General features: G+C 32.1%; 10 protein-coding genes and 1 non-coding gene across 14 annotated transcripts; 6 read left to right on the top strand and 5 right to left on the bottom strand.

The window, feature by feature from the left end:
* The first annotated feature begins 1,980 nt into the window (after positions 1-1,980).
* On the top strand, positions 1,981-8,383 carry LOC112771252 (ribonuclease TUDOR 1). Its single transcript, XM_025815933.3, has 17 exons — positions 1,981-2,310; positions 2,613-2,789; positions 2,961-3,035; positions 3,162-3,275; positions 3,994-4,098; positions 4,533-4,742; positions 4,816-5,025; positions 5,100-5,207; positions 5,339-5,509; positions 5,599-5,796; positions 5,875-6,234; positions 6,332-6,562; positions 6,649-6,837; positions 6,918-6,998; positions 7,080-7,274; positions 7,429-7,806; positions 7,909-8,383. The coding sequence occupies exons 2-17, from the start codon at positions 2,634-2,636 to the stop codon at positions 8,095-8,097; spliced, it is 2,970 nt and encodes a 989-aa protein (XP_025671718.1). The 5' UTR covers positions 1,981-2,310; positions 2,613-2,633; the 3' UTR covers positions 8,098-8,383.
* A 9,040-nt stretch (positions 8,384-17,423) lies between these two features.
* On the bottom strand, positions 17,424-18,992 carry LOC112771253 (uncharacterized). Its single transcript, XM_025815935.3, has 3 exons — positions 18,804-18,992; positions 18,495-18,665; positions 17,424-17,589 (listed from the first exon to the last, which is right to left on the bottom strand). Exons 1-3 carry the CDS (start codon positions 18,921-18,923, stop codon positions 17,500-17,502), a joined length of 381 nt encoding a protein of 126 aa, XP_025671720.1. The 5' UTR covers positions 18,924-18,992; the 3' UTR covers positions 17,424-17,499.
* A 5,781-nt stretch (positions 18,993-24,773) lies between these two features.
* On the bottom strand, positions 24,774-24,855 carry TRNAS-AGA (transfer RNA serine (anticodon AGA)). The gene has a single exon. It is a non-coding gene; the product is annotated as a tRNA-Ser (tRNA).
* A 697-nt stretch (positions 24,856-25,552) lies between these two features.
* LOC112771254 ((+)-neomenthol dehydrogenase-like) lies at positions 25,553-29,129 on the top strand. Its single transcript, XM_025815936.3, has 4 exons — positions 25,553-25,785; positions 26,729-26,990; positions 27,586-27,780; positions 28,487-29,129. Exons 1-4 carry the CDS (start codon positions 25,694-25,696, stop codon positions 28,880-28,882), a joined length of 945 nt encoding a protein of 314 aa, XP_025671721.1. The 5' UTR covers positions 25,553-25,693; the 3' UTR covers positions 28,883-29,129.
* A 1,064-nt stretch (positions 29,130-30,193) lies between these two features.
* On the top strand, positions 30,194-32,919 carry LOC112771255 (uncharacterized protein At4g14100). Of its 3 annotated transcripts, none has more exons than XR_003186946.3 (3): positions 30,194-30,803; positions 32,018-32,412; positions 32,628-32,919. XR_003186946.3 is itself a non-coding variant. In XM_025815937.3 (2 exons), the coding sequence occupies exons 1-2, from the start codon at positions 30,293-30,295 to the stop codon at positions 32,218-32,220; spliced, it is 714 nt and encodes a 237-aa protein (XP_025671722.1). In that variant the 5' UTR covers positions 30,194-30,292; the 3' UTR covers positions 32,221-32,919. The 3 variants fall into 3 exon arrangements, 1 of the variants encoding a protein (XP_025671722.1); XR_011876112.1 differs by having other exon boundaries at positions 32,018-32,404; XM_025815937.3 differs by having other exon boundaries at positions 32,018-32,919.
* LOC112771256 (uncharacterized protein At4g14100) lies at positions 32,628-35,185 on the top strand. The gene is made up of 2 exons (XM_025815938.3): positions 32,628-34,164; positions 34,817-35,185. The coding sequence occupies exons 1-2, from the start codon at positions 33,687-33,689 to the stop codon at positions 35,002-35,004; spliced, it is 666 nt and encodes a 221-aa protein (XP_025671723.1). The 5' UTR covers positions 32,628-33,686; the 3' UTR covers positions 35,005-35,185.
* A 5,166-nt stretch (positions 35,186-40,351) lies between these two features.
* LOC112771469 (chromophore lyase CRL, chloroplastic) lies at positions 40,352-44,796 on the top strand. 2 transcript variants are annotated; one of them, XM_025816233.2, is made up of 9 exons: positions 40,352-41,031; positions 41,125-41,174; positions 41,414-41,474; positions 41,727-41,762; positions 41,948-41,998; positions 42,616-42,708; positions 43,746-43,850; positions 43,951-44,046; positions 44,431-44,796. In XM_025816233.2, exons 1-9 carry the CDS (start codon positions 40,858-40,860, stop codon positions 44,569-44,571), a joined length of 807 nt encoding a protein of 268 aa, XP_025672018.1. In that variant the 5' UTR covers positions 40,352-40,857; the 3' UTR covers positions 44,572-44,796. The 2 variants fall into 2 exon arrangements, with proteins under 2 accessions (XP_025672018.1, XP_025672019.1); XM_025816234.2 differs by having other exon boundaries at positions 43,954-44,046.
* A 376-nt stretch (positions 44,797-45,172) lies between these two features.
* On the bottom strand, positions 45,173-46,381 carry LOC112771470 (uncharacterized). The gene is made up of 4 exons (XM_025816236.2): positions 45,963-46,381; positions 45,828-45,886; positions 45,609-45,726; positions 45,173-45,516 (listed from the first exon to the last, which is right to left on the bottom strand). The coding sequence occupies exons 1-4, from the start codon at positions 46,217-46,219 to the stop codon at positions 45,432-45,434; spliced, it is 519 nt and encodes a 172-aa protein (XP_025672021.1). The 5' UTR covers positions 46,220-46,381; the 3' UTR covers positions 45,173-45,431.
* Positions 46,382-48,604: 2,223 nt separating this feature from the next.
* Positions 48,605-51,946, bottom strand: LOC112770970 (probable beta-1,4-xylosyltransferase IRX10L). The gene is made up of 4 exons (XM_025815490.2): positions 51,244-51,946; positions 49,954-50,342; positions 49,543-49,784; positions 48,605-49,293 (listed from the first exon to the last, which is right to left on the bottom strand). The coding sequence occupies exons 1-4, from the start codon at positions 51,347-51,349 to the stop codon at positions 48,780-48,782; spliced, it is 1,251 nt and encodes a 416-aa protein (XP_025671275.1). The 5' UTR covers positions 51,350-51,946; the 3' UTR covers positions 48,605-48,779.
* Positions 51,947-55,685: 3,739 nt separating this feature from the next.
* Positions 55,686-56,912, top strand: LOC114925820 (uncharacterized). Its single transcript, XM_029294974.2, has one exon. The coding sequence runs from the start codon at positions 55,686-55,688 to the stop codon at positions 56,910-56,912; it is 1,227 nt and encodes a 408-aa protein (XP_029150807.2).
* A 4,208-nt stretch (positions 56,913-61,120) lies between these two features.
* Positions 61,121-63,195, bottom strand: LOC112772460 (mitochondrial import inner membrane translocase subunit TIM23-3). The gene is made up of 2 exons (XM_025817408.3): positions 62,477-63,195; positions 61,121-61,904 (listed from the first exon to the last, which is right to left on the bottom strand). Exon 1 carries the CDS (start codon positions 63,044-63,046, stop codon positions 62,483-62,485), a length of 564 nt encoding a protein of 187 aa, XP_025673193.1. The 5' UTR covers positions 63,047-63,195; the 3' UTR covers positions 61,121-61,904; positions 62,477-62,482.
* Between the last annotated feature and the right edge of the window lie 6,255 nt (positions 63,196-69,450).

A 69,450-nucleotide genomic window follows, 5' to 3' on the forward strand; every position in this document is an offset into this window, starting at 1 on the left:
AGTTGGAAAAACGAATCTTAAAAGATATTAGTGATAAATAAATTTTTAAAAGATTTTAAAATATGATAAAAAAAATAGATATTAAATATATTTTAAAAAATAATTTAAAAATTAAATTTTGATGCAAATTTTTGTAATCATTATTAAAAAAAATATTTTTGTAATTATTATCTTTTGTAATCATTACTTTTATTATGAACGACCACAATTGTTGGAAAATAAAAAAATTTAGAAATCAAATTTTGAATTTCTTTGTCTTTTTTAAAATATTGTCACAAAAATTTAGATTTAATAGATAAATTGTTTGTTAAATATAAAAAGTTTTTTTATTATTTATAAAAAAATATAATATTTATTAATTTTTTTTTGTCATATTTTTAAATAATTCAAAAACTGTTTTGTCGAAAACATATTTCACGACTTTTTTTTTAGCGGTCGAATCTTTTAGGTAACGAATTAATAATTAATCAATAAAATAAAGGCTTTACAAAAAAACAAAAAATGATTTTTTAATATTATTTTGTATATTTTTAGTATGTTGGTAATATAAAAATTAATTAATTTTAATAAGAAGTAAAAAAAATATATAAAAAAGTGTATAAAAAATAGTAAGGATAATAATCTTTTTAAAAAATAAGAATAAAAAATATCATTTTCCATGTTCTCTAATAATAGCCACGTGCTCCTTTAGCGCAAGCTTGGTAGTTGGTAGTTGATACTCACTAGTACTAAACACTTAAAAGTTAAAACTTAGCAGATGCAATATTTTTTTCTTGAATCAAATCCGAAATTCTGATCTCAAAATCTTATGCCATGAAATACCTAAAAGATATATCCTAATAATTCATAGTCATTTTTATGATTTGAAAATTATTTTTTGAAATTTAAATTTATAACTAATATTTAAATTAAATATAATTTATCTTTAAAAGAAGAATACATATAATTTTAAAAGAGAATGAAATTTGAATTCATATTTTTATCTTTTTTTTTTCTTTTTAAATCAAAATTTCAATTTATATAAAGTGAAATTTAATTTTCATATCTTTATTCTACCTTTTTTACATTTAAATTATAATTTTTTTAAAGATAAATATTATTTTATTAATATAAAATAAAAGTATTTTCATAAAGAAGTACAAAAGAATTGGGTACTTCTATTTATTACCAACTGTGACTGAAAGACCTAGCTTAAAGAAGAGTAAAGTAAGAGTAAAGAAAATTAGTAGCATCTATCAGGTATATTCACTTAATGAAAAAAAAATCATAATTCATAAAGTTAAAAAGAGTGAAAATAAGATTATTATGTTAGTTATTATTTATTCAATTAAACAATTAAGAATTTTTGTTTTTTTAGAAAATATAACTAAATTAGTAAATTCAGTTATTATCTAATAACAATTTTTTTTTTAAATTTTAAAAAATATTATAACATAATGATATAGAATTTAATTTTGATATACTACCATTATAAAATTGTTTTATAGGTATATTTAGGATTTATTTGGGTGCCATTTTTAAAAAGATTTTTTTAAATGATATTTTTTTAAAAAATCTTTTACAAAAATAAAAGTAATTTTATATTTGCATATCTCATATAAAAAGATCTTTTTATCTATCAATTATGTTTAGATAAAATAAGATAAAAATACTTATTTATTTATTTATTTATTATATAAAAAATAAAAATTATAATTTTTCAAAAAAATATATTTTTTATTTTTAAATATTTTTATTTTTATTATTAAAAATTTGTCAAATATATTAAAAAATAAAAAATATTCTTATTTAATTACATATATATTAATAAAAATAATTATTTTTTATAATAATTATTAAAAAAATAATGATATAATTATAATTATTTAATTATATAAAATATTTTATATTACCAATGTATTAAAATTAAATTATAATGGCGAAATATTATCTTTATTCCTAACGAGAATGGATAAGTTGGATGACAGTTTCGTAATTATTGGAAACTCTAGGGTCATTCTGTAATTCAGCTCATAACCCACCCACTCTCGTCCGTGTTTATATATATAACTCTCTTCCTTCGAAACACACTCTTCGCTTCTCTCTGCATCTTTCACTCTTTGTTCCGCCGCTGAATCTTCTGATATCTTTTCTTCTTTGCACGCACGCTCGTGCTTCTCATTCCGATCCCAAAAAAAAAAATTACAAAAAGAAAAAAAAAAGTAAACAAAAAATCACCTTAATTTTTTATTTTTATAGAATTCAGTGTTTTTTGTTTCGGTTTCAGTTCAAACTCTTTTTCAGAGATCCCGAACTGAGAGCAGTTTCAAGGTAACAGCAAATCGCCACACGTGATCGCATTCTTCGATCCGTGTTTTTCTTGTTTTTCAATCATGCATGCGCTGATCCATCTTCATTTTTCTGTTCTCTGTTTCTGGATCTAAATTTTCCAGCTCTTGGACTTTTCTCCTTAAAGTTAATTATGCAGAATTTAAGATTTCTTTAAATGCGTCGTGTTTTAAAAGAGTCTGTGAATGTGTAACAATGGATTTGACCTTGTGTTCAGAAAACTTGTTTTTTTTTTTTAATATAATTTGAAATTTATATATTTTTGTGTGTTGTGATGGTTGCAGATCGTGAGGTAGCTGTTGAAAATGGCGTCAGCAGCGGCTGGACCGGGTTGGTTCAGGGGAAGGGTGAAAGCAGTTCCTTCGGGGGACTGTTTGGTCATTGTGGCCTTGTCAAGCTCTAAGCCTGGTCGCCTTCCTGAGAAGACTCTCACCTTATCATCTCTCATTGCTCCTAGACTGGTAAGAGAATTTCACCTTTTTTTTTTGTTTGACTTCATTGATTTAGGTGTTAACTTGTTATGCTGTTATGTATTTATTTATTTGCATGAATGAATTTATATATTTATATCTGATATAATGCTTTTGGTAATTTATCTGGCATTGATGCTATTTTTGCTACTGATGATATAGGCACGTAGAGGTGGTGTGGATGAGCCGTTTGCGTGGGAAAGTAGAGAGTTTCTGAGGAAGCTCTGCATTGGGAAGGTGGGAATCATGAGTTAGTTTTTGTTGTTCTGATTTTTTTGTGATTGAGTGATGTGGTTTTTTGTTATTATGGTTGCCATTTATGTCCTTCTGATGAAAATCTGATTTTTTGTTTTGTTTGATTAGGAGGTGATCTTCAAAGTTGATTACACTGTGCCTTCCATAGGCAGAGAGTTTGGGAGCGTTATGCTTGGTGACAAGAATGTTTCACTGCTGGTTGTTTCTCAAGGATGGGCAAAGGTTGGATACTGTGTGCTTTCATCTGACTGTGGCAAAAGCACAAGAAATTATCATTATTAATTATTAACACCAGATTTCATTTATTTTCCCACACATATTTTCCGCCATTATATTGCCATTGAAATAGTCATATATTTCTAATTTCTCAACCTAACCTTCACAAATTCTAACACAATCTTCATATATTTTTTATTTTTCAACCTAATCTTCACAATTTCAACACAAATACATCTCTATCATGTATTAGGTATGAACTACTATCTATTTATATTATTTTTTGTTCGTTGTTTTTGTATTTTTTAGTAGATGTTTGTTTTTCTCTCTTCTTTAAAACGTGAAGAAGGAGACATTGGATAGAAGGAGACATTGGATTATCAGTACTAACATTGGATTACATACAAGTTTTATTATTGACTAATGATAACTTTATTTATATTAATATAGAGAGTAAATCAAATAAATATTTAAATTATTGGTCTCTAAAATTTGAAAAAAAAAATATTCTTCGTTATAAATATGTTTATTATAACTTTTTAAATTTTTAAAAACTGTTTTACCAAACACAATTGCAGTGCTTGTGCTTATTAAAAGCTATTTTTAGAAGACAACTTTCATAAGCTACTTTTGAAAAGTAAAAGTTTTGCCAAACCAAGCCTGTGTTTGTTTGAGTTACTTTCCGGCTGCAGGAGTTTTTATTGTTGCAATTTCATTCTTGCAGGTCAGAGAGCAGGGGCAACAGAAAGGAGAGGCGAGTCCCTACCTTGCAGAGCTGTTACAATTGGAAGAACAAGCTAAACAAGAAGGTCTTGGTCGTTGGAGCAAGGTTTGTTTGAGTTTTCCTGTTAATGAAGGTTTCTGTTTCCTGCAAAACATTAAAAATTAGACTCCATCCTGTATGTTCTGTTGACTTGGTTTACTTGAAAGTTGAAACCAACCTGCAGTATGTTAGGCATCTGTGTTTGATGAAGTTAGCCTTTTCCTACCACCATTAATATCTCTTAAGTTAACTAAATAACTGGTTGCATGAAGTTTGTGTACTCTTGTACAAGATAATTCAGGTCTATTTTCAGAAAGAATTTATGCTTTGATATCCACTGTATCATAAGTATGATCTTCTGCTGCCAATCAAAATTAACTGGACAGAATGATGCTAGAATGAGACAGAAAATAGGGATGTAGTGACAGACTGACGGTTCCTATCTAATTATGAAAATCTCTCGAGTACAGCATATGTGATTTTTGTTTTGGCAATTGCAGGTTCCTGGCGCTGCTGAGGCATCCATTAGAAATCTTCCACCTTCCGCCCTTGGAGGGGATGATAGTAAGTTCAATGCTATGGCTTTGTTAGATGCTAAAAAGGGAGTACCTATGGAAGCAATTGTTGAGCAGGTTCGTGATGGGAGTACCCTCAGGATATATTTGCTCCCAGAATTTCAGTTTGTACAAGTTTTTGTTGCTGGAATTCAGGTATGTTCATGAATGCTGCTCTCATTGCCAACCTTTTTAGAATAAGCTGCTTAATATTCACCCTTTACATCAGGCCCCACAAATGGGAAGGAGAGCTACATCTGAAAGTGTTGTTGAATCAGAGTTGACAACTGATGACACTAATGGAGATGCTGCAGGGGAAACTCGAGCCCCACTTACCTCTGCCCAAAGGCTTGCAGCTTCTGCATCCATTGAAACTTCTGCTGATCCTTTTGCACATGAAGCTAAATTTTTCACTGAGATGCGGGTGTTGAATCGAGATGTGAGTAACCTTCTACAAGTTATATTACTGTTCACCATATCTGAATATTTTCTAAATTCTAAGTGGATATTCAGGTTCGCATTGTCCTGGAAGGTGTCGATAAGTACAAAAATTTGATTGGGTCAGTGTATTATTCTGATGGTGATTCAGCAAAGGACCTGGCATTGGAGCTTGTGGAAAATGTAAGTGATTTATTCGTGTAGTGATTACCGTGAATTTATTATGTAGACTTGGCTTTTTGTGATATTGAAACAAGTTTGTGTTCCTTCTCTGATTTTCCTTTTGAAAAAAAAAAATTTGGTTCCATCAAAAGGGTTATGCCAAATATGTTGAGTGGAGTGCTAATATGATGGAAGAGGAGGCAAAGCGAAAGTTGAAGAATGCAGAGCTCCAGGCAAAGAAGAGCAGGTTAAGGTGTTGGACTAACTACGTTCCTCCCGTTACAAATTCAAAGGCAATTCATGACCAGAACTTTACTGGAAAGGTAAAATATTTGCCACACAGCCATTTGTTTATGCCAAAAATTCAATTGCAAGTGTACATTTTTATAATATTGATACTTGAGTCTCACAGGTGGTGGAGGTTGTGAGTGGAGACTGCATCATTGTTGCTGATGATTCCATTCCATATGGTAGTCCTCTAGCTGAAAGGAGAGTTAACCTTTCAAGTATTAGGTGTCCAAAAATGGGCAATCCTCGTCGGGATGAAAAGCCAGCTGCCTATGCCCGCGAAGCAAAGGAGTTCTTGAGAACACGTCTCATTGGAAAACAAGTATGGAAATATCTTTTTATATATCTTTTGATACCATTGGTGACTTCGGTTATAATTCGTTTAATCTAATTTTTTCAGGTGAATGTTCAAATGGAGTATTCTAGAAAGATTGCTCCCACAGATGGATCTGCACCATCGGGAGGTGCTGATAACAGGGTGATGGATTTCGGATCAGTCTTCCTGTTGTCCAATGCAAAGCCTGGTGGTGATGATGCCCCTTCATCTGCTCCACCTACTGCAAGTCAGCAAATGGGGGCGAATGTTGCTGAGTTGGTAGTTGCACGTGGCTTCGGAACTGTCATTAGACATCGCGATTTTGAAGAAAGATCGAATTTCTATGATGTTCTTCTTGCTGCTGAAGCACGGGCCACTGCTGCAAAGAAAGGGATCCATTCTAACAAAGATTCTCCAGTGATGCATATAACTGATTTGACCACGGTGAGAAGAATGGTTACAATTTATCTTAAATCTTGTTATTACTCTGAAGCATACCAAACACAACTAAAATATGTTGTTTCCTTTTATCCATATTTAGTCGTCATCCAAGAAAGCCAGAGACTTCTTGCCTTTCCTACACAAAAGTAGAAAAATTCCTGCTGTTGTGGAATATGTACTCAGTGGACACCGATTCAAATTGTTGATTCCAAAAGAAACTTGTAGTATTGCCTTTTCATTCTCTGGTGTCAGATGTCCTGGACGTGGTGAGCCATATTCTGAAGAGGCAATTGCCTTGATGAGGCGGAAGATAATGCAGAGAGATGTTGAGGTAGTTTAGTTCCTCTTTGCGCCGAACTCCTTTATTTTGCTTTGGTTATTAGTCATCAAATAATTTTTTAACTTTCATGTTTGCAGATTGAGGTCGAAACTGTTGATAGAACTGGAACATTCTTGGGGTCTTTATGGGAGTCCAGGACCAATGTGGCTTTGACACTACTTGAAGCTGGACTAGCAAAACTTCAAACTTCATTTGGAGGTGACAGAATTCCTGATTTTCACCTTCTGGAGCAAGCTGAACAATCTGCTAAGAAGAAAAAGCTTAAAGTAAGAACTGATACCCAACCATTTTTGACATTACTACAGTTCCTCCCGTGCTAGCTATACTTATGTGAATTGTACTGCAGATCTGGGAGAATTATGTTGAAGGAGAAGAAGTATCTAATGGTGCGACACCTGTTGAAAACAAACAACAGGAAGTGCTTAAGGTGCGTAGGATATTGCGTCATTGATTACCCTTGTTTTTTATTTAAAAATCGTAAACAATTTGGATCATTGTTGTTCCATAGGTTATTGTCACAGAAGTCTTGGGTGGTGGCAAATTCTATGTACAAACTGTTGGAGATCAAAAGATAGCATCTATTCAGCAGCAGCTTGCATCTTTGAACCTTAAGGATGCTCCAGTGATCGGTGCTTTCAATCCCAAGAAGGGTGACATAGTCCTTTGTCATTTTCTTGCTGATGACTCTTGGTATCGGGCAATGGTAAGTTAATCGGAAACCTATTTATTCCATATCTTTACTCAAAGCATCTCAGTATGGTTTATATGTCATACCATATTTCACTTTGGCAGTTTGAACTTTGAACATAATTTTGCTTTTAATTGAGTAACGGTGTAAAACTGATTGAAATGTGTAGGTTGTCAATACACCTCGGGGACCAGTTGAATCTCCAAAGGACAAATTTGAGGTGTTTTACATTGATTATGGTAACCAAGAAGAAGTAACATTTAGTCAGTTACGACCTCTTGATCCGTCTGTTTCTTCTGCACCCGGTCTTGCTCAATTGTGCAGCCTTGCATACATTAAGGTTCCAAACTTGGAAGAGGATTTCGGGCAAGAAGCAGCCGAATATTTGAGCGAACTCACTTTGAGCAGTGGAAAAGAGTTCAGGGCCAAGGTTGAAGACAAAGATATTTCTGGAGGAAAAACTAAAGGTCAGGGTACTGGATCAGTCCTCGCAGTTACTCTCGTTGCCGTGGATGCCGAGATCAGTGTTAATGCTGCTATGCTAGAGGTTTTGTATTTTTCTACACATTTTTCATTTTGCCTTGTACTCTATTCACATTTCCCTACAAAATGCAATCCACCTGAACATTTTTTCTTATGGAACTTCCAGCAAGGACTTGGTAGGGTAGAGAAAAGAAGCAGGTGGGACAAAAAAGATAGGCAGCTAGCCCTTGATAATTTGGAGCAGTTCCAGAGTGAAGCGAAGACTAGCCGTCACGGAATTTGGCAGTATGGAGACATTCAATCCGACGACGAAGACTCCGCTCCTCCTCCAAGAAAGGCCGGCGGCCGGAGATAAGTGTAACAGAAGGTAAATTATAATATAGACATCTTCAGAGAGAACGTGGTAAGTGTTATTATAGGCATGAACATTGAGTTTTGAGGTAGAGAGGAGAATGAATATGCCATGCGGCAATACTCTGTAAGTTTTGTTTTGATTTTTGTTTTTTAATTTTATTTTTAGATAAAAGGATATTCGTTTCCATAGATGGCAAAATAAGGTGCATACAGGATTCTAAAGTTATGAGGACAGTAAGAGACGTTTCCATCATAGCCGAAAATTTCATGAATATCTTTTTAAATAATTTTTTAGTGGCAATTCTTTAAACAAAACACCCAAATCGCAAAATGAACTACATTTTCATTAAAAAGAATTTATACTCACTTCAATTTATCAGTGACATGACAATTTCGTGAATGAGAGAAGATTGTGAACGAATTTTTTTTTATCAAATAATTAGCTATTATTTTTTTTTAGTAAAGTATTGTTTTTGTCCCAAAAGTTTGGGGTAAATTCTATTTGTGTCCCTAACGTTTAAATCGTCCTATTTATATTCTTTATGTTTGTAAAAGTGATTCAATGTTATCCTGCCGTTAATTACACATCATGAGCGCATTAGTTTAAGTTTTAAAAATTTCTTCTTTCTTCTTGAAGTTAAAATACAAATGTCTGGGATAGAATCGATGATTTACTCCGAAAAATAGCTCATCAAATGTTGAAACTAATTTTTACAACATTTACATAATTTACTTTTCTAGGGACATAATTGAATCTAAACACAAATAGTGGATATAATATTAAAATCGACCACATCCAAGTGAGACCTAATTGAGAATGAATACATCCAAGTGAGAATAATTGAAAAATATAATCTGATTTGTTAGTATAATTAATAGTAGGATAACATTGAATCATTTTTATAAATGTTAAGGATACAAATAGGACAATTTAAACGTTAGGGACACAAATAGGACTTATCCCAAACGTTGGGGACAAAAACGATATTTTACTCTTTTTCTTTTTATTCTTTTTAATTTTTTCATCTACTATTTTATTTATCGCCTAATTGTTGATAGTTAAAAGTTAAAACTGTTTTTAAGTAATTCTCGGCCGATATAGTGTTTTTTTTTTTTTATTTACTCTATAGTGTTTCAAGTTAGAAATGTTGATTGTTTGAAGAGCAAATGAATAGGTAGTTCTATTTAAGGGGAGATTATTAATACTCTTTTAAAGAATAATCATGATCTGAATTGTATTTTCTTTTATTTGAAATTGAAAAGGTTTTCTTACATTTTAGTATTTCCTTTTCCTTTGTTCCCGCCTTACCATGTTTCGTCTTTATGTCGTTATAATGTGTGATTTTTTAAAAAGTTTTCTTTATATTATACCACCTGTTTTTGTTTTAAGGGATTTATATATTGTAACATAATTTGATTTCATATAGATTATGTTAAAATAAAATAAAAAAGATGAAAAAAAGCTTTTTGAGAACTTTGGCTGAAAATTTGATTACAAAAACACCTGTTTATCTGATATTTCTTAATTTGATAAGACAACATGTGAATAGGGGTGGTAATGGGGCGAGTTTTTTTTTTGTCCTATCATGTCCCGCTTTACAATAATTCCCGTTTTACAATAATTCGCATAGAACTTGTCTTGCTCCTATTCATTAATAGTAAAAAATTAAACTCTAACTTATCTTTGTAGGTATACATTCCGTCTCTACCCGTTTTTATAATTATTAAAGTTCAACAAATAAAATTAAATTTTAAAATTTATATAACTATCAGTATATATATAACATAAATTAAAATAAAAATTTAGATATGATACAATATTATTAATAATTTCACTAATTATTTTATATGTATTATATATACTGGGGTGAGTATTACCTAAATTCGATCTTGTCCCACCCAAGAATCTACCCCTGTTAAAAACCCGTTCCGAGCGAGCTAAGAGTAATAATATTGTGTATAATGCTACAGCAGCGGGGATAGTAAAAAAAATCATACGAAAAGAAACGATTTAAGTGCAATAATCGCACCGAGTGTTATTTTTACCCAAGACTTTGCTACTTCGGGTGTTTTAACCGAAACGCATCAATCTGCAATCAACTGTTTACCAAAAACACAGGTCTCCGCAAAGTTTCCGCAAAATCGTAAGACCATATATGGGGCTGACGCCTGCCTAGTGCCGGAAGGTCAAGGAAGTTGGTCCTGCCTAGGACTAGATCGCGGTACCAGTCCATAACGATCAAAGTCGGAAGTATCCCTGATCCCATTGATAACGAGTGGGGCTAAATAATTCAATCGGAGTTGTTGCTGAACCATACCACATAGTTCTAGCAACAACAAAAGCTGCAAAAAATACAGCTTTTCTTTCGAAATTGTCAAAATTATTCGTAATAAGATATTGGCTACAATAGAAAATGTCTTGTTAATAAAATTTTCATTTATCCGAGATCTAGGCATAGGTAGGAATCCATTCGAAAATTGAATTCTTTATCGGATTAGGTGGGTACTCGCGAGTTTAAATAGTGATGTCACCCCTACATGTAAACCTAATTGCAAAGGTTTAATTAATAAGGAGTGCAATACTATTTAACTAGTAAATAGTGTTTAAAGATGAATTAAAAAATGGAAAAATGTAATATGAACCTTGTAGGTAGATGGTCTACAACATTGTATTTGACAGATTTTAATATCATATACTATAATTGAGAGTGAATAAATTTGACTTAATTAATTAATTTTAAAGACTTATCAGGAATCAACTTTGTAATATAATTATTATAGAGATTTACACGATCTGCGGTTCAGCCTCGTTAAGAACTCATCAGAGAGAAACGAGAAATTATTAGGCACATTGTTACTAAAATAAGAGATTATTATTGCATGGTGATGAAATTTCAAACCCTCCTCGTTCTCTTAACAGTTTTTCTCTATCCACAAAACTATATATACATGTACAAGTTATATGATTTTATTTAAATTTCTACAAACTATAAACTCTCTAAAGTCCTCTAATCATATTCTACAACCAAGATACATGCATCTAAAAAATTTCACGTCTTATCGCTACTACCATTTGCTTTTCTTATATATATTTTCTTAGTCTTACTTTTTTGTCACATATGTAATGAGTGAAACATGTTGCTACATTGAAATTCCTGCACCATGAAAGAAAAGACGAAGTTCCTGAATCCAGCACATACATATATAGTGGCATTAGTATAATTTCGTTTCTATTTTTAATTTCTTTCATATCATATTATAGTATTAATTATGACAATTTGATTTGAGTTATGTGACATTTGTTGCTACCGTGGACTTTCTGAATAATTGCCATTGGCTGCCATTTGATGCCAACCAATATCAAAATTGGCACCTTCCCCCTCTTCTTAGCTTGATTAATATTCTTACAAAACTACAAAAATTAATTGGCTCATTTGTCTATTTAAATATGAGTTTAATTTTGATGTATTGATAGTGAATTACATTTATTCTTTTGAATGATTATTTACAAAATTAATGTAAAAAATAATTATTTTTGATAATGTAGCGTTACTTAATTAGATACATGTATAAAATTATTTTACATTGATGGTGCATCAAAATTAAATTCTCTAAATATATGTTAGAGGTTTAAATTTTAATTATGTATAAAATAATTGATATATTTTTAAATAAAATTTAAATTAATAATAAATTAATTCTTAACCTTATGAATTGAGAGTATTTTAAGAGAAAAATATAGGTATAGATGAAATTTTAAAGTTAAGATATTCTTTTGATACTTTTACAATGAACAACAGAAAGTATATAGGTTGGTTTGTTTTATATTTTCACTTTTTGTTTTTTAGAATTTTTGTAAAGAAAAAAATGAAAATAAAAAAAAATTAATTTTCTATTTTTACTTTATTTTTACATTTGTATAAAATTCTAAAAATAAAAAATATTAAAAATAAAAACGCAAACTAAACATATTCTTATTTCAATAAAAAAAAAAATTAATACATTTCAAAATAGTCTTTCTTGATGCATACATTCCTTGTATAGTTTATATAACACTTCTTTTCTTAGATTAAAAAAAATGAAAAGTTTAGAGTAGTACACATAACAAAACATATTAAATTATTAATAAAGGCAAGGAATTATTTTCCATGCTCATCATGTTACACAGACCCGGGGCCAAGCTTTTGTCTCCCAATTTTCAACGACACCAATTAATTTATGAATAAAAGATTCCAATAATGTTCACGTTTTTTTTTCTTATTTTTAAGTCAAGATTCTGATTAGGTTATTTCATCTTGTTCAAAATTTTTAGGTCAAGATGCTGATTAGGTCATTTAATTTGATTTTGTTCAAGGTGATGATGGCTCTACCTAATAGCTATATTCCAGATCTCTCACACAGAGTTTGCATATATAATTATGACCACCAAAAAAAAATAGTTTTCAATATATATATATATATATATACAAAAACATTCACCCCTCAATTTGATTATCAATGTATTAATTCATGTTTTTTTCCTCTTTATACAAGGTCTCATGCATATTTAATTTTGTCACCTCATCGTATATATAAAATTAAATTATTCTGTCTTTATATTTTTTAAATTTATAATTAATTATATTTTTATATTTCAAAAATTTTAATTGAGTCCTTATATTAATTTTAAATTCGTAACTATTAGATATTTTTTAACCGTAAACGTTACAAAAATATTTTTATTTATCTCGCAACACTAACTATTGTGTTTTTGTGAAAATTAGTAAAGCTAATTTTAGAAAATAAATAAATAAATAATAACTAAATAAAATGAAAGATAATAAACAATCCTAATTTATAACCTTAGAATTTTAATGGTTGAAAAAGAGAAGAATTATATACCTCTAATTGACCAATGGTTCATATTGAAGAGACTCACCTATAAATTGAGTTTTTCTTTAATTCATTTCAATCAAGTCATCTAACAAGAACAATAGTAACATTGAGTTACATAGAGAGTTTTATTTCTTTAAGAGGTTTTCTCCTATATATAGAGAAAGGTATATTATTCTTTTGTCAAGAGAGAGTGTTATGATAATCTCTTTGTGATAGAGAGAAGTTGTAATTCTCAAAGAAAATTATTCAGTTATTTCCATATTTTATACAAATATCTAATTTTTCATCTCTATATTTTGCTGTGTCATTTGTCTGGTACCTAATTGTGGTATCAGAGCCAAATGTTGCTGATTAATATTTTCTTTTTCTGCTGCGAGTTACCGTAAAAAAATTACAGCAAAGTATGAAATTCTAAAATTCAGCGGGAGTAATTTTTCCGTATGGAAATTGAAGATAAAAGCCATTATGAGAAAAGGCAATTGTGTGACAGCATTTGAAGGTAGACCCACTGGAATTACAGATGAAAAACAGAAGGAGATGGACAACAATGCTATTGCAAACTTACACTTGGCACTAGCTGACTCAGTTTTATCAAGTGTAGTAGAGAAAAAGACAACAAATAAAATTTGGGATGCTCTCACCAAATTATATGAAGTCAAGTCACTTCACAACAAGATATTCTTGAAGAGAAGACTTTATACTCTTCGAATGAGTGAGTCCACATCAGCAAATCACATCAACAATCTAAATACGTTATTTTCCCAACTCTCATAGTTGGAATATACCATAGCAGAAAATGAACGTACAGAGCTCTTACTTCAAAGTCTACCAGATTCATATGATCAGCTTATCATTAACTTAACTAATAATGTTTTGACTGATTATCTTTCTTTTGATGACATGGCTGCTGCGATTCTCGAAGAAGAATCTAGGCGCAAGAATAAGGAAGATAGATTAGAGAACTCAAAACAAGCAGATGCTTTGTTGATGACAAGAGGGAGATCAATGGAGCTTGATTCCAGTGGAAGTCAAAGTAGACAAAAGTCACAAAGTAAGAAGCATGTCAAATGCTACAATTGTGGTAAGAGAGGGCACTTCAAAAAAGATTGTTGGAATAAGAAGAGTATAGAGAAATTTCCAGAAGGATCAAGTTCTCAACAATGTGTTGCGAGCACCTCTGATGATGGAGAAATAATCATGTATGGCGAAGAAACAATTGGTTCTAAAGGTAGCAAACAACTCACTGATATTTGGATTGTTAATTTAGGAGCAACCTGGCACGTGACTCCTCATCGTGATTGATTTTGTACATATGAACCTGTCTTGGAAGGATCGGTGTTTATGGAAAACGATCATACCTTAGAAATTGTTGGAATGAGTACTGTCAAAATAAAATGTTTGATAGTTCTATTCGTTCACTTCAAGGGGTAAGACACGTGAAAGACTTGAAGAAGAATTTGTTGTCAATTGGACAATTGCATGAACTTGGTTGCAAGACCCATATTGAAGGTGGAATCTTGAAAGTTGTTAAAGGAGCTCTTGTGGAAATAAAAGCAGAAAAGATTACAACAAATCTATACATAATTGTGGGAGATACTTTGCGAGAAGCAGAGGCATCAGTTGCTTCATCAAGTCAAGAAAAAATGATGATGATATGGCATTGCAAACTGAGCCACATGTCAGAACGAGGTTTGAAGATTCTTGTAGAATGTAATCTCATTTCCGGGCTCAAATCGGTAAACTTACCGTTTTGTAAACACTGCGTTACAAGCAAGCAACATAGATTGAAGTTTGGTAGATCAACTGCTCGGAGCAAACACATATTGGAGTTGATTCATTCTGATGTGTGGAAATTACCGGAGATGTCCCTAGGAGGAGCAAATATCTTGTATCATTTATTGATGATTACTCTAGGAGGCTATGGCTGTACCCGATCAAGAAAAAGTCAGATGTGTTTGCGATGTTTAAAGAGTTCAAAGCAAAGTTAGAACTTGAATCCAAAAAAGATCAAGCGTTTAAGGACAAATAATGGAGGAGAATATGTCGATGGTGATTTTCTAACATTTTGCAAGCAAGCAGGTATTCAACGGCAATTCATAGTTACATATACGCCTCAGCAAAATGATATAGCAGAGCGAATGAATAGGACTCCCCTAAAAAGAGCACGAGCCATGTTGCAAACTGCAGGTTTAGCCAAGTCTTTTTGGGCATAAGCTGTTAAAATCTCCTGTGATGTGATAAATTGGTCACCATCAACTGCAATTGGGTTGAAGACACCAATGGAGATGTAGCAAGGTAAGCCACCTAATTATTCTTCTTTACATATATATATTTGGTTGTCCTATGTACGTAATGTACAATTCTCAAAAAAGAACAAAGCTAAACCCAAAGTCTAGAAAATGTATATTCTTGGGTTATACTGACGGAGTTAAAGAGATAACCACTGTTTAAATAGATGAAAAATGCAGAGAAAGTGATCTTTTTGAAGTAGAACCACAGCACGAAGAATAAGAAGCAGATGCTAATAACATAGAAGTTCGTCGATCCACTTGACAAAGAAGAACACCATCATGGCACTCAAATTATGTTTTGACAAACCATGATGCATATTGTCTTTTGACAGAAGATGGAGAGCCAACAACTTTTATGGAGGTTATGCACAATCCATATGCTTTTATGTGGATGACAACAATGCAAGAAGAAATTAAAGCATTAAATAGGAACCATACTTGAAAACTTGTTGAACTTCCAGCAGGTCAGAAAGCCATTGGTAACAAATGGGTTTACAAGATAAAACGAGATATTAATGATCAGGTGGAACGATATCGTGCAAGATTGGTTGTCAAGGCCTCAAGGGATATGCTCAGAAAGAAGGTTTTGACTTCAATGAAATATTTTTTTCAGTGGTGAGACTAACTACTATTAGAGTAGTTTTGGCTATGTGTGTTGTATTTGATTTACATATAGAGCAATTAGATGTAAAGACTGCTTTTCTTCATGGAGAACTTGAAGAAGAAATATATATGCTCCAACCAGAAGGTTTTAAAGTACAAGGAAAAGAAAACTTAGTTTGCAGGTTAGCTAAATCTCTGTACGGTCTAAAGCAGGCCCCAAGGTGTTGGAACAAGAAATGTGATTCTTTCATTATTAGCCTTGGATACAATAGACTTAGTTCAGATCATTGTACCTATTACAAGAGGTCTGGTGATAGTGATTTCATCATTCTGCTATTGTATGTGGATGACATGTTGGTGGTAGGTCCCAACAAAAATTAAATCCAAGAATTGAAGGCACATTTGGTTAGGAAGTTTGATATGAAAGACTTGGGACCATCAAACAAGATTTTAGGGATGCAAATTCACCGAGACAAAAGGGATAGGAAGATTTGGCTATCGCAAAAGAATTATTTGAAGAAGATCTTGCGACACTTCAATATGCAAGAATGTAAGCCAATTTCAACCCCACTTATGAATTTTAAATTATTCTCAAGTATGTGCCCTAATAGTGAAGCAGAGAGGATGAAAATGTCTCGAGTACCGTATGCATCAGCGGTGGGAAGTTTTATGTATGCCATAATCTGTACAAGGCCAGATATTACTTAAACAGTTACGGCGGTAAGTCAATTTATGGCAGATCTGGGTAAAGAGTATTAGAATGTTGTTAAGAGGATCTTGAGATATATCAAAGGGACCTCGGATGTTATATTATGTTTTAGAGGATCGGAATTCATTGTCAATGGATATGTCGATTCAGACTTTACAGGTGATCTTGATAAACGAAAATCTACTACAGGCTATGTGTTTACACTTGTAAGAGGAGTTGTGAGTTGACTATCTAAATTACAGACTGTTGTAGCTTTATCTACTACAGAAGCTGAGTATATGACAGCTACACAAGCATGCAAGGAAGCTATTTAGATCCAAAGATTGATGGAGGAATTCGGGCACAAACAACAGAAGATTCTTGTGTATTGTGACAGTAAGAGTGCCTTGCACATTGCAAGAAATTCTACCTTTCATTCAAGAACAAAATACATTGGAGTACAATATCACTTTCTTCGAGAAATAGTAGAGAAAAGAAATGTTGATATGTAGAAGATTCATATTAAAAATAACCTAATAGATGTCATGACAAAACCAATCAATACTAAAAAATTTAAATGGTGTAGATCATTATATGGCATATCAAATACATAAATAACATAAATTTTAAAAATTTACTAAAATTACTTAACAGTTTCAGCATATTCCGTTAAGTTAAACATTTTAAAAATGATAAAGATGCGATTATAACATTCCAATTAAAAACTTTTAAAATATATAGAAATTCAATGATACATTTAATAAAATTATAAAGACTAACACAATAATTTAATCTATATATAATGAATATGAATTACTAGAAGCTAGCATATATATTTGCATTATATATATATATATATATATATATATATGGTGATTTTCTCTTTCAGGAAACAAACCAAAGATGAAATTAAATAGTATAATTAATTAATGTAATAACACAATCTTTAATTCACTTTCTTCCATTTCTGAATAGCTTGAGACACTGCTTGTTCCACTGATTGTGCATCCATGTACCGTGTGTCTTCATTGTTCTCCTAATTAAGGCACACACAAATTAAATATTTAATCATAATCACCCATGACAAATTAAAACAATAAGTACAAAGGTAAAACAGTTTAGTTTGTAATGAAAATCTAGATTTACGTACCCAGAAAATAATAAATAAATGAATAATGTGAGGCAATGATTTCTTTCCCTAATAATGAGTTGTATTACATTTATTTACATGTAATTATAATACTCCTCCTATACTAAGTTGACTCATTTTTTTTAACCAAAGGTATATATAATAGATCAACAAAATTGACCCTATTATAGTAGAAAAGAATGAATCAAATCAATGTATGAAGTTGATTAATATAAAAAAAAAAAAAAAGATAATATAAGTACAAGAATGATAATGAGTAATTGATTAATCAAAATTTACTCTCCTTTATTATTAGATAAATTTACTATCAACCTATTAACTAATCAACTTGGATTGATCTAATGATTAATTTTTTAATCTGTCGAATAGAAGATACTGTTAAAAAAAAAAAAACATATCAACTAATTCGTGACGTATGATCGTCACACTTTTTTTAGCATTTTGCTGGCACGTTAAAAAAAGTGACAAAAGAATAAAATCAACTCATTAATTAAAACAATTAAAAAAAGATGTGAATACCAAAATTAGGGAGTGGATCCTCTCTAGTGAAAAAAAAATTGGATGGTGTCAATTGTGATCTCTCATCCTTTATTGCTCTCTCTTATATTTAATTTTAACCCTACTTATAAAGTTAATAATGAGAAATCACACTACATTTTCTCAACTATTAAAAAAACTGGACAGGATCTATTTTTCCAAAATTACACCTTATAATTTATTAGTTTAATTTGTAATGAAAATTAGAGATGTGGGGGGAAAAAGTATTATAGAGATAGAAGTATATGATTTACTTTAACTCCAAATGTTTCAAGAGAAAAGGTGTCAACAGAAGAAACCCTAGCATGGAGCACATCAAGACCCAGATCTTCAAAGGCTTCCAATATGAACTCAAGCAAACCCTTGCAATTCCTTTCACTCACCACCTTTATCATGAACCCCTCTTCTTGTGCCTCAACTTTCATCTACAAAAACATCATTAATTAATTAATAATAACATGCACAAAAAATTAATTAATAAATACTAAATAAAAAAAAATTCTCCTTAGTATTTCCGAATAAAAAATATAATTACATAATTGGAGATTAGGGTGGATACATACCATAGGAATTATTGGATCATAGTCAATGGCTTCTTGTGCTGTTTCTCCTGCTAGTTGGTTCAGTTGATGTTGCAACTTTTGCTTTAAACGGCGTCGTATACAATAATCCACCGCATCCATTATTATTATTGAGGTTTGGTTCTACCGAGCTAGCTGCATAGAAAGCACCAAACAATTCCATCATCATCATATTATAACAACATATATATAGTTATTAATAATCTTTAGATGCAAAAGATTACAAAAAAAGAAATAAATAGTAATAATTAACTCACTAAATTTCCTTTTCATCCATATTTCAAACATGAAAGAATATAATATATAGTATATTAGAAAGGGAAAGTATGAGAAGCTAATGGAATATTTATACAATGTGTATAATGAAGGTTTAGGGAGTATTAGAGATATAATCATTAGTGTTATTTTTTTTCATCAGCTGAAGATTTTGGGATGAGTGGTATCATGACATGGTATTAGAGCACTAGATTCAAAAGGTCAAGAGTTCAATCCTTGGTAAACCCCAAAATCAGTTTAAACTTTTGGGAAGATGTTTATTATCGCTAGTACTCGGATGATTATTCTAGATAGTATGGAGATGTTCATTTTGTAACTTAATAATCTATTATACACATTGTATAAATAATCCATTGTCTCCCTAGCAGGATCTTATTAGAAAACATAGCATAGGAAATGATGAGATATGGAAGGAAAATTAAAGAGAGAGAGGGATACATATGTATGTATGTTTGACAGTTTGAGGGTAAAATTAAAGTAATTACCGAATTTAATGTTTATAATCTATTAGGCTATTCCTAATAAGTGTGGCTTTTTTTTTTCTCTTCAGAATAATAATACTGGAAATTAAACCAATAATTTGTATGTGTCTTTCTTTAAGTCTCACTCCCACTTCAGATCCACTCTCTTTTTATATATATAGAAAATGATAAATAGATCTTTTGACCTTTTGATCCACAAACATTTAAGTTTTTGAGGATTTGAAAATACATTTAAGTCCTTGATTTTTCAAAAACCTAGACATATTGATCTCTCATGTTCACTTGGATCCGTCCGACTCAATAAAAAAATCATAGATGACTCTTGTTGTACTAACTTGGTTGATACAGATGCATACATGAGAGAATTTTTAAAATTGGACAAATTAGATTCAGAGATCGATATGTCCAGATTTTAAAAAGGTCAGAGACTTAAATGTATTTTTAAATCTTTAAGAACTTAAATGTTTACAAATCAAAAAATCAAGGATTGATTTATTGTTTTTTTATAATCTATTTTTTATTAATTGACTTATGAAGTTCATGATATATGAGTGACGAGTGTGGGAAACTTTATTTATTTATCTATTTTATGCGATATATAAGTATAATTATATTGACTATTTTATAGGTTGACTTATATACAGTAATCTTATTATTGTTTAAAATAATAAAATAAATAAATTAAAATTATTTGTTTAATTAAAAAATTAATATTATTCTATTTTGTTTGAACTTCTAGAATTGGATGAGAATAAATAATCAAATATAAATAGAATTTCATATTTTGGTTTCCAAGATACTAAACTTAGGTTACAATTTTTATCCGTTTATTTGACCTGATAAGAACTCAATAGATTTTGATAAAAAAAAAAAAATCACACATTAGTATATATCAAGATTACAAATTAAGATAATGATAAAAAACTGATAAAGAATTAAGATTTTTTAATTATACTCATGAATAATGTAGATATGTTTTTACTCTTAAATGTTTTTCAATAATTTAATATAAATGAGCTGAAAGTTAGAAATCATCTAATATTTTCAACAATGAATTACATTTTGGAAAAAATAAGAAAAACGTTTTGATGAAAATTTATTAACATATTTTGAATGTTTTAAATAAGAGGCCTGCTACACATACAAGAATTTTTGACTTACAAGCTATACAAGTTGGTCCAAGTCCAAGAAAAAAACACGCGCACCACTCTTTTAAATTGAACGTCCAACGCACGCGCCTTACAACATGTTCATTATACTGCACTCTTCCTTTTCTTCCTCAATCAAAATGCAAACAGTCAAGATTCAAGCGACATTCGAAACAAACTACAATTCTGCGAAGAGTATAAAAAATCAAGAAGAAAAGATACAAATCTCCATAAAAAATCACCAGAAAAAACGAAGAAACATTATTCAAGGTACTGTTTTACTATTTTTCTAGATTTTTTTTCTAGATTGTCTCTGTCATGTGCTTCATCTTAACCAGCAAAACATTAAAAGATTTCAAGAAGAAATATACTGTCTCCCCTCTGATATTGGGTGTATTTCTTAAATCCTTTGGGTGTATTTCTTAAATCCTTTGGATGTATTTCTGTAATCCTTTGGGTGTATTTCTATAATCGTTTGGTTTATTTCTGTAACCGTTTGAGTGTATTTCTGTAATCCTTTGGATGTATTTCTATAATCCTTTGGGTGTATTTTTGTAATCGTTTGGGTGTATTTTTGAAGTTCCATTATCTTCAAAACAATTTCAAAGCTTGATTTCAGAAACCATGAAAATCGAAAAAAAACAGAAAAAGATCGAAGGCAAAGAGAGAACGCACTAAGGAGATCGAATAAATTTGGCAAGAAACTCGAAAAAGGAAACAAAATCTTTTGAAAAATGGAAGTTATACATTCACACATTAATTGATTTGGATTGATTTAAAAGTTTGTTAAAGAGGTCTGTAACATAAGCAGCACGTTTATGAGTTTCGTTCTCTTTAGACTTGTAAAATTTGTTAGCGCAAAACACTTATACGTAGAGATTAATTCTTTAAACAAAGGTATCTGATTTTATAAGCGTTAAAATTAATTTCATCAATGGATTGGTGATAAGAAATTAAAATAATAGGCATAAAGTATATTGTGTGTCATCTATATTTGCTTATTATTAGTGGTAGCTTTAGTTTGGAATGGAAAGGGAAATAATAAAAAAAAAAAAAACAGAAACTGATTCGATTTATACATCAAATGTTAAGATTTAAAAAATAAGAAATTATTTTATTTGTTGAAATTTCATGAGGTTTGACAGCTATGTGTATTTGAACTTTTATCAAAATTGATAAGAATTCATTTAATATAAGCTTTAAATATAAATCAAATTAATTAAAAAAAAAATCCTTTTTTTAGACAATCAAGTCCTACCTAATTAATGTACTTTTTTTTAATATAATAAAAGTTTAGATAAGTTGAGCAGCACAGTTGGCACAATTATCATATAAAGTTTACATAAACTTTTAGATATTTTAAAATATCGAAATTTCAATAATTTTAATTAATATATATATTTTTTATAATTAAAATTAACCGCTAAAATTATATTGGAATATTGGATCATCGATGTTCTAAGAACACTTAAAATTCTTTCTAAAATCTATGTCACAACGCTAGCCTTCAAACTTTACATACACACTGTGACCTACTATAAGATTATCTATTACAGGGATCATGACAATGACAATCAAACTTAAATTATTGATTTATTGTGGGAATACAAGTCCATTTTTTACTATAAAAATTACCTGTTTTGCTTAGCCCATGTAGGGTATATTTGTTGTCTCAATTCTAAGGAAATATATATATATATATATATATATATATATATATATATATATATATATATATATATATTATGTTGTGTATGTGTAAGAAAAAAATATGAAATTAATTATTTATGTTAGAATATAATTAAGATCAATTAGTATTATTTAATATATTTAAATATTTATTATATGATATTACGTTTTTATTATTTTATTTTTTTAATATTTATAAATATTTTTTTATATTGTATCATTATTTCATACAATTTGAAAATACACAATCTTTTTTTTATTTTTTTTTCTTACTCTTTCTAATAATTCATATAAAATACGTATTAAAATATAAAATATATATTTAAAAAATTAAATAATATATAATTATAATAAAAATATAATAATCAATTTAATAATAGATTTTTTTTGTATATATATAAACCTTGAGCATTGTGTGGATTTGTTTTATGCAAATTATTTTTTATATTAGGGTGAGAATAATATTTCTCATGATCATAGGATATAAGGATATTAATTTTAAATGTAATATTATTTGATTTAAAGTGTAAAAATTAGATCATTTAATTTGTGGATTTCAGAATAAAAAGAATTACAACAAACAAAATAGATCCTCTGATTTAATATTAAATATTTTTTTTATAAAGTAATCGACCTGTCCAATTACATAGTTCCATACTAAAAATTAATAATAGATGCAAAACCAACATAATTAAATTGCACACTGTATTTATCCATAATAATTATTTTAAACTTACTGTATTTTTGCCAATGAGTTATAACTTAAATGACATAGTCTCTCCATACTCAATTAAGAGGTTGCGGGTTCAAATCTCCTATCTTTGATAAAAAAATAATAATAATAATAATTGTTTTAAACTTAGTGCATGTCTATACCTACCTCTTTGACGAAAGGCAATTAATTATTAGAGTAAGGTTGGAAGAAGCATTCGATTTGTTGGATTTAGAAGGCTAGAAGCTATAAATATAATAATCTTAGCTTCCCCTATTTGGAACGTGAATTAAGAACATCACAATTTTGTGGGCAGTAGCACTAAACAAGCAGCAAAAGACCCTGGTTTTAGGACATTCAACTTGAGCAACATTTAGGTGGCGATTATGTATATATATATATAATATTAATTTTTACTATTATTTATTATTATTAGAATTAAATGGATATAAGTGGCTAAACTTAATATAAGACAACTGTGACTATTGCTATAAAATAAGTCAAATTGCATTTAATTGAAATGACATTATTTCACGGGGATAATCTTTATAAAATATAACCTTTTAATTCTTTGGTTGGGAAGGGGCGTTAATGAAGAAAGAATGCAATAGTAACAGAAATGATTAGTTGGGTTTTTTTTTTTTTTTTGGTTACATGGATTATTTGGATGAGACTATTTACAGAAATAGAAACAGATAAATTGTGATTTGTAGTATATAATTTAGAAATTGTTCATAATAATATCAGAGATGATTATAGCTGACTCCACTTAATGAGAGAAGATTTTATTTTTGCTATAATGTCATCAGCATCATGATACACTACTAAGCTCTAATAAGAATGGAGTTAGGTTGAGTTTGGATAAAAATGAGAACCAATTTATTTTGATCGATTCAAGTTGAGTTGAATTGTTGTATTTTTTATAATTATATTTGAACTGAACATATTAAATTCGGAATTAGATCGGCAAATGCACAATCAATTAAATTTGTAAAAAAAGAAAAAAATAGAAAAAAAAAAGAAAAAAATCAATAATAGTGAGAAATAAAAAAAATTAGATGAGTTACACATTATAATTATTTGTTTAGTGGCATGGAATAAGTGAAATTAAAGTTAGGTCGAATTTTTTCAGATTCGATATCCGGACCAATTAAAGTCTTATAATGCTTCGGATTAAATTTATTTGAGTTCGAATTATCCGTCTCCGTTTACACTCATTATTAATGATGGAGATTTTTTTTATTATTATTTTTGTATTTGTTTCCATCTTGTTGCTCCAATTTCTTATTGTATTAAGATCCTCGTATCAAAGGGAAAAAAAGGAAGAAAGAAATACACCAATTCTATTAAAGGCACTATTTTCGTTGTCTTGTCTGTAAACTAAATTATTAGTGACTTGAAGGTGGAATATTATAATAAAATTTAGTTGCCAAATATGCCAATTCAAAATAAAATATACCATGTATGTTGAATATTTGAATCTGATTAATTAATTATTAATTAGCAACAAGAGAAAGGAACCGTTAAAGTGCTTGTGAGGTGTTGTATGTGTGAAAACTGAAAAGAAACTTAATTAGGAACAATCAAATTGAAGAAAAGTAATGAATTGAATGATTTTGCAGAAAATAAGAAGGAACCAAAAAATCGTGGTCGGCAGGATTCGAACCTGCGCGGGCAAAGCCCACATGATTTCTAGTCATGCCCGATAACCACTCCGGCACGACCACCTTTTTGTTTGGTTCTTCTAGAATATATAATGAAATAGATTGCTAAGAAATTTTGCATCATCTCCAAAAATTTCATTACATTCTAGTATCTGAACTTTACAAAAATAAAATATATAGATTCTTTCATTATATTTTTAAGAAATTCTTTGTCCAAATAAAAATAATAAATTTGACTAAGATAGAGATGAAAATGTTTGACAAAAAATTTTTTAGAGATAAAAAGTTTGGACGACAAATTTTTTAGAGACCTATTAAGTATATACTCTTTTTTTTTTTCTATTTTTTAATATCCATGATATCATCTACAAGAATTTTTTTGTTTTCTTAGAAGTACATATAAAATTTTGTTAATAACATTTCGGTTAAATCCTAATTTTGTTTCTAGTTTTAAAAGCTAAAGTTTTTATTTCATTCTACATTTGTCTTCTGTTTAAAATAAAAAAAAAAATCTTTTAAAAGTACTCCATTCTCACATTCTTCTGAGTAATAATAACAATTATAATTGCGATGGCTAGTTGTAGTTATTTAAAAGTTAACTTGACAAAAATTATTGATAAGAATTAAAGAAAGGACACTAATTAAGGATGAGGAACAAAAATTGGTTTATTACCTAAAGTTTAGTTCTATGCATTGACCAAAAGGGCAACATAGGTGCTTGTACCAACAACGTGGCATGCTTTAACACCGAGTTATTCCATTTCTTGCGGGTTATGTATGTGACACAAGTTTCATCTCTTCAAAGTTCAATTTCCCAATATCCAAAACAACAACATCCAATTCTACCTTTCAATTTAGCTTCATTAATTAATTGTTGCTAAATCTACAAGGGATTGAGATAATGGGGCACAAAGAAAAATCTAAGGAACGAAAAGAGAAGAGATTGCATGAGATATCATTGTTGAGGACCATTCCTTATTCTGAACACCAAAGGTTTGAGAATAATTACTTTTAGTTTTGATCTAGCTTTCTTTACTTTCATTTTTATATCTATATGCATTTCTTCAAACATATTTGTAATTTTTTTTAATAATTTTATTTTTATGCACTGTTAGTATAAAAATGGTGTATTGTTATATCAACAAAAAAAATGAAAAAGTCTATGGGCCAGCAATTTTATTAAATTTTGGCCATCATGTAACTAGCAGATAAATGTGAGTCATTGGATAAAATCTCACACCAATCTCACACCATTAAATCATCATGGATGGATATTTGTGGCTACCAATCACAAAAATTACTGCCCCCTAACATTGCTCAAAAAAAATTTCAATTCATTACTTAAAAAGTCATTAAAAAAAATGAAGGATTAAGTGTATCTATTAATATTATTTGAATTTTACTATTGATAAATTAATTTGATTTTGTGCATTTTGGATATTATGATAAGGGCAATACTACGTGATCAATAAATATCATTATTTTTAGTCAATATTTTATAGCAATAATTTGCACTTATATTTAGTTCGATTTTCGCTAGAAAACCAACTAAGAGTGTAGCCAACTAGTTGAAAAACAGCATATCTGTTATGAAAAAGAAAAAAACAACCTCCTACTATTTGAATTTTTCGAATTTCAAAACCAGAAATACAAATGGTTGACTTGAGTTGGCTTATGCTGTAGTAGGCTCCCTAGATTTTTTTTATTTTATTTATAGAGATTTTACACATAAGAAGTATATAATTTGTATCTATATTTACTAGAATTTTGCACATATGAATTAATACAATTTGCCTTCACATTTTTCAGAATTTATACACAAAATTAATAAAATTTATTTGTTAAAAACAATTTAATAGTTGTGCTAGTTAAATGATGGTAAAAAATACTAAAAATTACGGCCCCAAAAGTTTCTCTTACAATTATTATGTTGTAGGTGGTGGTCAAAGGAAACCATTGCTGTGGTAACTGGTGGGAATAGAGGAATTGGGTTTGAGATTTCAAGACAACTTCTTGATCATGGAGTAACTGTTGTGTTGACATCAAGAGATGCAAGTGTTGGTATTGAATCAATGAAGGTCTTGCAAGAAGGTGGTCTTGATCATGTGGATTGTCACCAGCTTGATGTCTTAGATTCTTCATCTATCAATGAATTTGCTGAATGGTTGAAGGAAAAATATGGTGGTTTAGATATTCTGGTCAGTTTCTAACACAAAATAACTTTCTCAATTATTATTATAATAATATTGGACATTAGTATTTACATTTGAATAATTAATTACTACTTTGGGATCCATTATGTAAATTTTATTAATTTTAAGGTGGAAACTCAGGTGAAGTTGATTTCACGTGAAGTTGATACCTGAGAGCCGTTAGATGATTTGACTGATTTGACTAAGTTTTCATCCAACGGCTCTTAGGTATCAACTTCACGTGAAGTCGACTTTACCTGAGTTTTCACCTAATTTTAATTACTCTTTTCTATTATGTGCAAATGAAGTAACTTTAATTTGACTTTCTATAGCTATAATTAAGTTAAAGGTTACTAAACTTTGCTCTATGTGTATTTTAATTTCTACTTGTTCTTAAAAAAAAGGCAAAAACAATCGTTAAATTTGTATAAGTGTGCATTTTAGCCAAGAGAAATTATATACCCTTTAAACTTTGAAATATGCAAATCTTTTAAATTTTCTAATGTGTTTTGACATTTAGAATACATAGAGTAGATGACAAATTAATTTAATTAATTAACAAGAAGGTTTTTGTGGTATGTGTGTGATTAATTATTTGCAGGTAAACAACGCTGGAGTAAATTTCAATCATGGGTCTGATAACTCAGTTGAAAATGCTAAGAAGGTTATAGATACAAATTATTATGGAACAAAGAGTATGATTGAAGCTATGATTCCTCTCATGAAAGCATCCTCTGCTGGTGGCCGGATTGTAAATGTCAGCTCTCGCTTAGGTCGTCTAAATGGCAAACGAAATGTAAGTTAAAACTAATTTTCTTGTTTTACGAAAAAAATAATTAAGATGTTAATACGTATTATGTTAAACCCTCTTTAAGAGAAAAATTCAAAATAGCCCCTGACAATTATCTCAAAAGACAACAAGGTCGTTGATAAAAAAAAAAACATAATCCGGCCCCTAACAATTACTTCAAAAGGACAACGAGGCTCCTGTGCCAAAAAAAAGTCAATGTTATTTTTTTTGGCATAGGAACTAATCAGTTCCAAAAAAAAAAGATCAGGGACTGGATTGAATGTTTTTTTTTTCTTAGGGGTCTCGTTGTCCTTTCGAGATAATTGTCAGATATCGAGTGAGGTATTCACTCACTGTTTAATGATTTTCAGTTATGATCTTCGTACTAAGATATTAGTAGTCATCTCCTTTCAAAGACCTAATTATCATAAGTTAAAACTAACTTTCTTGTTTTATGAAAAAGATAATTAAGATATTAAAACGTACTATGTTATATAGTTCAGTCAAATCTGTACCGTTTAACAATACTTAGTTATGATTTATAGACCTTATTATTATAAGTTAAAACTAACTTTTTTATTTTACGAAGAAGATAATTAAGATATTAAAACATATTATGTTAAACTATTCCATCAAACATGCTAAACTATTTAACCATATGCAATAATGATTCATGGACCTAATTATTATAAGTTGATGGAGTATGATACAGAGAATAGAGAATGAAGAATTGAGGGAGAAACTAAGTAATGTGGAAACCCTAACAGAGGAACTGATTGATGAAACCCTAACCAAATTCCTACAACAAGTGGAAGAAGGGACTTGGGCCCAAGGAGGGTGGCCTCAAACATTCACTGACTATTCAGTTTCAAAGCTTGCAGTGAATGCATACACAAGGCTTATGGCAAAGAAGCTTTCTGAGAGGCCAGAGGGCCAAAAGATTTACATCAATTGCTATTGTCCTGGTTGGGTCAAAACCGCCCTCACCGGCTACGCCGGAAGCGTCACCGTCGAACAAGGTGCTGATACTGGTGTCTGGCTCTCCCTTCTTCCTGAGATTGCCATCACTGGCAAGTTCTTTGCAGAAAGAAGGGAGATTAACTTTTAACTTGATAGTTAATATTTGCAAAGTGCATAGGGGAAAACACATACACTATAGAGACATTTTGAGATGTAATGGTAAAGAATTAATTCATGTATGTAAGAGTGACCATGTTTGATAATGTCATTCATCATTATTATAAGCTTAGCCTTAGGTTCATCACCAACAATTTGAAAGTGTTGCTTTTATTGTATGTTATTTTACATGTTTTAAGGTATATTACTGTTGCAATATATTGCCTTTAATTTGGTTCTTTGAAGACTAATTTTCTTGTGCTTTCGATTAGAATTCTTTTTAGGAGTTGAATGGAAAATTAAACTACCATGTTTCATACTCTATACTGTAAGAATTTATCAAATTTAGTGTTTAAAATCTAGATCTAGTCAACTATTAATAAAAAATAATAAATTTTATTATTCAGGTAACATTGTTCTATTTTTTATGTAGATATATTATTTATCATCAATCATAATTTAAAGACATAATTAATTAACAATAACTCTCTTTTTATTAAATATTAATTGTGTATAAATAATATTATTGACTAACAAATATTGGATAGTAAAGTGACTAAAAGAATTTTAAATACTAATTTAATGTAAGTGTCAAATTTCAAAAACTAAATTAAAAAATTATTTTATTTTTAGTATTTCCATTTGTATCTTTTTAATATATAAATTTATTTTGGATTATATACATTCACTGTAAGAAAAAAAATATTCACATAATTCAGAGACATATAATATTTGGCTAAAAAATTTAGATATGAAAGTGGGATGAGTGATATATTTTAATATTATAATTTTTGTATTTTTTAAAATTATGAGAGGTATACAAATCGGTGGGCTCCGATTTGTATTAAAAAAAAAAAGTTAAAGTGCACAAATTAAACCCTTCAATTTGTGTATATCAAAATTTTTAAATTTTTTTAAACACAAATTAGAGGGTCCGATTTATGTACTTCAATTTTTTTAATTTTTTAAACACAAATTGGAGGGTTCGAGTACAAAAATTAAAAAAATCAGACAGTTTGATTTTTGTATTTCTCAAAAATTAGACAGTCCAATTTTTACTCTTTAAATTAAATTATCCTACATTTCAAAAAAAGACTGCAATAGTCCACAATTAAAAAAATACCATTATTAATCCAATATCAAAAATAAAAAAGTTATTTTTGTATTCGCAAAAGCTAAAAAATAAAAACAAAAGAAGGCAAATAAATAAGAGAATGGTGATTATATATAAAAAATATAAAATTTTAGTAATTATTCTTATAATTAAAAATATAAATATATAAAAAATTATCCACATAATATTACTTTGATAAATAAATAAAGTAAATAAAACAGAGTTGTTGAGAGTTGAAAGCTCACACTTTTTCCTTATCCTTGGTGTTTGACTCCACTCGAAGCAGCCATGGCCACTAATAAACCCAATTCAGCACCGCCATTTCTCCACCACCTCCTCCTCCTTCTCCTTCTCCTCAATCTGCTTCCACTTCCAATTTCATCATCACGAAACCCTAAAGAATCTCCAGTTCCAATTCCAGCAGATTGGCCGCACCAATTCCACTCGGTGCTGTTCATGAACAGAAGCGGAGCACTGCAAAAGATTGACCTATGGTACGACTGGATCAATGGGCGCAACTTGAACATCATTCAAGAACAGCTTGATGACGTCATCCTGTACGACGCCGAGTGGAACAACGGCACGTCGTTTCAGTTCACTGTCCATCCAGCTGAGGCGAAATGCGACGTGTTCCAACTGGAGGTTGGGATCCTGAGGCCCAATTGGCTGGACGGTGCTAACTACTTGGGCCAGGAGACGGTTGATAATTTTGTTTGCAATGTTTGGGAGAAAGCTGATTTCATTGTTTACTATGAGGATGTTGCTTCTAAGAGACCTGTTAAGTGGATCTTCTACTCAGGTACCTCTCCACTGCTTCTTCAGTTTGTTAGATTTGGAGGGAAAGTTAGTTAGTATTTTCTCACGAGAGTAATGATGCACATTCAAGTCCTAAGTATTTTTTTTTATGAATTAAGTCCAACCAATTTAAATAATAAGACTTAAAATAATGCTAGTCATGACTGATTTTTGTTATGTTGGATAAACTTGGTTGGACTTAGTTAAGAAAAACATTTGGATGTGTAGCATTATTTTTAACTACTCTAACTAACTTCTCACATTGCAAATCAAAAATGCTATTTATATATCAAAATTAGTTACTAAAAATAACAACCAATGTATTTGTGTATAAATATATATGTAGTTTAATTTATTTTTAATATATTTTTGTATTCCAATATGTATTTTATACTAGTGACTGATTTTGATGACTAATTTTGGTGTATGCATAATATTGTTGATGTATTTATATATACAAATACATAATAGTTAGTTTAGTGGCAGATTTTTTATGTAAACTTACCATTTTTGTTCATCTAATTGGTGTCTACCAAATTTACCAATTTTTTTCCATTTAATTGTTACATTAATTTTAGAGGAATACTAGAGAGCTATGAGAATTTATTATTTTGGTTATCAATTAGCCATCAATGTTTAAAAGTGTTGGCTAAAGTATGTTGTTGGATTTCTAAATTAAAGGAATTTGATTAATAGCTAAAAGTGGTGTCAAAAACAATAAATTCTGATGAGAATCTGGTATTTCTCTATGTCCGAGTTCAATGATTATAAAAGATTATTCTGTTATGGAACGATAACTGACACTACCCGAATCTGATGAGAGAAACATTGAACATGAGATTATTTTCAGTATTTTATTGACTAAAGTGCTCACTTTCAAGTTTCAACACCCTTTACTGGTTGCAATTGAGTTCAAATGTCCAGTTTTTCAAGGAGTTTGATCTTCTCTGATGACAATTGTGCTGAGATTTGAATATATAAAATGCACGTAGGTTGTTATAATATAAGTATCAACTTAAGTATGATCATTGTGAATTCCTAACAAAAAGTATTCTGCAGTTGTGATGTTTTAAATGTTGTCTAGTTAGCTAGCTAGCTTGTTTTTTCGGCGTATTAGGTCGGAATCTTTATGCGCGCTTGTTGTTATTAGAAGTGTTAGATTCGGCAAGTTACTAGAATTTGTTTGTGAAGTGAGACTAATTTGGTGTGTGATTGCAGGATACACTGCTCATGTGATGACATTTGAGGTTGGAGCAGTTCTTGATGATCCAAATTGGCAAGCTCCTCTGTATTGTTTCACTGATGAGAATGAGAAGCAAACAAGAATAAGTATAAGAAAAAGAAAAAGTAGAAGCAGCTCCTCTTTTGGGAGGTTGATGAGGAGGATGGCTTATTCTGCACATGATCATATGGAATTATGAAATTGGTGTATATAATAAGAATAATAATAATAATGTCTCTGTATTTTTGGGATATGTCTCTCTATTGGTAGGTGATGTTTACAAAGATAAGAGTAACAATTGGTTTCTTTGACAGGGGATATTGGTGTAGAAAGCATGAATATGACCCGGCAGAGTCTTTGCTCTGAGGCTAGAACTGTTACAAGTTATTCGGTTGAATTTAAGCTTTAAAGTTTGCTAATTATTAATAAAGTCTATTGCTACTTTATTCCTGATTAAACCTTTTTTTAACTTAAATAAGTTTTTGCCTTTATAAAATATTTTTATTTGTTTTAGTCTTTGTAAAATTTTTCTTTTGGTTTTATTCTTATAAAATTTAAAAGGTTTCTATTTTTTGTGGTTTCTCACAGTATTCCCTATCCTGGCAGGTCAAGGACTAATCCGTCGCGGTACTGAGCTCCATTTAAAGGTTTGTCGCTAGCTAATGGGTTGCTGCATGCACAAAGCAGGATTCGAACCTCCAACACTTGCTTAAGCGGACTAATGAGCTAACCACTAGACCAACCCAACTTGCTATATTAGTCTGCTTTAGCTTATACCGATTAAAGTTGACGTCATAGGTTAAATGATAATGGCTCTTATTCTCATGAAGATATTTGTATTAAAAGTGTGATTTGTTTATTTAATAACACTTTAAATAAAGATAATATTTTTATAACATGTTAAAACTAAATTTTATAATTCATCATCTAATAACAAAAAAAAATATTTTCATATGAAGACAATTGTAGAATCTTTATTCTAATATCCACCAATGATAATATAGCAAGTTAAAACAATTATGTGATAAAATGTGCCACATCAATTAACCACACAGACTAAAACATTTTTTTTTTAATTTTACCGGATCGAAAAAAAAAATTACATAGACCAAAACAATAAAACAAATATTTTATAGATATTGAAAATTTATTTAAATAATTTTTTTCTACTATCTTTGTTTTTAAATAATTGTTGTTTCACCATTTTTTTCATTAAAATTAATCTATTTAGACTTATTTTGTATAAAAAATTTAATCAACAAAAAAATGTTAGTTACCTAGAAGAATTAAAATTTTTATATAAAGAAAGACTTACATATAATTCATAAAAAACGCAAAATATCAACATGCTAAAGTTCAAATGACAATCTTTCCATCTTCAGTTAGAAATTAAAAAAAATGGAAACTCAAGTGCAGTGGACTTTACGTGAAGTTAATAGTTGAAAGCCGTTCAGTCACAAAAAAAAATAATTGAAAGCCGTTAGATGAAAATTTAGTCAAATCAGTCAAACTATCTAACGGCTTTTAACTATCAACTTCACGTGAAGTCGACTGTAGCTAAATTTCAAAAAAAAAAAAAACGCAGAATATTTGTTAAAGCATTATGGTGTGAATCTTGAACCTCATCTTTTATAGTTCTTATCTAGTTTTGTTTTGTAAGCATCAATGGGGGCACCCATGTCTTCTTTGTTCTTCCTCCTCCTCCTTCTACTTCTACTCCCCCCTTCTTTATCAATGGCATCAAAGCCACCACCACCAACCCCATCAGAGTGGCCACTCCAATTCCACTCCCTCATATGGTACAACAGAACCGGTGTCCTCCAGAAGGTGGAGCTATGGTACGACTTCATAAATGGCAGAAACTTGAACATCATCGAAGAACAACTCACGAATCATGTGTTGTACGATGTTGAGTGGGACAATGGCACCTCCTTCTACTACACTCTTGATCCTTATCAGAGGGAGTGTGATGTGAAGCATTTTCCTGTTGGGATTCTGAGGCCAAATTGGCTTCATGGTGCTACTTATTTGGGTCAGAGGATGGTTGATAACTTTCTTTGCAATGTTTGGGAGAAGGTTCATTTCATTCGCTATTATGAGCATGTTGCAACTAAAAGGCCTGTTAAGTGGGTCTTCTTTGAAGGTACATTGCTATTACCACAATTCATGTTTGCTTTGGATTTTAATAATTCTCAGATATTGATTTCATGGGTATAATCTAAAATGTTAAACTATGATTTCAAAGGGTGTATCTAACAAACTCCCTAGTATTTTTTTTTTTTTTTGCTAGATTTTCAGTACAATAGCTTAGACTTTTATTAGTAACGATGTAAACTTTTTTTTCTATAGTATCTTTTAATTCAATAAATTAAAAACTAATTTATTACGAATTTAAAGATTATTGTTAATTAATAAATTACTATATATATAATCAACGGAATTGGTCCAAATAGTAAATGAATTGAATTCGTTTAAGCAGACTTATTTTTGTTAGGAGATTTACCCACCATAATTAGGTGTGCGATTTTAATAGAGTCAGCAGATTAGTTGGGTAAAACTTTAGACGATAGACTAACAAAAAAAAAATATTGCATACATAAGACAATATATAAATTTTTGATGTTTACTTAAGTGGGTGAGTGAATTGATCACTCCGCTTGTCAAAATGCTTAAAACCCTGCAATAACAAATTGCAGTGATGTGAAATTATGAAAGTAGTGTCATTTGCTAGGAACCACTGATTTGGAAGTGAATGTTAAATATGATGCTAAGTATGGTTGGTGACACTACTACAGGTCCACCGGGGTACACTGCACATGTGATGACATTTGAGGTTGGTGCAGTTCTTGATGATCCAAATTGGCAAGCTCCTGTTTACTGTTTCACTGACGAGGCTAAGAAGGAAAATCCCAATCCCAAGATTGCTTCTCTCCAGAGTTTGATCATGACATGGATATCCCTTTGGAAAACGGCAACTGTGTAATAGTTAGTAAAATGCTTAATTACATTGTGTTTTAGGATTTGTTTCCTTTGTGTTGTTTTTTCTTAATTGATGTTTTCGGCAAAAATTACGAAATATAAAATGCACCGCATGTACGTGAATGCGACCTATCTTTTAGAAGTAAATATTAATATAGAACTCCGAAGATTCTGACGATTATAAATAGTACTTAATTTTTGTTATTAATAAAATAGTCTTTGAATAATTTTAAAATTTAACAAACTTGCTCTCGAATTGGTTGAAACACATATCCAATGAAAATACTACTAAGCTGGCCACAATATATATATCCACATAAAATTATTAAGAGAAAGTATAGAGAGCCAATGACCTAAGCGTACAATGTGTACAATGAAGGTTTAGAAAGTATTAGAGATATCATTATTAGTGTTACATTGTCTTGTCAGATTATGTTTTTGGGATGAGTGGTTTCAGGACATGGTATAAGAGTTCCAGATTCGGAAAGTCAAGAGTTCGAACCTTGGTGAATCCAAAATTAGCTTTTTATAACATGAGATGTTTATTATCCCTAGTATCCAAAATTAGCGTACACATTATACACTTAAGCTATTAGTTCCCTAGCACTACTCAATTATTAATTAATTAACTAAATCTCACTTGAAAAATCTAACTCCATAACCTAATCTCCTTTCTTGATGTACTCTCTTGCTTTTTCACTCTGAAACGAGCCAAAACAGCACCTCAACCTTCCCACTCTCATAGAGCCGCGGTCGCCAATATTGTGTGGTCGTCGTTTCGCCGCCAGGTCTTCTATATCCATAAGCTCCTGTGTCATCTGTTGTCAGTTTGTGCTTCATGGTGGTTCGCTTCTCTCCCTACGGTCAAACATAAGAAACACACATAGCAGTGGCGTCTCATCGTCGGGAAACTTTCTATGCCGGTGAATGTGGATTTTCTATTGTTGAAACAGAGGCGACAGCAACAACGGTTTTTTCAATAGTCTAAACGGTTTTGGCACCATCATCATCAATAGATGAAACAGTCACCACCTTTTTTTTTTTAACTTCAACTACTACGGTTTCTTTCACTTCTTCTCCCCCCATATCATCTTTGTCTGTTTTCGGGAGTTCAGAAACTTTTTCTTTCTCTTTCTTTTCACTTTCTTTCTCAGCAGTTACAGTTTCTTCAGGCTTGTGTTGTTACTTGGGTTGGTTAGAGACAGAGAAATAATGGTTATTAAGAAAATAGATCCTCTCCATTTTTTTTAACACTTAAAAGAATAAAGTGTGATTTCTCACTTTTAATTTTATAAGTGAGACCAAAAATAAATAGAAAAAAGAATAATAAAAAGTGAGATTAAATATTGGACACATCCATTTTTTTTACTGGAGGGGATTCACTCACAACTTCCAAATTCTTGAATTATTGTATATGAATCTATTTGCTTTCTCTTTTAAATGAACTTTATTGTTATTAATCTTTTTTAATTATAAATTAATCTAAAATTGACCATTTTCAGTGATTTGAATTTTTGAACTAATAGGTTCTTTTTTGGAGTAATTAGGATTCATGGGAATTTTTTAATCTGTAATTTACTGGATTAGGGGTTTAGAAAAAAAAATTTTAATTTGGGATAATTTTCCGGATCTCAAAGTGAGAAAATGCGCTGGGAAGGATAGAGTGCATTGGGAAGGGAGGTTTGGAAAAATTAGGATACATTTGGTGTGATTTGGAGAATTTTTTCTTATGGCTGTGTTAATTTAATTATTAATTATACCTAAGTAATTAGTTTAGGATGCTGTCATTTTAGTAAAATACAGTGATCAATTCAATAGTATTTTTGTTATAAATGTGTTACAACAAGTTTGGAAGCATGCTTATCAAATTTTAAAATTATTCAAAGACTATTTTATCAATAACAAAAATTAAGTACTATTTTATTAGCGTTAAAATCTTTTAAGTATTGATTTGGTTTTTTTTTAAGTTGTACATCAAAATTAGTCATCAGATAAAAATATACATTAAAAATAAATTAAATTAAATTTTATATATATATATATATATATATATATATATATATATATATATATGATGATGATTGAGTTTAATGGTCGATTGTAAGTAGTTTGTTTTAATAATAAAAAATAGGTCTTCATAATAATAGTTTTAAACATATTAGTTAAGAAGTTTAATAGAAAGAATTTTTATAACAACTTTAACGACACTTGTTATTAAAAAAAATCAGCAAATATTTGCTTTTTGATATTTGTTAAAGATACTTAAAAAGTTAAAATAGGAACTTTGATACTTTTATGTATTAAATGTCTTAAAAGTATATTAAAAATGCTAAAAACTTCATCTTCTAATATTTTCTTTTTTAATATGTATCGTAAAAATACATGTTAATCAAAATTTTTAAAAAATTTTACGCGTGATATTATCCTCGCAATCCTAGGAAATGGGACATTTAGTGAGTATTTGTTTAAAGATTAAAATAAATATTATAAGGGATTATATTTTCAAGAATAATTTGATTGGGAATATTATACCCGAATATTATAAGAAAAATGTATTTGTTTAAAGCTATAAATGTTTTTTTGTCACTAATGATATAAATGGTTGAACATTCGTTTTAATATTTTCTAAAATAAATTAGGGTTTGTTTTATTATTTTTTAATAATAGATTTTTAAAGACGTAAAATATGAAAGTGTAAAATCGTTCGACTTAGTATAAATTTTAGAATTGATTGACTCATTAAAAATTATGATATCAAAAGATTTTAAGAGTTAAATCGAGATTCTAATGATTATAATATTAGGAATCAATATTTTTAGTAAAAAACAGAAAATTTGCTAGTGTTTATAAAATAAATATAAAAAAAATAATATCGGCCATTTAATATTTATTTTATTTTTTTATTTTTCGTGACATTTCTTAATTCAACAAGATAAGGAGTCCGTCACATATTTAAACTCTATTTAAAGATTTATTATTGACCATTAAATTGCCACATCTTACGTACATAAGGCAGATTTCGAAACCATTTATCCTAATAAAATGATGAGTTTTTGTTTTATTGCTCATAGGATTTTGGGCAATTTACATAAATGAATTGTTACACCTTTAAAATTACGTAAATACATTGTTTCAAAAATGAAGACGCAAATGTATTGTTTTATGTATCTATAGAAACCGCTGCTAGCAGTAGCGGTTTACACAAACACAAAATCCGCTGCTGTCAGCCACGAATTACGTTGAAATGTGGCAGCATGAAAATCGCTGTAGCCTGCCGCGGTTTCTGCTTGATTTGAGTTGGTCATAAATTGCTACTAGCAGTAACGGTTTATGTGTATTGGGACACGTACGTAAACCGCTGGAGGGAGTAGCGATATATGTTAAGTATGGGTTGTGTTCTTTGCTGTTGATTTGCATTTGAAGTTCTAGCTAAATAATTTTTTTTTATTTGTGCAACTTTATTATCTTATGCCAAAAGCTAATGTAATGGCTAAGATTTAAAAATAATTTTTTAAATACATATTAATTGGTAAAATTTTATATTCTTATGAATTATTTTTATAAATTAAAAAAAATTACTAATACCTATCAGAATAATTATACCTTTCTATCAACATAGATTTAATAAATATATAAAAATTTGTATTTTAAAATTTAAAATACAAAATTAATTTTATTTTAATTTTTTTAAATATTTAAAGAAAATATAATTTTAACAAAAGACTTTTATAATTACAGAAAATATACATCTCTTTAAAAAATAATAGAAAAAACGGCTAAATAAATCGTGCAGCGGTTAATTTCACTATAGAATTCTCGTGCGAGATACATTAGTTGTGATTTCAAGGTGTGTTTTTGTGTTATAATAATCATAATGAATTCGTTTCAATGATATCAACTTCCTATAGTTTGGAATCTTCACACCCCATTTTAAGGAACTAAATATGAGGAAAAGAGTTTATGCTTAATCCATTTACTTTTTACTTATGCAAACCATATAGCTGTTGGTAATTGGTAATGTTGATAATGCAAATATTTTACTTGGACAAAGTTTCATACTTGCCTTGCCTGATAGCGATAAAATGCAGCTGATGGCCTATTTTATCGAAGCATTTACTCATCGGATACTTAATATAATGCGAATCCTATATAGTCCTCAATTTAACTAGAATTGTTATAATTTTTAAGAAATTCTTACTAGAACGTTCTTTTATGAGATTTTTTTTAAGTAGTATATATTTTTTGTGACAAATCAAACTATTATTGAATCGACGAAAGGTGAAAAGTGATTCGTATAATTGATCTTAATACTGTTGAACTTGCTCAATAAATTATGATTCTCCAAACTTTAAGTGCACCAAATAGCTCATACCAAAATTAAGCAGGCACTAGCTATAACTTTTATTTTCTCAACATTAGCTTTTGACATAAGACAATAAAGTTGCACAAATAAAAAAAATTCGTTTAGCTAGAACCTCAAATGCAAATCAACGGCAAAGAACACAACCCATACTTAACGTAAACCGCTGCTGCCTTCAGCGGTTTACGTATGTGTCCCAATACACATAAACCGCTACTGCCAGCGGTTTATGACCAACTCAAATCAAGCAGAAACCGCGACAAGTTATAGCGGTTTCCATGCTGCCACATTTCAACGTAATCCGTGACTGACAGTAGCAAATTTTGTGTTTGTGTAAACCACTACTATAGATACATGAAATAATGCATTTGCGTCTTTATTTTTGAAACAATGCATTTGCGTAATTTTAAAGGTGTAACAATTTATTTACGTAAATTGCCCGAGAATTTTTTAACTCGACAGGTTAAAGACTAATTTACATATATTTAAATTTTATTTAAGAGTTTGTCATTGACCAACAAATTAATGAGAATCTCTTTGACAAAAAATATAACAATTATACATATAATAGTAATTCACTTATTAATTTTTATTTCCTTAATATAAGAATAATAAAACTTTCTATTTTAAATAAAATGTTATTTTTAGAAATTAAATTTTAAACTTTAAAAATGAACAACTTAACAAGTGTGTCTCTCAATTTTTAAAGTGTAATCCTTTCATTTCATAATTAAATGTCCAAAACATAACAAAATGGATATAAATAACTAATATTAATTTATTAAAAATTATTAAATGACTAATATTTTTATGTCTATTTATATTTGAATTAACATTAGTTAAATCCTTTTATTACTAAAAATGTTGATTCTTAATATTTTCTAATTCAATAATCAAATTAAATTAAAAATGTCATTACAAAAATTAATTAAAACCCTGATATTATAAATAAACAATTATTTATATATTGTTTTTCCTTTTGGGCCCATTTAAAATGAAAAGAGTAATTAGCTAAGTGTCCATAATTCATCACAAACAAAAAAACAGAGTCATTAATTTCACCTAAGAACTTCGTTTTGTTGGTCGATTCTGGGAAAGAAAAAACTGGAAACTGTGTATTTCTTTTCTTTAATGAATTTTGGTGAATTTGTGAGTTGAAGGCAAAGAAAGTGGGAGTGACAAGTGGTGGCAAGTGGGGGTTGAAGAGAAATTGGAACCTCTTTTCTTTTCAGCTCTCTCTATCCCTCTCCTTCTTTCTGTGTTGAAGAAAAAGAAACGAAACCCTCTCTTACTCCAATTCCGAATTTCCGATGTTCATCATCTTCTAGAAACACTTGCTGTTTTCTAGTTACTGTGCCGATATGGTGTTTGTGTTAATGCCTCTACTAAAACCACCCACAACCTGAAACCAATCCAATCCAATTCAATTCAATTCCATGATTTGATTCCTCAAAACCAAACAGCACCTTCATTTCTTCACCAAAGATTGATAGATAGATGGGTAATAATGGGTCGGATTCGAACAACACGAATGTGTGGAACCGCGCAAGAGGGTTGGCTGTGAAGACCCTTTTGCTTATTGGCGGTGCCCTTCTCGTTAAACGCCTCAGCAAGTCCACCACTCGTTGGGACCATGCCCGTTTCGTTGCTAATTCCCTCACTGGCGAAAAGGTTTCTCCTTTTCCCCTTTTTTCAAAATGGGGTTTGTGTTTTGTTTCTTTGTTATTCTTATTGTGTGAAGTATTGTTTTTTTTGTGTGTGTAGTATTCAAAGGAGCAAGCTGCAAGAGACCCTGATAACTATTTCAACATTAGGTCCGTTCATATTGCAATTTGTGTAACACTTAGAATGCATTTATATTGTGGTGTTTTTGTTGGTCACTATTGTTCTATGTTGTTTCTTGTGTTAGTAGTAAGTTGGTTAAAAGAAATTCTTATGTGCTTCTAGACCACATTTAATGCATGCTCTCGGAACATTCATTGGGAGTATATGAGAATTTTTAAGTTGGTTGAGAGGAAAAACATTTACAAAACTTTGAATTTGGTCTTTGTAGAGCGCTTACATGCCCGGCAGCCGAGCTAGTGGATGGTTCGAAAGTCCTGTATTTTGAGCAGGTGAGCACTATGGTTCAAGTCTCTAAGTTTCCCATAGTGAATTGAGAAAGAAAATGAGGAGGTATTTATTTGTTATATCAATAGATTGCATTCAGTTTGAATCTTCCCAAGTTATCTGAAGGTGAATAACCTCCTACTTTCTCCTTTTACAAGGAATGCCACTTTATACATCCAAATCATTGTTTTCTTTTTCCTTATTTTTGTTTATGTTTTTATAATTAGCCCAGTTAAGTTTTTTCTTTGTGCTTCTAGGCCTTTTGGAGAAGTCCGCAAAAACCCTTTCGGCAGGTATGATATTATGGGAGTTGCAACATTTATTGCATTTACTCTTTGTTCAAACTTGAATTCTTAATAGGAAACTTAGGCTTCCATAAACCAGGAGCTTGTGTGAATGTTGTCATGAGTCAAGATTTTTGTGGTGTTGTTTACGATTGTCCCTATAGTACAAATTCTCATCTTTCATCGTTTTGCAGAGGTTCTTAATGGTGAAGCCCTGTCCAAAAGAGCTGAAATGTGATGTTGAGGTATGCATTTTGTCACTTTAATAATAGTGGTTAAGTTATCCAAACTACTCTTGTCTTCAGTACCATGATTTACATTGTAGTATTAATGGTGCTGATGTCGCTTAATTTTCACACTTCTAGCTATTTTCATAAAACAATACTGAGATCTTCTTTAAAGTGTTGAAGCATTTCTGTTCAATAGAAAGGAATTGAATAGATAACTTTACATCATGCCTTCCTTACCAAAATGGAACAAAGAAAAACTCGTTTTGAACTTCATTAAACTTCTTTTTAAGTGTTTCTGGTATTATGTATGCACTGTGAAGCGGGTCAAATGGGGATAATTGTAATGAAATGTTAGTTGCTATTTGGACTTTGTATATGAGTAATAATGCTACTCTATCGTGAACTATACTTTTACCAAGACCTAGATACCACTCAATGACTACATTTAACCATAATTTATCCAATTATTTCCCTATATTACATTGATGCATGCTTTATATGTTTGTTCTGGTTTTCAGACACATGATTCCATTTTTTTTCCTTCGGAGGAATAGTATACCCTTTTCTTGCTACAAGTGAATGTTGTATTTTGTAGAGAACGAAATCGGATACTAACTTCTGTTCAATGGCAGTTAAGTACATATGCAATTAGAGACATGGAGGAGTATAAGAATTTTTGTGATCGATCAAAGGATCAGCGTCCACAGCCGGAAGAAGTCATTGGGGTGAGCTGTCCTTCATGTTTGTAATTGTATTGTGATCTTAGCTTAGGGGTGTCTTTCTTCCGTATGCATTTGTCAACTTCTTGTTAGGGAAAGAGAAGTAGACAGGAACGAGTTTAGACTAAAAGAAACAAAAACTCTTCGATGTTAGAAATTCAGAGTTAAGGGTATGGTGCTGAAATCACGAAAATAAAGAAAAGCAAGAGAGAAAGAGACTATTAAATGGTACAAGATTGTCTTTTGGATGTTCGAGTGCTATGTAGATGTATACAATCATAAAAAGAAAGGCAAGTATAAGTTGTTATTGGGGGGAAAATTGGAAAATCTTAGTGTGAGGTTGTTTAGGAATTAGTATATGACATTGTAACTATTGTATTATCATTCTCCTTGTGTTAATGATTTTTTTTCCTTTAGTTATTATTATCAAAATAAAACATTGTAGTTACTGAATGAAAGCAAGAAGACCCTCTTGGTATTGGGAAAAATCTTGTGTAACCTTCTAGGATCATCACTTTTATAGAGAGGAGCTCCCCTATCTATTTTAGGTGATTAGAGACTAGACTTGGCAAAATCAATCATTGATCTGTGAGAATTTTAGATTAAAAAAAAAATCATATGGTTGCTGTTTTTATCAGCGGCAATGGCTTGTGTGCCCTATAGTTGCTTGAGTGGTGGTTGCTTCTTCCCATATTGTGTATTGTATCAGTTTTGCAGTAAATTATGAAAAGAATTAATCACAAATGTTCAGTCTTAGACTGAATTTAAAATCAAAGGATGCATTAACTCAGAAATCAAAGAAAAATTTCTGCTTGTACCAAGGTTACTTCATATTCATGACTAAATTGTTAAGTATTGCACAAAAATCTGTTTCATCAACAATTTGTTAAGTATCTACTAAGTGGGAATTCTTGATAAATTTATGTCTGTTTGATACTTTGTTGTCTTTAACTGGAGTGAATCACACAAATTTCTTTATTTAAAGGTATCTAGCTTTTTAGTTAAGTAAACATTACTATAATACTTCATTGTTTGGATTGCAGGACCTTGCAGAACACTTGACAACAATACATCTTAAACGTTGTCCGCGAGGGAAGCGTTGCTTATATGAAGGTTCAACCCCGCCTGGCGGGTTTCCAAATTCATGGGTATTTCAATCAACCTATTATCTTTATATCCTATTTACCATGTTCTTTCTCCACTACCACTGTATTTTGATCAAACTATTATCTTTATATCTTTATATAGCAGAATGGAGCAACCTACTGTACTTCAGAAGTTGCTGTTATGAAGAACAATGAGATACATACGTGGGATAGAGGTTTCGATGATGATGGGAAGCAAGTTAGTTTACTTTTAACTCCGTTGTCTTATTTAAATGTTTAATTTGATTTCTTTACCTTTATAGTTCTAGTTAATATTGGGTGTGTTTATTTAAACCTATTTTTGAGAAGAAAATTCACAAACTGAAAAAATAATTTCACATTTTTGTATATATTTTATAAAACAATCATAATTTAAAAAAAAATAAATAAATGCTTTTAACTTTCCTTGGGAAAACTATGTAGAATAATTTTTAGCAAAAATAAGATTTTAGCTTTTTTTTTTTTTTTTTTAAAACTATATAAAAGAAAACAAGTTGTGAATTTACTCTCTCTTATAAAAGATCAGATGTGCCCAGAAGATGGAGAAAACCCTAAAAATGTATTGTTTCTTATGTGATTGCAGGTTTGGGGACCAAAGGAAGGCCCTTATGAGTTTAAGCCCGCACCAACCTCAAGCTTTAGTGATATGTTTTCTCCATTAAATTTCCCTCCTCCACCTTCCATGGATAGAAGAATAGAGGGTTCATTTGTTTTGCAAGATTGAAAATTCACAATGTGTAATTCTGCCACTACACCTGTGTCAATATTAGTGTCCTTTTCTTTTATCATTACTATCTTCCTGTTAATATTTTTGGTATCAGTCATTCAGTCTTAATTTAATAGCCATAGCCTATAGAGAGCAGGCGTTTTTCTTCTTTTTCTTAGGTAAAGTTTGATGGATATTCATAGCATATTTATGAGAAGATAAGAGAGGTTAGTTATGATGAAACCAATAAGTTCTCTATTGACAAAGTGATGAGGAGAATGGATCTTCTAATGTTGATTTTTCACATGATCTTTACATGTGTTTTTCACCACTTATTTTCTATTACATGAATAGTGAGACATCATACATGATAAGACCATTTAAAAAATCATAGAAGATCCATTCTCAAACCATGACATCAACATTGCATTTGAAATTACCAGAGTTGAGGTATTAGAATAAAGGGTTTTTGTTAAGAGTATTGGTTAAAGTTATCATTTTTAGCAAGTCTTTGTTGTGTTTCTTTCTTCTTTTTATCTATAAGCCTAATATCTCTTTACCATTGAATTTATTGAAGCTAATTTAAATCAAGTAAAAAAAAAAAATACAAAATCTTGAGTTGTAGAAAATATCAATTGTTTCAATGTTTCTTATCACTGGCATACAATATGATATCAGAAGAAATCTTGTGTCCCAAGGTAATAATACAATATCTATGGAAGCTCTTTGCTCAGTCTTAGAAAGCAAAAAGAACCTAACATACTGAGTTCTAGATATATCAAAATCAAACTGAACAGAATGAACAAAATGGAATTAGTGAAAGGTGAACAGAAAAAACAAAAAGAAGATGAATAAATTAGAAGCACTTGTCTGATATCCTAAACAATGCTGCTATTGAGATAGAAGTAGAATCCAGCAGCAAGCACTACAATTCCCACAGCAACTGCAATAGGAACTGCTTTCCTGCACAAAGTTTGTCACATAATGTTATGTGAGTGAATGATTCATGAACAAGAAGCAAGATATAAAGATGGATGAGTGAATGAATTACTCACTCAAATGCTTCTTCTCTTTTGATCTCATCTTTCCTTGCCTTTCTAACATCAGTGTCATTTGCATTTTTTGTGACAGCTGGTGCATATGGTCTAAACCTTCTTTTTGGAGCACCACAAACTGCATAGTAAAACACCATTTTTGGCACCTATTTAGCTCAAACACCCTACTTTCTTGTCTTCATAATAGTATTGAAATTGAAGAGAGAATGGAATAATTACCAGGGCAGAAATATTTATCAGGCAATTTCTCAAATGGGGTTCTCTCATTATAAATATAGCTGCATCAATATCAATCACAAACATAAGATACATTAATCATTGACAGTTATTTTGAAGCAGAAGGAAGATTCGCACCCGCAATCACGACAGATATAGGTTTGCTTGGAAGCGACACGCATGGAGATCCTCGGAGTGGTCGAAGTAAGATTGTGCATTTGTTTAGGATTAAGCAAGAGGGTGAGTGAACCAGAGAATGATGATGAGTTCAAGGCAAAAGGGTTGAAGAGTTTTGTTTCATTTCTAACAAGGCTACCATTGTTGCCATGATGATACTTTGACTTTGACTTTGTAGTGCAAAGAGTGGTTGTATGTGGCTGCAGATGCAGGGCCATTGTTCTTCTTCTTTTGCTTTTTCTGTTCCTTAATTTGTGTCAATGAGTTTAAGAACAGAAGATAAAGCAAATGAGTGAATTGGTTTGGTTTGGTTTGTGTATGAATCCTACATGGAAAACGTGGCATACATACTCCCCACACAGGCTTGACAGAATAATCATGTTTTAACAATACAATAATCAAATATTTTTATAATGTAATAATTAAAATTGGAAAAAGTTTAGGGCCAGCAATTTTTTCAAATTCTGGCAAGCATGTAACCAGAAAAGAAAAGTAAGTCATTGGATGAAATCTCACACCATTAAAATCATCATTGATGTCTATTTGATGGCTACAAGTCACACAAGTTACTGCCCCTATCATTCCTCGTTAAAATTTTTATGAATACAAAAACTCACTCACTAATCGGCACTACTTATTTTTTGCACTTTTATTCACATTTTTATTGTAAATGTAAATTTAATTTAATTACTTATAAATATAAATTAATTTTGATTATACTATTTATAAAATTTGACTATAAATATAAATATGAAGTCATTCTGTGTTCCTGCATAAATGATTTGTTGATGGTTGATATTTTTATGTTCATGTAGAGTGGTTGTATTTTCAAACACTTTATATTTGGATTCACATTACAAAAAAAATGTTTGATATACTCAATTTGTGTGATAAATTATGTCTAAAAACACTATCAATGTAGAAAACACCTTTCAAATCCGAGTAAAATTATAATTATTACTAATTAATTATATATTTAGATTATCTTTACAAAATACCAAAAAAACTTGTGTATTTGTATTGATTGTTAATAATATTAATGTCAAAATAATATCTGCTATGAAAATGTGTAGCAAAATTATTTAAATTTATTCCATTTATTGTTATATAGTGTGAATTTAAAGAAATGCTTATATGTCTTTAGTGCATATTTAATATATTTTTTAAGAATATTTATAATTGTTTTTTATTTTTAATATCATTTTTAAATATTACAAATAAAACTAATTCATTGTAAATGTTATTAGAATACGCATTAAATTAAATATCTTACACTTTAAAATAGCTGCTTTAATTTACTTGACTATCTTCTTGTTAAGTATTAGTGTGGAATGCTTTGACACTTAAACATAATACTTTTATGATGTACGGATATTAACACGGACATAAGATAAATACGATACGGAACACGATATGACATGAGACATTTAAACATATGAAATTTAAAATTTTATAAGACATGGGACACGATATATATATAAAATATAAAATATTTTTAGATGAATTATAATATATTAATATTTTATTAATATTAAAATAAAAAATAATTTTTTAACTATTTTTAATGTTATTTTTTATTATAAAAAATATTTAAAATATTTTTTATTTTAATAAATAATAATATATATTATTTTTAAATTCATTTTAAGAATACATGTTAAGAATAAGACTAGACACATTAACACGTAATTATATTTAGGTGTATCCAAATGTGTTTGAATTTTTTTTAGTTTTTATTAAAATACGATTGGATACAACAGACCTACGAACACTGCAACTTAGCGAAGTGTCTGTGCTCCGTAATAATGCTTATTTTGGGTTGCTATGCTTGGGTTTTCTTATGTAATCTTTTTCTATGATCTTTTTTCTTTTCCTTTTTCTTTTGGAATAAAAATCAACAATGAATGAATGAAATATGAAATTGGGTCCAAGTTCAAATATTTTCTTTTCCTTTTCTTAATTGGTCAAAGGACACGTCATTAATTTGGAAACCAAGCAATGACAAAATTCTTAAAACCACATGATAGAATACAAGGACAAACGCCAAAAATAACCAACCGTGTTGAAAATATGAAACTCCATTGTTAATGCCAACCATATCAATAGGACCACCCTAGCAACCACTACCTTAACCAACCATATAACAATTCTCTAATCTTCAACCTTTCTTTCATAAGAATCAATATCTTTTATGAAATCACAAATTAGTGATTAGGAAGAATGTAAAAAACTAATCATGTATTACCAAATCATCATCATCCTCATTATCATAATACTCACATGATACTTATGATTTATAAACAAATTACAAACCATTAGTCCAACAAGAATCATCCATTAATCATTATTCTAAAGTTATGTACTGTCATCAGAAAAAACATACTTAAAGAAAAAACTTTGCCATCATCATTATTATTGTTCTTCCTTCCATAATTGAAACTAAGTTGTTGACATAAGGCAACATGCCGTAGCATAAATACAACAATAATAATGATAATTGAGAAAATTATCTCAGCAATCGAAACAGGCTACACGGATCAAACGATGCTACTGTATTCTGTAGACAACAACACATTATAAAGAGTAGGGGCATGAGAGCAATAAAGCTTGTAAATGAATTGTATTTGTATTTATCTAATGAATTGTCTTGAGAAAAAATCAAAATTTACAATCTCAACAAAAATCAACAACTCAACTACAAATCCCTATGAACACTTTGGGTGTATTGACCAAGATATGTAAAGAATTCTAGATGCTTTAAGAAAACTGTTACAACCATTACCAGGGTTTGAGATCACCGACCGGGCCGGCAGTCCAATTCAAGAACTTCTCCCCCGGTTTCAGGTATATACTCCGGTCATGTGGCAGCTTACGCGCAAGGCCATTGAGTACTTGATGGAATGCATCTCCCGGTTGAGCTGGTTGTGGAAACAGCATAGCTTGCTTCATGGTAGGGTTTGCAAGCAATCTCTGCTTTCTTAAGATAACTTCAGGTGGGATTGATGTTAGTATAGTGTCCAATTTAGGGACATCTTCCTCATCAACAAAAACACCTATCTCTTCCCATGGAATAGCATCCGCGAATGGCAGAACGATGTCATCAGCAATAATGATGGGAATGCAGCCGAAAACCACGGCTTCGACCAACCGTGGGCTCCACGGGGCCCAGCCGAGCGGGCACAAACAAAACACAGCTCTTTGCATGTCCTCATAGTATGTGGTTGGATGATCAGTGGAAATGTCAAACAGTGGATTGTCCTTGAAGTTCTCCCACACTGCTGCCCTTGCACCTCTGTAAAACAGCAAAGTACAGTCACTTTAAGTTGTCAAGAAATTTTACTATTATTCTATTTTGCTATAACATCATCAATAAATGGCACCAAGTTTCATACATTTACTCAGTTTTCAGTGGAAAAATGATCACGAATGGAGTTCATTTTAATATGCCTAATCAGTTCCAATAACCACTAAATAAAACCTTAGAAGAATGAGAGCCATTGCTCCTTGCCTTTTTGAACTCGATATAAGAATTATGACATACCTTGCATAGTAACCACCTTCAGGGTCATTTCCGACATCATAAAACAGTCCTCGGAAGTAAACAAAAATGGACCTGGGAGTGTTTTCAGGAATTAGGTGGGCATATATTTTCTGTGGCGGAGCATATGGTGGAATTGTGATTGAGCCGTCTTTCAGGCATACATGATTCCTCTGACCAAATGTTTGCACCAAGGTAGCTCGCTTTAGCAATGTAAGAATTCCTCTTTCAATTGCTTTCTCTTCCTGTAACAAAATAACACAATAAAAGTGCATTTCATGACTCACCAGATCCATGTACATCTATAGTGGAATCCAATGCATCTCTCAAGAAACCACATTATAAATTCAAATATCAAGTAGAATAAACAGTGGTATAATAGAAAACTTTGAAGCAATAAGCTATGCTCCTTACTTGATAATGGAAGCATGCTCCAAAGTCATGAGGGGTCAGAAAGAAATGATCTGCCCCTTCTGTCCGGTTCCAGTAAGGCCAGTTTGAAGAAATAAGCTGTATGGCACTTCGCATCATTCGCGGTGACTTAAAAGGTAAAGGGAGTCCATTTGGCGTCAAGTCACAGGTGGTGTATACGGGGGTGTAAAACCAATCAGCTTCTTCAGGATTAAGGGTTCGCACAGGACTCGATAAGAGAAACCGGTGCATAAAGATTTCGGCAGCAAACATATGATTAAGGCATCTTGGGTCCTTTTGCAGAATTTTCTTGTTATATTTGCTTGGAAGTTCGTAAACAAAAACCTTCAACCTTCCAACCGGATTATCTTCCAACACATCACCAGCACTACCTACAGTTGGTTCAACCATAGAATGCTTAGTAACCCATTTCATCTAAGTGAAATATAGAATGCTTTTGTTTTTATATGTTCTTCAGATACCGAAAAAATTTCCATATGGCCAATTGAAATCAAATCAAACCTATAATTATGATAAGGATATCATTTCAAATTTATTATTTTTTAAAGTGTTTGCTGGAGTTGCAGCTACCCTTCTTCAAAGTTTCCTTTGGTAAGTTTGCTAGAAATGATGAGGTGTTGAAATGGATAAGCCACAACAACAAAATCAATACAAAACTAACGCAAATGCTACTCCTCCTATCCTGTTAACCAGTTCACAGAACTTCACCAAAGTAATGATTGACAATAACATGAGCCTATGTTCAAACATAAGACTCTCAAAATGTTTCTTTTTCAAATACTCGATGTTTCAATCAATGGCTTGGTGAATTCCTAAAATGAGTTCCGCTACAAAGGGTTCAGGCTATCACCATCAATTGAACCAGAAAAGTGTTAGTATGTAGTATCTAAGTAGCAGGTTTGATTGAGACTTTGACATTGGGACTTCTAGAATAAATTGCTACACCAAATGTTCAATAACCAAAGTTTTCTGTTTGAAATACTAAACTGAAAACTAACATATCTCAATTAAAAATACAAGTAACAAACTATGTAACAGATATTTCCTAGCAACCTCAAACCAAATAGATCTTAATCAAATCCACACTCAGAATACACATAAACACAACTTATGAAATAGTCTAACCAATATGGTAGCAAAACCGTAAATAGATTTATCATAATCAAAACCCCAAATCATCATAAGTGAACCAAACTGACTACTAAATCAACAGAACATAGACAAAACAGAAGACAGAAAAAACAAAATTTTCAAACTTTGAAGAAATCCCACCTGAAATTCTCTCAGTAGGTTGGTTTCGACCGAGCTCCACAGCACCAATTCTCGAAACAAGAGCAGCACAAAGAAAACCAAAGAAAACCCACTTCCAAAAATCCATTTTTATTCACACCCCAGACACCAGAAACACCTTGATCCAAGTAAAGCTCACTAGGGTGCACCAAGGGTATCACAAAAAATAGCTAGCTGCAGCAACTGCACCAAGGAACAACACTTGAGAAAGAGAGAGATTATAAGGGGAACAAGAATTTAAAGTCCAAATTGTGGTCAACAGAAGAAGGTAGCAATGATGGTGATGAATAATGGTTAAGATGTCACAAAGGAAAGTAGTTGTGAGAGATTTCTTAGCATTGAGGTTTCATATAGGCATTTCCTCAAACATCTGGAAGACAGTGATATGGGTTCTTCCCCAGCAGCACAGAGAGAGACACATATGAGGGACCAAAAAGGAAATGGGAGCTATGGTGGATTTGCTTTGAAGAAATAGGTGGCAATTAGCAATGTTTTTCACACACCAACTTCAGAAAGAGAAAACAAATTGGAAAAAGATGGGCTCGTTCTTTCTTTTTTAAGAAAAAATATTGGTGAGGATTGAAGAAGAAGGAGGGAGGAAGAAGGGTGGCTAGTTTTGCAAAATTTCTGGTTTGGTTTGGTTTTTTTATTATCTTGGGTTTGATCATGTGTCCATCTCATAATACCATATAAGGAACAGAAAAAGAAAACTACGTCACGTTCCTAAATTCATCAAACAATTAATTAAAAAAATATTAAAAAATTATCAAAATTTATTTTTTTATTATTAATTAATTATTAATATTTAAAAATATAAAATAAAATATATTATTGAATTACTAACTAAAAGAATTAAACTAAAAAAATTGAATTAATAGTTAAATGATAGATAAATATAATAAATTTTAATGACTTATAGTTTTTTTCTTAATTAAATTAAGGCAATTTAATTTAATGGGCAATTTACTTATTTAAATTGTTTCACCTTTAATATTACGTAAATACATTGTTTCTAAATCTAATACGCAAATGCATTGATTCACATATCTATATAAATCGCCAGTAGCGATTTATAGGTGTGCAGAAACAGCTACAACGAGCCGTGGTTTACTATTACACATGCACACACATAAACTGCGGTTACTTATAGCGGTTTATGTATTAACCATTTTGCACATAAATCGCAGCTGGTTATAACGGTTTATGTGAATGTATTTGCGTATTGGATTTGGAAACAATATATTTACGTAATATTAAAGGTGAAACAATTTAAATAAGTGAATTGCCCTAATTTAATAATACAGTACCTTCTTCCTTGTGTCAAATACTCAAATGTTTCTTTCAACCTGAATTTGTGTTATTTTATTCATCGTTAAAAAAAATTAAAGTACTCTAAGAGAATATATTAAAATTACTAATTAAAAATATTTTCATAGAAAAAATATAAAATTTAGTTTTTAATGTATTTATTAAAATAAAAAACTTTACAAAAATTTTATATCCTTTATTAAATTAAAAAAAATAACAGTTTGCTACAGGAAATTTTTATGGAGACAATAGAAGAGTATTTTTTTTTCTTTTTATTAATTGATTATTATAAATAAATAAATTAATAGTTGGGTTAAATGTAAAGCAAAAATTTTATATATTATTTTCCAATATATAAGATTTATATTGTTTTTGTCATAAACATTTAGCTCAAATTTTAAAAAATATTGTTTAGTTTAAACTTACTAAATTTTACATAAGTTTTGTTAAATTTTAATAAAAATTTTGCTTCAGCTTGTGCCATTTAGAGAAAACTTTTTTCCTTCTTTTAAAAGGGTCTAGAATTTGGACCATGGAATTTGGATAATGATGTAAATCAGATTTAAATAATAGAATTTAAAAGAGATTATAAAACACTTTTCAGATCTGACCGTTTGGTTAACAAAAATATAAGAATAAATAGTCAAATTCATTTCTAAAAAGTTATTGGTTTTTTAAATTAATTCTATTTTTTAATTAAATTTATCTTTTAAAAATTTTAAATTAATTATATTAGTCTTTTTATTATTTTCTTTGTTAACAGCACCAAAAGTATTTTAGTATGACTAAAATGACTAACTTAAAATATTTAAAAGACGAATTTGATTAAAAAATCTTTTAAAAACTAATTTGGAGAATGAATGATATTTCAAAAACTAATTTAACCATTTATTCGTTAATTCTTAAAATAATTCAAGTATTGTTTATTTTTTTATTTCAGTAAGACAAGTATTGTTCGAGTACAAGAGATTTTATAAGGGCAAAATTCAAAATTTTTAATATTTACACTTGTGGACTTTCAACCCAATTAAAATCATGTTTGTTATCACAGAAAATATTATTAAAATTTACTAAACTCAACAACTCAATCGGCCAAGGGAGTAGTCCATGCAATGGGGATGGTCGAGAGGTTTTTGTCCATGGAACTCACTTCTCTGGCATCCATCACATCACCTCTTTGATTTTCATCCTAATTTGAGCTTGTATGATTTTCATGGGTGGGATACTATGAAAGTAAATTTCTTTATTTATGAGCTTCCAAATCATCTAAGATGTTATCATAAAAACATCCATCCAGACCAGCTCGTTGTAATTTATTTAATTTGATCTATCCAAGCTGAAGAAATTATTAATATCCAAAAAGGACCTATAAGGTTCATCTAAATAATAGAGATCTTAAGAAAATCTCGAATAGCATGAAGAGGGTTTTAACATCACAATTGCAATGACTACAATAAGAATTTTTTTTTAATAGTGATTACTACTGTGTAGATTGTATAAAATTTCTATACGTGTAAAAAGCACGTGTCACACAGTGAGGTACTCTTTTTGTACTCTTCTGTACTCTTTCTGCTAGGGTTTAGGTATGAGTGACAGAGTGAGCGGGGGATTCACGAAGAGGGTGACACACAGTGAGGTAACCAGTAATGCCGGCGGTAGAACTAAGGGGGAGAGCGTTGGGGGTTTGTATCTGGTGAGAAGGAGGAAGGTACTAGGGTTTCTAAGGAAGAACATAGCTTTCAAAAGGTTTCCTTCCGCGACATGGTGACTGGACAGAAGTCTCCGTCTCCTATGCTTTGGAATGAGGCTTTAGATGGAGAGAGGCTAGCCAAGGTGATCAAAGGGAACCACGAAAATTCGCATCCTCCTCGGGTCATCTTCTCAGAAGAAGGGCTGGCGGCGTTATCTGTACCATATAAGGAAGCGATCGTCGTCAAAGTCTTGGGCAAGCATATGAGTTACACGGCAATGGTGCATAAAATGGGTATGGTGTGGAGATTGAAGGGTGGGTTTCAAGTTCTGGATGTAGGAAATGGTTATTTTCTGGTGAAGTTTGATGCTTTCGAAGATCAGGAGAGGGTATTACTTGGTGGTCCTTGGATGATATCCGGGTTCTATCTTGCTGTAAAACCATGGTCACCTGAGTTCTATTCAGAGGAGGAGGTTTTTGGATCCACCATGGTATGGGTACGCTTTTACGGCTTAGGGATTCGTTACTACCATGAGAAGGCTATGTTGAGGATCGCCGCTGCGGTGGGAAAGCCAGTGAAAGTCGATGTAGCAACTAAGATGGCAGCAAGAGGGAAGTATGCGAGGGCTTGTGTGGAGATTGATTTAGGCGTTCCCATTACTCGTAGTGTTGAGGTGGATGGGAGGGTTTTGGATGTTGAATATGAAAGCCTTGAGTTGGTCTGCAATACGTGTGGTTGTTATGGGCATGTTGGTGTGGACTGTAAATTGATTAGTTCAATTTCAGCGAACATTGATAAAACAGGGGTGAATGAAGACAAGGAACAAGATCATGAGAAGATAGATCAGGTGCCATTTTCTTCTAATATTGAGAAGCCTTTTGTTTTTGGTAGTACTACAATTGGGATAGAGAAGAATAAGGATAAGGAAGTGCATGTAATGGAAGGGGCACATGCAGGGGATACAACGTGGACCAAAGTGGAAAGAAAGGCAAAGGGCAAGAAGGTCTTTTTGGGTAGGCATGACCAGGATAAGTCCAAAAAAGTTTATGTGGATAAATCTTCTAATTATGTTGCTAAAGGAGAACCTGCTATGAAAGGCATCAATGTGGTTGAATTAGCTTTACACATAAGTAAGGGCAATCAAGTGCTAAAACAAGCGAGGAACTTTAAATTAGCTTCGTCAGGTTTTACCTCTGCTCAAGGTGTGACGGGTGGCAAGCAAGGACCTGGTTCAGAATGGGCAGGGGCTTATTCGCAAGGCGCGGGGACTTCTAAAACGTCATTCAAAAGCAATTTAAAGAGATTAAGGCCTAATTCTCTTCAGAATTCTCCGGTTGAGAATGGGCACAGTGTGGTTACAGTGGAGACCCCGTTCACTACCCTCAAATAATCTGAGGTGTGGGTCTCACTCCAAGTAATATTAATATGGATTGTGCAAACATTATAGCTTGGAATGTGAGAGGAGCTGGAAATAAGCTGGCTCGGGTGCATCTGAAACAATTGGTAAAGAATTTTCATCCGTACGTTTTTATCATTTTAGAGACTCATTGTGCTTTCCAAAAGATGGCTGTCTTTTGGAACAGATTAGGTTATACTCCTATTCATATTGAAGAATCTCAGGGGCATAGTGGAGGTATTTGGGTGCTCTCTGCATGGCCCGGAGTATCTTGCAATGTCGTGGTAGCGAGTTCGCAAGTGGTGTGTGTTGAGTTTTCGAATGGCGGTTTTTCTTGGGTATGTGCAGCAATTTATGCAAGTCCCGTTCCTAGCAAAAGGGAAGAAGCTTGGAGGGTTTTGACAGATTTTTCTAGAAATTATTCAGGTCCTTTATTAGCTATTGGGGATTTTAATGAGATCCTTCTTTCATCTGAGGTTAAAGGTGGGAACTTTGTCTCTCGAAGGGCAGAGCAGTTTGGAGCTCTCCTAGATGAGTGTGGTTTGATTGATTTGGGAGCCCATGGATCTTTGTACACTTGGTTCAGACATATGCAGGGTAATCGGTTCATCTCGAAGAGGCTGGATAGGGCTGTGGCTACTGATGCTTGGTGTTTTCGTTTTCCGGAAAGCTATGTGGAGAATTTGGCGAGGATGCATTCTGACCACTGTCCCATTATGATACGATGTCAAGGTAATGATAGAAGAGTCGGGGTAAAACCTTTCCGTTTTCAAGTAGCTTGGTCTTATCACCCAAGTTTTTTGTCGGTGGTCAGGGGTGCTTGGGACAAGGGTAGACCCAATCCTATTCGTTGCCTTTCTCAGGTCAGAGATGATGCTTTGGCCTTTAACCGAGATGTCTTTGAAAATATTTTTAAAAGAAAGAGGGAATTGGAGAGGCGTGTGACCAGTATCCAACAGCGAATAGAGAGAGTTGATGCTTTATCCCTCATACAGGAAGAAAGGGAGTTACAGGCTGAATATAGTAATCTGCTTATGCAAGAGGAGTTGTTTTGGTATCAAAAATCCCGAGAGCACTGGGTCAGATTTGGAGATAGAAATACTAAGTTCTTTCATATGCAAACCATTATGCGGAGGAACGTAACAAGGTTCAGGGGTTATTTTTGGAGGATGGAAGATGGAGTACTGATCCGCAAGAACTCGAAGAATGTGCAATTGGATTTTATAGAGATCTTTTTTGTAATGTGGAACAAGTAGAACTTGATGTGATGGGGGATCAGGAATTACCTTCTTTATCTCGTGAGGCTATTGAAAGTCTCACAAGAAATGTTTCTAAAGAAGAGGTTAGGAAGGTGGTTATGGGCATGAACTCTTTTAAGGCCCTAGGTGCCGATGGTTTTCAGGCTTTTTTCTTCAAGGAATATTGGGAAGTGGTTGGTACAGAGGTATGGGAACTTGTTAAGAAGGCTTTCGCTGGGTTTGATCTGGATAGTGCTCTGTTTGACACTTTGGTGGTGCTGATTCCTAAAGTTGATAACCCGTCTCACATGAAAGAGTTTCGTCCTATCAGCCTCTGTAATGTTATCTACAAGATTATAACTAAGGTGGTTGTGGAGAGATTACGACCTTTTCTACAAGATATCATTGGTCCTCTGCAGGGAGGGTTTATTCCTGGAAGGGGTGCCCCAGACAATATTATTGTAGCCCAGAAAGTTCTCCATTTTATGAAGAAAACCAAATCAAAGAAAGGTGTTCTTGCTTTTAAAATTGACCTAGAAAAGGCTTATGACAGGGTGAGCTGGGAGTTTTTGGAGCAATCTCTCCTAATGTTTGGCTTTCCAGGTACTGTTGTTTCTCTTATTATGAAATGTGTAAAGTCTTCCTCCCTTTCTCTAATGTGGAATGGTAACCGGTTGGATGGTTTTCAGCCAAAGAAGGGTTTGAGGCAAGGAGACCCGATGTCTCCTTATTTATTTGTTATTTGTATGGAGAGGTTGAGTTGCCTCATTGCTAGGCAAGTGGAGGTTGGTAGATGGAAACCAGTGACTGTGTCTAGGGGAGGTCCTGTAATCTCCCATCTCCTTTTTGCAGACGACCTTATCCTTTTTTGCAAAGCGAAGAAATCTCAAGTGCTTCATGTTTTGGACACTATGGCCACCTTTTGCAGAGCATCTGGTATGAAGGTGAATTTTGACAAATCTCGTGCTATCTGTTCTATGAATGTTTCTAGACAACGCAAGGATCTCTTCACTAGTATTTCTTCTATCCGATTTGCTAATTCTCTGGGAAAATACCTTGGTGTCCCCCTCAAGCATGGCAGAGTTACTAAAGCTGATTTTAATGATGTGGTTGATAAGCTTACTAATAGGCTAGCATCTTGGAAAGGTCGCTTCCTTAATAAAGCTGGTCGGATTTGCCTTGCTAAATCAGTTTTATCTTATATACCTATTTATAGGATGCAAGTAAGCCTTTTTCCATCAGGTGTGTGCTCTAACATTGATAAGTTCACTAGAAGTTTCATTTGGTGTGGTAGTCATAATCACCGTGGTCTTCATTTAGCATCTTGGAGAGTTTTGACGACTCCGAAAAAGTTTGGAGGTCTTGCTTTGCGGGAGTCGCGGTTGGTCAATTTTTCTTTATTAGGAAAGCTAGTTTGGCAAATTTTGATGAATCAAGAAAAACTGTGGGTCAAGATTATGCTTCAAAAATACCTCCAGAATAGAAACCTATTTGCAGTTAAAGCAATGGGTTCTTCATCGTATATATGGAAGTCTATTGTGCACACAGCTTCCGTATTAAAGGAAGGGTTTGTTTGGGAAGTGGGAGCTCTTTCTAAGAATTTCTGGTTTGACTCTTGGTTGCACTCTGGGCCAGTAGGAGCGAGGGTTGAATTTCTTGATATTTGTGAGGCTGCTTTGACCATTGATGATGTTTACCGTGATGGAGTTTGGCATTTGGAGAGGATTTACTCTTTTATTCCTATGGACTTAAGGGAAGACATTCTTAGTTTGGTACATATTTCGGCTTCTGGTCGTGATTTGGGTTGGAGTTGGGAGCACACTCTTTACTCTGCTAAACAAGGATATTTATGGTTAATTCAGAATAAGTTGAATTGGGATAGGAATATCAATTGGCTTTGGCTTTGGAAGGCGCGGGTCCCTGAAAAGTTGAGGCTCCTAGTGTGGCTTTGCCTTCATGATGCTGTACCAACTCAATATCTGCGTTTTCGGCGACATCTCTCCTCCTCATCCTTATGTACACGTTGCAATCAACTTCCGGAGACAATTCTTCATTGTTTTCGGGATTGTGAAGTGGTGCGATCAGTTTGGGTTTCTCTAGGTTTTTCTGATGTGTGTTTCTTTGACTCTCACGAGGTGCATGATTGGTTCAAGCATGGCCTCCTCAATGAAAGTTGTTCCAAATTTGCAGCTATAATATGGTCAATTTGGCAAGACAGAAATATGGGTAATTTTCAGGGAATTTTTGGATATGCTGGGTCAATTGCATACAAGGCTCGCAGGTGCATGGTGGATTTTGAATATACAACTCAGAATCGAGTGTGTTGCATCCAGGGATTAAAATCTCTGTCTTGGTCTCCGCCAGAACCTGGTGCTTGGAAGTTAAATTGTGATGGGAGTGATTGTGCTGGTTTTGGATGGGTAATTCGCGATAGCTCCAGTCAATGGGTAATGGGATGCTCAGGAAATTCCTTTGGATCTAGTGTCATCAAGATGAAGTTGTGGAGTATATGGAAAGGTTTGGCTTGGGCTTGGGATGCGGGTCTTAAGCTTGTTGTCTGTGAGACAGATTGCGCATCAGCTTTTGAGCTAGTGACTAGTTGGCAAGTTCCACTCTGGCATCTTGAAAAAGAAGTGATACAACTGATCTTTGACTTGAAGTTAAGAAGGGATTGGGATATTCGTTTTGAGCTTATCCCGAGAGAAGCTAATGTCGTGGCAGATCGGTTGGCAAAGATGGGATCTGGAGGTAGCGGAGCTGATGAGGTTCACCTTTGGCACCAGCCACCAGAGGTGGTTTGTCCTCTCTTGCTGTTAAGAACCTGATTTCTTTTCTTTTTCTTTTCTGCTCTTTTGTTTTTTCTCTTGGTTGTTCACCAAAAAAAAAAAAAGCACGTGTCATACTATATTACTATTAGATTGTGCACGAATGAGAAATATGTGAGGGTATTGAGAAATGAAACCCATGCATCATTGGGAATTAGTTTTTGTAGGAGATAAAATCTGTGGTATTTTAGTTGGGTATAAGATGTGTTAGTTAGTTAATTATAAAATAAACACACACTATTAACTAACTAACACACTCTATATCCAACTGAAATACCACTGACTTTGTCTCCTGTAAGAATCAATTTTCAATAATGCGTGAATCTCATTTTTTAATACCCTCACGTATTTCTCATACGTACACAATCTTAAAGCACGACACGTATTTTCTACGCATAAAGAAATTTTATGCAATTTATACCGTAACAATCACCTTTTTTATTTGTTGGCAGAGCTTTTTGTATATTTTTTGTTTGATATTTACTCTCCACATTATTTATTTTGGAGCAATAAGCTTACTTGTCTGAGTTGAGTTTGCCCAAATTGATCTTAGTATAAATTTTTATGGGTACCAACCATGTAGTTCATAAGATATGCAAAGAATTAATTACTAAATTTAACCCTAACGTTACATTTGTTTATAAGGACAAGATATTGAAATATTGACACAAATACAAAATTATATTTGGCAGATGAGACAATTTCTTTAGATATGTAGAGCATCATTTATTTGCGCTTTGTCTTAGCATAAAGATTTAGTTTCTCCCAGTGAACCTTGAGAACATATTCCTCCATTATTTTCACTACAAAAATATGTTGGCAATTATTGTCATGCACTAAAACTAGTAAAAGAATACATCTATAGCATCTCAATGTAAAGGAACTTGGTAACCTTATAACTGGCAAGGATACTCATGTAATCAACAGCAACTGAGCAAAGCAATTTAAAAACTGCAGTAGACATGGTGTCTTCCATAGTATTAAGAAACCTCAAAGATCTAAAACAAAAGGGAGAAGACAAAAAATTGCTGCCTAAGGTTTTTCTATATCAATTTGTGCAAGTCTTAATGAATTTACTATACTTCTACAGCATGTGCAGCTTACTTAAGGAATGCCTTCTGCAGCGTTACTTCAGCAGGGTATGCCATTTTCTTTATCTTTTTCTGTTGCGAAGCTTGAATCATTTCGACATGTGACAATATTCCTAACATGTCTTAAGGGCAGTGTCCAGGGGAATCAGACATAATCCTAACTTTTTAGAAAAAACATTTTCATATATGCTTCACCTTCACCCTTGAGCACATAAACATAGTTCTTTGTACAATCCTGACATGTGGATTGTAACAACCGGTATCTGCAATGACAATTCAGAAAAACAGAATATAGGTGGAAAGAGGAGTAGACTAGAATGATCTTCCCTCGTTGCTGTATGATTGACAGAAATAGCAAGTGATGAAAAAAAATACAATGGCTGAAATAGAGTCAGCCTCCCTCCTAAGCCTATTCTCAATTCTCACTATTTTTCTATCCTTCCCTCTACTCTACTGCTCCTTATATTCCCTTCCTACTCTCTCTCCAAATCATGTGAGATCACCCCCGCCTCTTGCGCGCGACCCTCACCCTCTGTGACATGCAGGTGGTTAGTTACGAAATTATTCCCCTTGTCACTTCTTCCCATGTTTCCCTCAATTCTTTTCCTCTTCCTATAATAGAAGGGTAGTGGCTGAATTTTTCTTGCTTTAGGGTCAGAATTAGAAGCTTCTATTGATTCAAGGTGTGTAACATGGATCCTCTTTGAAATATAATTACAGCTTCTGGATGGAAGGCAAAGCTTGAATGTTATGCATTTTCTTCAAGCAATTAATGTGTAAGTTATATTGTGTTATTTACTAACAAGTGATGTTTTTCCTTTGCTTTTTGTTGTTGCCTCCAATGTAATACATTTTATAATGTAGCATGTGTAATGAAAGATATCAAAAGATTTTCCATATATTATGACTGACAGAAAACTTAGCAAATTATAATTTCTTTTACATGAACTTGCAGAAGGCAGGATCTCACCGAGGATCTGAAGAACTTGCAATGTAAGACACTCATGTTTGCAGGTGAAAAATATTAGCATCGTATTTCATCGAATCGTCGATTGGGCTTCTTCTTTGGTGACAAAATCTTTCACCTGTCACCCCTGTCAAACCCAATTTAGAAGTAAAACACTTATTATGTGAAGCATTGAATTCAAAACAACAGCACAACTGTGTTGTACATCAAGTATAAGTAATCATGCATGAAAAAGAAAATCATAGCGGCTGGCTTAAATCCATAATGATCACAAGAATTTCCTTATTCCTATTCCTATTAGTAGATTGATGGTGATTGTCTACACAAACTGCGTAAGCATAAAAATGAGTCCAGTGTATAAGATTTATGAATGCATATACTTAGGAGACCAAAGTGTCCGACCTTGGAACCAATTTAGAAGTTAAATCTATCCAAAATGATTAGTCAAACAAGAACTTTATCAACAATAATCTCTCAACATGATATTTAAAAGAATAATTTGATATCCCATGTAAGATTGAAGGGCTAATTTCAACATTTACTAAATGTTAATCAATAACAAGCAGCTAAATGCCAACGTCAAAGTATGCAGCTAGTAACTAGAGAAAAGAGATAAAGAAAAAAAAAAAAAAAAAAGGGCCAAAACACTAAACCCTAATGTTTCCAATATCTCCAATTTCATTCCTATGAAGATCAAACCTATCCCTATATTGGAACGTATCTCCTCAGAGCCTGCTTCCCGGCTACAGTAGCAGCTGCTGCGATCCCACCGAGGACTCCCGCAATCGCCGCCGACCTTGGCCCCGCCGCCGCCTTATACAGAGCACCAGTGGCGAGCCCAGCGGCGGCGCTATTAACCATGTCATCCCTGTCAGTGAAATACTGGATCGTACTCTCCGTGACGGAGAAGATTAAGCCCAACGATCCGAGCGAGTTTCCGAGCCTGCGCCCCCTCTGAATCCCAGAATTGAGGACTCGGTTGACCCGAATCTTAAACGAGTCTCCTCGCTCAGCGGCCCTGATGCCCTCGAGGGTGCCACTTATGCCGCCGCCAACGGCGCCGGTGAGGCAGGCGATGCCGGTGTAGTAGGTGAGTTTTTCGTTCCAGGGACGGTAGGTCCTATTGACCAGTTCGGGGAAGAGATTCTCCGGCGAAGTTGGGAGGTTGTAGAGATTCTGGATTGGGACTTTGAGGTCATGGTAAGGGTTGTAGAGGCGCGTGTTCTGACTCTTGTTGTCGTTGTCGTTGTTGTTCAATGAATTAGCCATGGCAGCAGCAGATTAGAGATTTTGAGACGGGAAATTGCAGAGAAAGTTGGGATGGTGGAGAAAGAGAGAAAGAAGAGGTTTAGACAATTCAGGTGAAGGTTCTGGCGTAGGGTTTAAGGGAGGGTAATTGTTAATTTGACGGTCTTGGGCACTTTTGCCTATTAACCAACAAACAAGTTATTAGCGAGGAAAGGAGACTTAAGAATTTGGTCACTTTATAGTTTTTATACGTGATTAAGATTTAAGATGATAAATTAAATTAAATGGCGATTATATTATCACTTTTTTAAGGATCTTTTTGAGGGAGTTTTTTTTTTTTTTAACTTTTTTATTTTTTAAAAAAATTTATAAAAAAATAAAAATAATTTTATATTTAAATATCTTATCTAATTTTTTTTTATTTATTAATTATGTTAGAGTATAACAGTATAAAAATATTTTTTTGTTTATTTATTATATGAAAAATATTTTTTTTAAATATCTTTTAAAAAATTATATTTTTCTAGTGCTTTTATTTTTATTATTAGAAATTTATCAAATACGCTAAAAATAAAAAATACATTTTTTCAATGAAAAAGGTCTTTTTAATCAATTTAATGGGCTTGTTTGTCAATGAGTTATAATTCAAATGGCATAGTCTCTTCATATTCATTTAGAGGTTGTGGGTTCAAGTCTCTCTAACTTTGGTAAAAAAAAGGGCTTATTTGGACGTCATTTTAAAAAAAAAATTAAAAAAAAAAGATCTTTTACAAAAAAAATATGATTTTATGTTTGGATATCTCATGTAAAAATATCTTTTTATCTATTAATTATGTTTGGATAAAATAAGATAAAAGTACTTTTTGTTCATTTATTAAGTGAAAAAAAAAATTTTAAGAAAAAAAATCTTTTAAAAAATGATGTAAATTGTAACTTCTCAAAAAAGATGTTTTTTATTGGAAGAAGGGACAAAAATACACCTGAAAGTTCACACAATGGACACATTACACTTGAATCATTTAATGAGTCACACGTGCACAGTATTTATACACTCCGGCAGACACATTCACCCTTCCGGCCATCGGCGTGTGGCTTCGTTAGTTTGAGTGGACAGTTGGGAAGATCTTTTAAATTTTTTAAGAAAAAAAGATCTTTTAAAAAATGATGTAAATTGTAACTTCTCAAAAAAGATGTTTTTTATTGGAAGAAGGGACAAAAATACATCTGAAAGTTCACACGGTGGACACATTACACTTGAATCATTTAATGAGTCACACGTGCACAGTATTTATACACTCCGGCAGACACATTCACCTTTCGGCCATCGGCGTGTGGCTTCGTTAGTTTGAGTGGACAGTTGGGATCTTTGGTCCTTACTGGCAACGTTAGTTTGAGTGAGGTGTCCCTTTGGTGCCAACTCAAAATAAACCATTTAATTTTATGATTAAATTATTAAAAAAATAATTAGAAACCCTCCATCTCTTTTATCTTCAGAAAGAAGAGTTGAAATCCTAACGGATAACTAAGAACGTGGGTTCACTCCAGAAAAAATCGAGCTCGTTATCCCTAAATTGTGGCAGCGCTGTTGGTAGCGGATTTTCGTTATTGAGGAAGAAGAAGAAGAAATTTGACTACAACAATGGCAAGTGTTTGCACGGGATTGAAGCTGTGGTACTGAAGTCTGGAACAGACTAAAATCTAAACAGATTGTTTCTGCGATGTCCTCTGTAGGAGGTAAGTTTTGAAATTGTGTTGCTTTTTTTTTTTACTGGAATTAGGGTTTCATCTATTTCTTTTCTTTTGTATCTCTTCCGATTGTTGTGTCAAATTTTCAGAGTGTTGAACATCGATGTAAGTATTTTGTTTGGCTGGACGAAGTTGAAGGACAAACAAAAAACGTGGGGACAGAGATTGCATCTGAAGAAAGGCCATGAAAACAATCATACTAGAAGATGATTGAGCTTACAAAGGGTGCAACAAAGGTAGAAGAAGATGTGCAAAAATTACAAAAGACAGTTAATCAGATTAGTGGTGAAATAAAGTGTATTAAGAATATAGTTATGGGCATTTGTTCGAGGGTTAGAATTTTGTGCATTATGAATTTTTATTATATATGCTCAGAAGTGAGGATCATGTGTAATCATTTTCAAACTTGCATTGAATAAATGAAAAAAAAAAGCTCTATTTTCTTGTAAATTCCATATTGTAATCTGTGTAACATCAACCATTGACAAAACAAAGAAGTGTAAACCTGTGTAATGCAAATTAAGGACAAAACAAACAATTGTCAACTTTAACATACTAACTGTGACTCATAACCAAGCAATTCATTGTCATTGTAATCACTAATAATACACAAGAACTTATTTAGAAGTCTCTGCTTCATTATAATAACAAAATAGTCATAGTAGTGACATTAATCATTGAGTTTCCAAACAAGGCAGAAATATCTAATTAAGAGGCAAAGTCACTTCTATATTACAATAAACTAAACAGCCTTATCCATAAGTTGTTCAAATAGCCTAATAATCAAAAAACAAAACATGCACAACAGCCTTCATACTGGGTCCTATGTCTTTGTTGCAGATCCTTACATGGTCCTACCTCCACTTGGGCCAACTTGGTTAGTTGGTGCAGCTGGGCCAGTGGTTCTCCCAAAAATTCTTCTTAAGACTAGTTTTGATGGTCTTGGGCCAAGCTTAGGTTGTTGTCTTAGATTTGGGGTTGGTATGAACTGTTCAAACCTCCCTTTTATAGTTGGACTTGCAGCATTTATTGTTTCATTTGCGACCATAGGGTTAGATTTGGGTCTTGGAGCCATGATTAGGGTTCTGTTGGTGGGATGCATTAGTTGGAGGGTTTTCTTGTGGCGGCGGTGGCTATGCAGGTTGCTATTGGTTTTAGTTTTCAGTTGCAGCAGTAGCTTCCTCTGCTTCCGTAGCTGCTACCTCATCAGCCATATTATCAAGCTTCCTTTAACAACTCCTACTATTGTGGCCACTCTACAATATATAAATATGTCTTAGTGTAAATATAACATTATAAGTGAGTTCAATATCAATACATAAAACAACACATTCATACCTCACTACAGTACTTGCAAATAATTGTTCTATATCTCCTTTTAAGTTTGTGTGGGTTTGATGTCGGTCTTGCTTGATTTCTCTCATTTCTTCTCTTTTTTGTTGGTTTGCCAATAAGTGTCTTGTAATGAGAAGGCAGTGGGAGATATCTTTCAGCCTTATCCCAAAATTCTTTACTTGGTACAGGGTTGATGTTTCTTAGTCTGCGATGAATTCTGGCCTCCTGTATTTGTTAGTTTTCTTGGTCTCAGAATCCTGGTTGGGGTTAGAGTCCTTTATGCCCTCTTCTTCGTCCTCCCACTGGATGATTTGTTTACTGTATTTGCATTCGCATTGGATGGTTCCGTTTCGGAGATAGGCACCTCTTCTGCATCTACGTCAACCATCTCAACCTCAGTTGAAATGTCTACAGTGTGCTCCCAATACACATGTACCACCCTATCATTATTTCTAATTACATCTTTATACATGTTCACCACATCCCTATCAAGCCTAAGTAGCTTAAGAGCAATACCACTTCCTGCATCAGGATTTCCCTAGTTAAAATCCTTCCAATGCATATATCCTAAATCCTTGAATAACCCCTCTATGAAAAAAAAGTTCAGCGTATCCACATTAATTCTGGGTATTAATGACACTTGACCTCTACTATATACTATAACCCCTTTTGAATTTCTATCCAACCTCCCCCTATGGTGATACACGAGTGTGATGTGACTTGACATCTACGGAGAAAATAAAACTCTCATAATCACTACTAAACCCAAAAAACCCTCATTTTTTGGGACAATCACTAACTAGTAACTAACCAAAAAGCTAATAGCATGTTCGATCATAATCGGTATAGTCGGAAATAGAAAAGTTAGTACCTTTTGATCATCGCTGACTCCAGTGCGTGATCGTCGTTGTTGTGGTATGGGTTGTCTTCTTTGAGTAAACTAGCAAAGAACTCCTCCAACGATCAAGCGAGCGAGAACTTCACAGTAATGACATTGCCTCTGTGTTAGGCCTCTATAACTCTCTCAACGTGCAAACTCTCTGACGTTGAATAACAAATGACCTTGACACTTCATAATTCAATTAATGGAGGGTTTCTGATGGTTATCAGTGGCTAAGAGAAGAGGGGTTGAATCTTAGCCCCTTTTCCTGAGTAACTCTTGCTGCCCTTTTAAAATGCTTTAGGAAATATTTCTTCTTTTTGTCTCGTCACTAGTCAAGAGACTTTTTCTTTTTGTCTCGCAACCAGTGGGGAGATATTTTTTTAATTTTGTCTCCTACGAACAGAATCAGAAATTGAGTAGAATAAAAGAGAGAATCACACCCAGAAGTATCCTGGTTCAGCTGTTAAGTGCAGTGCAGCCTACATCCAGTCTCCATCACAACAATGATGGAATTTCACTATAATCAAGCAGATTACAGACACCAATTCTCTCTAGGAACTACCCTTCCTATCTGGGATAAGTCCAAAATCTATCCCCAATTCTGAACTTGATTTGGTCACCTGCTAAGCTTTCAACTGCTAAGTGCTAACCCAACTTGCAAGGGGATTCCCACAGAACCATGAAATACAACACAGATGTACAAAGGACCTCTAGGACATCTATGGCTTTTTTCTTTTAATTTTGTATACTCTGCCTTTTTTTGCTCTATGACTTTTTCATACAAACCTCACTGTTTACCTTTTTTCATGAGACTCAAGACAAACAAAACTAAACAGAAAAATACAACATGAAAAGCATTGAAGGAGAATAACTTCTGTTAGCTTGGGTAGCTATGAGAACTTTGTGCTTACACTCCTTTCTCCTTGCTTCAAGCCTTGGCTGTGTACCCTTATTATAGAAGAGGAAGCTTCCAAGGTTGAAACCGGTCCAACCGAGCTAATCTTCTTCTTCTTCAACACTAAACCGGTTAGAACAGAGAGAGGAGAGAGGGAACCGAATGCAAAAACCAACATGCAATTACCTCTTCCTCATCCCAACATTTCAAACTTCATCAATCTGAGCCTTCCATCTTGACTTGGTCTCCAAGAAGGATTTCTGACCTTTGATGAACCCTTGATCCTTGACAGCTCCTCCTGCTCTATCTTCTGCTTCTTCCCCACGTAGCTACAGTAGCTATCTCCTGTGATGGATAAACAAAAGTAGAGACGAGCCATACCCCAGGGATCTTCTTCTCTGACCGAATTGGATCTTCCACCCATTTTAGGCATGGTGATTCTGAGACTTCTTCACCACATCTTACCATAAGTGGCAAAGATCTCAGTCACACCATATTGTAAATCTTTTTTTTACTAAGGACATCATCACCTTAGCCCTTTCCTTGCTTCTAGCTTCTTCTTCTTTCATCTGATAGCTTGTTCTTCCTTCCATCTTCCTCTGATGGATGTGACTGAATCTGAAGAGAGAGAAGAGAGAGAAGAGAAGAGAAAAGCTTTGGAAGTAATGAGTGGAATCAATTAAAATCAATTAAAACCAACTTTTCATACTTTTTGCTTAGTAACGTGTAAAGCTCATTTAATGCCATCAAATCACTTGCACTTTCTCTTTCATGTTATCAAGGCAATTAAAGCTAGTTAAATGAATTTGAAATCCATCAAAGCGGAGAGTGACATCCGTGTGAAAGCATGCAACCTTGCTTTTTTCCTTCTTTTAATTCAAACCATAATGTTGGTGTTTTAATCACAATAATTTTGGGCTGCACCAAAATTTCTTGGCCCAATTTATGTTGTCTAATAAAATAATTCAGCCACATATTATAAGAACATTTTTTGCACTAGGCTGATTATTTTTGCCAACATTGTTGGGTTTTAAGTTGCATTAAGCCCAATCACCAAAATCTGCATGTAACATAGAAATTATTAATTCAACATATTTGAAGCATAAATCAATTTAATAATTTTTAATTACTATTTTAATAATGTTTGATCAACATCTTAATTTGGAGTTTTCCAAACTCATCAGTTTCTAATTAATTTTCTTTAATAATTTAATCATAAAATTAAATAGTTTATTTTGAGTTGGTACCAAGGAGACACCTCACTCAAACTAACGTTGCCAGCAAGGACCAAAAACTCCCAGATGTCTGCTCAAACTAATGAAGCCACACGCCGATGGGTGGAAGAGTGAATGTGTCCGCCGAAGTGTATAAATAATGTGCACGCGTAACTCATTAAATGATTCAAGTATAATCGTGTCCACCGTGTGAACTTTCAAGTATATTTTTGTCCCTTCTTATTTTTTTATTTTTCTAGTACTTTTACTTTTACCATTATAAATTTACCAAACACACTAAAAAAATTATTTAAAAAAATCTTTTTATCAATTTAATTACGCCCAAATAGGG

The sequence above is a fragment of the Arachis hypogaea genome, chromosome 18 (genome assembly GCF_003086295.3).
Source record: "Arachis hypogaea cultivar Tifrunner chromosome 18, arahy.Tifrunner.gnm2.J5K5, whole genome shotgun sequence".
Classification (NCBI taxonomy): Eukaryota; Viridiplantae; Streptophyta; class Magnoliopsida; order Fabales; family Fabaceae; genus Arachis; species Arachis hypogaea.

What these genes read in the sequence shown, in the direction of transcription:
- LOC112771254 (XM_025815936.3), top strand. Translation starts at nt 25,694, where the DNA reads ATGGGGCACAAAGAAAAATCTAAGGAACGAAAAGAGAAGAGATTGCAT. An exon ending in CCTTATTCTGAACACCAAAG is followed by an intron (nt 25,786 to 26,728) that starts GTTTGAGAATAA and finishes ATTATGTTGTAG; the next exon opens with GTGGTGGTCAAAGGAAACCA. An exon ending in ATGGTGGTTTAGATATTCTG is followed by an intron (nt 26,991 to 27,585) that starts GTCAGTTTCTAA and finishes AATTATTTGCAG; the next exon opens with GTAAACAACGCTGGAGTAAA.
- LOC112771252 (XM_025815933.3), top strand. Translation starts at nt 2,634, where the DNA reads ATGGCGTCAGCAGCGGCTGGACCGGGTTGGTTCAGGGGAAGGGTGAAA. An exon ending in TTTCTCAAGGATGGGCAAAG is followed by an intron (nt 3,276 to 3,993) that starts GTTGGATACTGT and finishes TCATTCTTGCAG; the next exon opens with GTCAGAGAGCAGGGGCAACA. An exon ending in ATATAACTGATTTGACCACG is followed by an intron (nt 6,235 to 6,331) that starts GTGAGAAGAATG and finishes ATCCATATTTAG; the next exon opens with TCGTCATCCAAGAAAGCCAG.
- LOC112770970 (XM_025815490.2), bottom strand. Translation starts at nt 51,349, where the DNA reads ATGGATTTTTGGAAGTGGGTTTTCTTTGGTTTTCTTTGTGCTGCTCTT. An exon ending in ACCTACTGAGAGAATTTCAG is followed by an intron (nt 50,343 to 51,243) that starts GTGGGATTTCTT and finishes AACCAACTGTAG; the next exon opens with GTAGTGCTGGTGATGTGTTG. An exon ending in GAAGGTGGTTACTATGCAAG is followed by an intron (nt 49,294 to 49,542) that starts GTATGTCATAAT and finishes GCTGTTTTACAG; the next exon opens with AGGTGCAAGGGCAGCAGTGT.
- LOC112772460 (XM_025817408.3), bottom strand. Translation starts at nt 63,046, where the DNA reads ATGGCTAATTCATTGAACAACAACGACAACGACAACAAGAGTCAGAAC.
- LOC112771470 (XM_025816236.2), bottom strand. Translation starts at nt 46,219, where the DNA reads ATGGCCCTGCATCTGCAGCCACATACAACCACTCTTTGCACTACAAAG. An exon ending in TATATCTGTCGTGATTGCGG is followed by an intron (nt 45,887 to 45,962) that starts GTGCGAATCTTC and finishes ATATTGATGCAG; the next exon opens with CTATATTTATAATGAGAGAA. An exon ending in AAAAGAGAAGAAGCATTTGA is followed by an intron (nt 45,517 to 45,608) that starts GTGAGTAATTCA and finishes AACTTTGTGCAG; the next exon opens with GAAAGCAGTTCCTATTGCAG.
- LOC112771253 (XM_025815935.3), bottom strand. Translation starts at nt 18,923, where the DNA reads ATGGATGCGGTGGATTATTGTATACGACGCCGTTTAAAGCAAAAGTTG. An exon ending in ATGATCCAATAATTCCTATG is followed by an intron (nt 18,666 to 18,803) that starts GTATGTATCCAC and finishes ATGTTTTTGTAG; the next exon opens with ATGAAAGTTGAGGCACAAGA. An exon ending in TTGAAACATTTGGAGTTAAA is followed by an intron (nt 17,590 to 18,494) that starts GTAAATCATATA and finishes TGCCTTAATTAG; the next exon opens with GAGAACAATGAAGACACACG.
- LOC112771256 (XM_025815938.3), top strand. Translation starts at nt 33,687, where the DNA reads ATGGGGGCACCCATGTCTTCTTTGTTCTTCCTCCTCCTCCTTCTACTT. An exon ending in TAAGTGGGTCTTCTTTGAAG is followed by an intron (nt 34,165 to 34,816) that starts GTACATTGCTAT and finishes ACACTACTACAG; the next exon opens with GTCCACCGGGGTACACTGCA.
- LOC112771255 (XM_025815937.3), top strand. Translation starts at nt 30,293, where the DNA reads ATGGCCACTAATAAACCCAATTCAGCACCGCCATTTCTCCACCACCTC. An exon ending in TAAGTGGATCTTCTACTCAG is followed by an intron (nt 30,804 to 32,017) that starts GTACCTCTCCAC and finishes GTGTGATTGCAG; the next exon opens with GATACACTGCTCATGTGATG.
- LOC112771469 (XM_025816233.2), top strand. Translation starts at nt 40,858, where the DNA reads ATGGGTAATAATGGGTCGGATTCGAACAACACGAATGTGTGGAACCGC. An exon ending in GATAACTATTTCAACATTAG is followed by an intron (nt 41,175 to 41,413) that starts GTCCGTTCATAT and finishes TGGTCTTTGTAG; the next exon opens with AGCGCTTACATGCCCGGCAG. An exon ending in GCGGGTTTCCAAATTCATGG is followed by an intron (nt 43,851 to 43,950) that starts GTATTTCAATCA and finishes ATCTTTATATAG; the next exon opens with CAGAATGGAGCAACCTACTG.
- LOC114925820 (XM_029294974.2), top strand. Translation starts at nt 55,686, where the DNA reads ATGGATTGTGCAAACATTATAGCTTGGAATGTGAGAGGAGCTGGAAAT.